Source organism: Pyrgilauda ruficollis, unplaced genomic scaffold, assembly GCF_017590135.1.
Source record: "Pyrgilauda ruficollis isolate IOZ18807 unplaced genomic scaffold, ASM1759013v1 scaffold20, whole genome shotgun sequence".
In the NCBI taxonomy this organism is placed as follows: Eukaryota; Metazoa; Chordata; class Aves; order Passeriformes; family Passeridae; genus Pyrgilauda; species Pyrgilauda ruficollis.
Genome location: NW_024519207.1, coordinates 9,956,161 through 10,028,249, shown reverse-complemented (window position 1 = coordinate 10,028,249; position 72,089 = coordinate 9,956,161). Strand labels below are relative to the sequence as shown.

General features: G+C 36.8%; 1 protein-coding gene across 1 annotated transcript; it reads left to right on the top strand.

Moving 5' to 3' along the window:
* Positions 1-16,138: 16,138 nt before the first annotated feature.
* PCDH20 (protocadherin 20) lies at positions 16,139-20,784 on the top strand. The gene is made up of 2 exons (XM_041467036.1): positions 16,139-16,227; positions 17,699-20,784. The coding sequence occupies exons 1-2, from the start codon at positions 16,177-16,179 to the stop codon at positions 20,393-20,395; spliced, it is 2,748 nt and encodes a 915-aa protein (XP_041322970.1). The 5' UTR covers positions 16,139-16,176; the 3' UTR covers positions 20,396-20,784.
* The last annotated feature ends 51,305 nt before the right edge of the window (positions 20,785-72,089 follow it).

The following is a 72,089-nucleotide window of genomic DNA, read 5'->3' as shown; positions in this document are numbered from 1 at the left end:
AGTCATCAGCCTATAAATCATGAGTTCTCCAGGGCAAAATGAGAAGCTGCCTTCGACTGCCTGTGAACAAGAGCTACTTAATGTGAACTGCAGGAAACAGTCCACTGGAATGGAAGAGATACATAAAGACAACCCCCTTGTCACTGAAAGATAAAAGAACAAAGGCAATTATTATTAAATTACTGTGATACCATAATAAAGATTGGGTTCTGAAAATAAGAAAGAGACTGGAAAATTAAAAATACAGGACAATACAGAACTCTCAACAAATTACCTGATGCTGGGAATTAATCAAATAAGAGAAAACATTTTGTAAAACCAAATGTATAAATAAAATAAAATTTGTCCACAAATACACCTAGCAATAACTTTTTTTCTAATTCATGGATATTTATCAAACTGGGTTGTTATGACTCATATGATATTCATAGCTATTATTATGAGCTGTAACAGCTACAAAAACCAAAGTATTCAATGCATTGGAATTTTATATTCAGTGATCCAGTTAAAAGTAGGTTGAGTCCTGAGTGATTCAGTAAATTATATATGATACTATTCACTATTGAACATGGCTTTGCAAGTAGCACCTACCATGGAAGGCTTAATTTTCAGTATTATCTACATATAGACCTCTCCCACCTGAAGTGTTGATGCTGCAAATGGGTGGAGAAAATTCCCAAAGAATAAAAAAGAGTTGTTCATGTAGCAAATGCTAATAATAACTATAAAACTACTGCACAAGTAAAAGTAGTTTTAGAAAATAATGAAATCAAAGTAAACAAAAACCATAAACAATTTTTTATTCCCAAAATATACATAAATATTAACATGCTTTATCACTGCCTTAGTTAAACTGACTCTGACATAAAAAAAAAAAAAAAAAAAAGAGAGTAATTCTTAAAAAGAATTAATTAAAAAGTTTTTCAGGGCAGGAGAATAATATGAACTAGATTGGCTATCTGCGCTGGTTTCGTCCAGGGTAGAGTTGACTTTCTACACAGTGGCTAATATGGGACTGTGTTTTGGATTTCTGCTGAACATAATGCTTATAATATAAAGATGTTTTTGTTATTGCTGAGCAGGGATTGCACAGAGCCAAGGTCTTTTCTGCTTTTCCTGCTGACAAGGAAGTTGGGGGTGCCTGGAATGTTGAGAGGGGACAAAGCCAGGATAGGTGACCCAAACTGACCAAAGGAAGAAGAGGGGAACATTTGGAGTGATAGTAGATGTCTTTCCAAGTCACAGTTATGTGAGATGGTGACTGCTGTCCTGGAGACGGCTGAACCTATGGGAAGGACTGAATTAATTCTTTCTTTCATTTTGCTCATGTGTGCTACTTTTGGTTTTCCTATTAAACTGTCTTCATCTCAAACCATTATTTTTCTGGATTTTACACTTCTGATTCTCTCTCCAGTTCTGCTGGTAGGGCAGTGAGCGAGTGTCTGTGTGAGGCTTGATAGCTGGCTGCAGTTAAACCACAACACCAGCTAAAACAATCTTTAAGAAATGGAGAATAAAAAGACAAGAACAAAACTGAAATTTTCTATAAGTAACCCAAAAAAAAGTCTGAAATTCAAAAGAAATTATATTTAGGAAAATGAAAAATAGAAATATATAGGTATCCAGATGAAGTATCAAAGTATATTAATGTAAAACATTATTTGTGTTAGAAACTGGTACAGTCAAAGTCACTGTCCTTAAATGACAAGCAGAAAAAAAAAAAAGGGTGAGGGTGGAATTATAGAAGAGAGAATAAAGAAGCAAAAAGCAGAAAGAAAAGGAACTAAAAGAAACCAAAAAAGTAATAGACAAATACACTAGAAAAAAAAACACCCCTGACAGCAAAAGTAACTGCTACCAATTTAAATTACATTTATGTCTGCATGATTATTGAATATCACCCATATACCCGATCACGAAAAGTAAGCATGGTGTCAGTTTGTCTCACTGAAGAGGAATATTTTCAACTCATAGATACCTCTCTGGTATAACTTGATATGTGCAGAATGTGCTCAGGAAAGAGCCTTAACCTCATACTTCTACATGGGTTAGAGCAAACTTTCAACTGATATTTTGTCAGAAGAAGAGTTCAGTGAGAGTGTTTATCACTGTATTCATCAAAATAGCCAATACTACAACAAGAAAAATCTGTAAATCCAAACTACTTTACAACAGCTGGGATCGATCAGCAGAATAAACTGAGATATTATGCTGAAGATTTATGAGGAAAATGAGGAAAATTTATGAGGAAAAAAATACATTATGCAATGCATTTCTGGACCTTTTAAAAATATTATACAAAAATTAGAAATGTAAAAGAGGAAGAGTGTGAATTTCAATCTCTGTATTGAAATATGACTTGATATTTGGGAAAAGAAAAAATAAACAAAAGACTGTTTCAAACTAATCTATGCTACTATAACCAACCATTGTTAACTGTAGTAAATTGGAATGACATCCTTAACTTTTTTCTTGCTCTTCCTTTCTGAGAGCATTGGTAGAAGGAATGTCTGGAGCACTGAATATTGATATAAATCAAACTTCAAAATCCTGTTTCTGTATATTTAAACATGTAAACTATCACACATATCTGTCTTCATATTTGACATATTTATCCCCTAGCATGGTTCAAGAAAAAACAATTCTGAGAAATTCTTTGTGTTTTTTAAAAGCTTACCTACACATTTGATTATTTGATTTCAGTATTTTAGCACATGTTAAAATGAGCTATTTTACAGGGGTAGCCAAGGGAGTTATAAGTGTTTCCACCAAAGTAATTATGAAGTTTTCATGGTCTTCTTGTCACAAACAGTCCCCAAAGTGCATGTAGAAGACTACTAATGAAAATAACAAACAAATAATTTTAATTAAGAGAAAAGTGGCATCATGGGACAGCAGCTCATTCTTTTAACTTTTAGCTTTAATGTTAGGGAAGAAAAGTAATTTTATGTATATATATGTTCTGATTTAATAGTCAGTGCATTGCTAGTTAAGCCACTGAATCCTGAGTGCTCGAATGGGTGGCACTGGCATCAATTCTCTTATCACTTATGGACTCATGAACTCGACTAAACTCACAGGGACCTATTTGGAAACAGTGTTCTTATCTTGAAACCCCCATGATTTTTCATGTGAAACATTTTGCAGAATTTGAAAATAGTTGAGAGATAAGCCACAGGCAATACTGTTTAAAGGGCAAATAGAGGCATCAAGACTCTATCAGCCCAAATGCAAAGTGAAGGAGGTAAAGAGAGAAGAACTTTGGTTGTATGTAAACTGTCACATCTAAGATGAGATTTCAGGCTTTAGGTAAGGGAGGTTATTACCTGGGTTTTGGTTTCTGCTGCAGCATCCTGAATAAATAACAACTTTTCATTTTGAGCAAGCTGTTCTCTACCATTGAAATCTGTTGCTGTCATAATGTGTCTAAAGGAAGACTAAACAAGTGCAAAAATACCAAGCCAAAAGTGCAATGAATAATCATGAGTACAGTAACCTGATAAGCCAGAGTGAGGATAATTAATATAATCCCTTTATAACAGAGTACAGCCATGGATTCACCACTTGGAAGAAACACACACAAAGTCAAGGGAAGAAGGACAGCTCAGACAAAGAAAGGATGGAGAAAAATATAATGATTGATAATGAAAAGGTTTGACTTCTAATTTGTGTCCAGACACCAATACCACAAATACTTAGAGCTGAGCAAATCATCTTTAGTCAAACCAGAGAAACAGACAAACACAGAAGTGTGGGTCTGTTTCTAGATGGTTCCTAAGGGTCAAATGGATCATACTTCAGAACTGAAAAGTTCTGAGAGAGGAATCCTACCACTAGAAGTCAGACATCTTGGTAAAATCTCGTAACAATGCTGTGCCACAGTTTCCCATTACTTAAAACTTAATAATATATCACTGTTGGAATAATTCATGCACTAAAGCTCTTCCAGCATGAAGATGCTGTAAACAGTAGAATATTGTAAATTGTCTTTATAAATATTAAAGACTGTGTATCTTTCTTTAACCTATCAAGCTCTTAGCCTTTTAGTTGTCTTATACCAACTGTGCAAATACCATAAGAAAACAGATGTGGAATACAATAAAAAAAAAAATACGATGCTAGGTGAGTCAAAATATCAGTACTCAGCCTCTGACTCATCATCTCATTAAGTGCACTGTTAAACACATGTTGCATGTCAGTAAAAAGATTTAAAATTAACTCATTTGTTGGAATTTCTGCTATGATTTACAGTGATATTTGAGACATTAAATTTACAGACTTTGATGAACATGCAGAATAAAAATGTAAGAAAAATATATAAGCATTTTCAGATAAGGACTGACAAAAAATACAGTGGATATTAAAAATTAACTTTTATTTTAAGAAACTGAATGAATCATAGAACAGTCTTATTGTATAAATATAAATTATATTTGTTTGATTTTTTTACAAGTGAAATCTGAGGTCAGGAATCATATGAGCAATTTCTGTAACCTTTTTTAAGCAAAATAAGGTGAACCCTACAGACACACAAAAATGTAAATGGTTATTATTACATTAAAGTCATTACAGGTATGATCACTTTAACTTAGAGATGTTTTTTTTAAGATCGATAGATCCTCTGCTCCCAGCTGTCTGAGTAAAGTGCAAGCAGTCAAACCATTTTTGAATCATAACCTCCAAAGCTATTTTTGTCTTGGATGCCTATAAATAAACACACCAGTATTGTAAGAAGTCATGATCTTTCTCTAAAAATCACAATATTTTTCCTACATATAACTCAAATTTTTCAAAAAATTTTAATTTCCTAGTGTATGCAGGTAGAATAAGTTTATCCACCAGAGTCCTTTCCCTCAGAACAAAGAGGAATAGATTTCTCCTTCTGGTGTACAGCATGAGTGGAACAGATAAATATGTTGTTTTTCTTCATATTTATTTTCAAGAAACATTGTATATGAGGCTTTACATTATCTGGAAAATGAATTATGTATGTGACAACATGGCACATTCCTCAGTCAGACAATTTCTAATGTCTACTCTGCCTCTTCTGACATCACATGCTGTGATCAAAAATAATCTCATTTTTGTGGAGTTGCTTTGTTTTGGGTTTTTGTCGATTATTGCCGTGAAGGAATTACTTTAACTTTCTCCCTAACAAATGCTATTTCCAAACACAATGAAGATATACTTAAATCACAAAAGATTAAATGAAGCAGCAGGAAGCCAAGGGAAGGTGCTACCTCTTCAGAAAGCAAGATAACAGCTTGAGAAAGATGAAGCATTTGCAGGCTTTGGATTTGTATATATTTTTTAAAATTTTTGTTTAAGTGTACCAAAGGTCAGAAATTAGTAATGTAAAGATATAATTTTTTTGTGTCTGTTGTTCTCTGCTTAACTCCTGTGTTAGTTATGGTGTTTATTTCATACTGGTGATTGTCTTTATGGATGAGGTAATACTGAAGCTGGTCCGCTTCAGCCAACTCATACTGCAACAGGACAATAAGGTGGCTCTTTTGGGATCAGGCATTTTAAAACTATAGCTATTCTTTAACTCACCTGACACCAAACCCCATTCTTTCTCCTGAAGCTTTCTAGATAGGGCCAGAGCACTGTGTATTGGCCTCCTCTTGCTTCTCATGAGGGAAGCTCCTCTGCCTGTTTCCCAACATATGACGTTTCCCTCTCTGTATAGGGAGGTCTGTGGAATAGCACATATGCTGCTTTGAGTCAGCTTAGAACCACTCCTCCTCCCACATACCCAGTCTTCTGAAGAGGAAGTGAACTGAGTGCCTCCATCTGTGCTGATAAATACAGAAAGACCAGGGAACAAGCAAAGTTCTATTCCCCATCATGTAGCACCAACTTTATATTAATTAGCCCCAGCAACATCAGAGCTATCTTTTTGGTTCCAGTAGTTCAAATCAGAGCCAATATGCTGATTTTAGGGTTCGGTGTTAAGTTCACCCACTGAACCCTCTGGGAACACAGTAACACCCAGCTCTGAGACTAAAGGCACAGCCATGTGGGGTGCTGTGTCGGGTTTGCATGGCAAGATTTTGGCAGTGGGCAGCGGTAACTTCCACTAAAAGCTGCCAGAAGCTTTCTCCATGTGCAGCAGAGACAATGCCAGTCAGCCCCAAGCTGGATCCACTGCTGGCCAGTGATGGTGGTAGCACCTCTGGGATAACAGACTTAACAAGAAAGAGAACAACCTGCCCAACAGCAACTTCAGCCAGTAGAAAAGAGTGAGAATGTGCAGGAGAAACAGCCCTGAAGAAACCAAGGTTGTTGCAGAAGGGGAAGGAGTTGCTTCAGGCCCTGGAGCAGAGATTCTCCTGCAACCCGTGGTGCAGACCATGGTGAGCCAGGCTGTATCCCAGCAGCCCATGGAAGGGACCCACTCTGGAGCAGTTCACGAAGAACTGCAGCCTGTGGGAGGGAGTCACACTGAAGAACTTCATGGGGAACTGTCTCCTGTGGAAGGGACCCTCATGATGCAGCAGGGGAAGGGTGTAAGAACTCCTCCTACTAAGAAGGAAGGTGTGGCAGAGACAACATGTGATGAACTGACTGCAGCCCCCATTTTCCATGCCCTGGGCTGCTGGAGGGGAGCAGGTAGAGAATTCAGGAGTGAAGTCGAACCCAGGAAGAAGAAAGGGGTGGGGGGAAGATGTTTTAAGATTAAGCTCCTATTTTTCATTACCTTAGTCTGAATTGATTGGTAATATATTAAATTAATTTTCCCCTAGTTAAATCTGTTTAGTATATGATGGCAATTGGTAAGTGACGTCTGCCTGTCTTCATCTTGACGCACAAACTTTTTTTTACATCTCTTTTCCCTTGTCCAGCTGAGGAGGGGAAAGATAGAGCAGTTTTGGTAGTCACATGGCATCTAGATAACATAAACTCAGCATAGTTGCTTAGGTCTTGATCAAGAAATGTAATAATTAGGTATCTGCCCAGAGCATGTGTGAAGAATACATGGTCTACCAGGAGAAAGTTAGGAAACTCAGAAAGGAATCTAATCTGACAAGTGCACTGAGAAGCCAAATTCTACATATAATTCTACCTAAATTCTACATATAATGTGTAACTAGCCAAATATAACTAAACAAAACAGTTAAGGCTTTACTAATTCCTAGGCACTCTGTGTCATACATCCTCATTACACTCCTATGAAGTTTCTCTTGGTTTAATTCACTATTTCAGAAGAAAATCCGGAAAGTATATCCTTAGTAAAGCTCTAACATCAGCCTATTTTACAAAAATGCATTGGCAGCTCATCTGCCACTACTGGAGTCTTAAAAAAAAGGATATTTCCTATTCCTTGATCCCTCAGGTAAAGTTGAGGCCTCCTTGCTGAGTCAAAGGTTCTTTTGATACTTCAGTGTCCAGTCATGGCAATCTGTGGCTTTAAGCAAAAAAAGTCAATGCATATTTGGTGAGTAAAATTGTGTGATATTTCTCTCAAGTGAGCTTCGGATACTTCACAGAGACTATGATAATTTTAAGTGACTCCCTCATCAACTACCGAGCTGTTTTGAATCATACCCTTTGGCATGAACTTCTTCTCAAGTACAGTAAAGGGAGAAAAAGCACCCATTCTAAGTTGGTGGGAGGTCTTGATGCTGTAGGGTTCTCCCTGCAGCTTTCACTTTGAAATTACAACAACCTTGAAACTTGCAATGGGTAAAAATTACTGAAGAAAAAAGTTCATGAACTTGAACTCCTTTTATAAATTCTAAAAATAGCTTCTGAATAGTGCAAAGCCACTGATGTTACAAAGTTCAGTGACCTGTAACAACTATTATCATTTCCATTGACCCATAGTAATGATTGACCTGCAGTGGAACAAGCAACACTCCATAGCACATTTTCAATTTTTTTTTTTTTTATGTTCCATTTTCCAAGACAGACAGACACACACACGCACACCCACATACACACACAAATATCTGTCTACGTCAGACAGGCCAGATTTCAGTCTGGTTATGCTTTTGGTGACAATAAAGCTATAAACATAAAACAAGAAGGTAATGGATGAATGTCTAATAACTAAATACGAATCAATAGACCATTGTGAAGTAAAAACAAAGATAATTTTATGTCTTTAAAAATCTCCAAGAAAACAATATTCATTACATTATTTTATGTGGAAACAACTGTGTTTATGTTTACAAAAACTAGTATCAGCTTGTGCTGAAAGGTGAGAGATGGATGTTACTATTGCAGAAGGTCAAGCATGGCAATCCAGGTCTGAGGAGGAAATTTGCTCACTAAAAATTAGTAACATATATGCTGGCGATATATATAGCATACATATCAGACATTTTAACATTTAAGGGTCTTAATACATCCACACAATGGTTTCAACATTAAAGAATTTGTATTTAACACAGTGGTGACCATGTTTTTTCAGAATCTGATCTTACCAATTCACTCATTAAGAGTAGACATAATCCTTACAATTTCAAACTGATCAGAGCAAGATATGAGTTAATATTGGATAGAGGGAAAAATGTTTCATTTCAATAGTTCACTTTACAAGTATCTATTCCTGCATTGCTTAATAACTTAAAAAGTTATATAAATCACTTATTATCAAATCAAGGATTAATTCAGAAAAAGTATTTTATTTTCAATTATGCTATGTGGAAAATTACCTTGAATAACATACAGACAAAACAGCAGAGACATTTTAATTTTTCTGTCTTTGCAGCACAATGCACACAATTCAAATCAGGATGTATTCAGTTCCCATTACTGTAGGGTTCCTTGGATTGTTAATTTTTGGTCTGCTTTAAGATCTTCTCAGTCAATTTACTTACAATCCATATTCTATACATAGGTGTTCTATTTATGCACATATCAATTTTTGAAGAGATGTACCAGAAAAGCAATCTCCCATGTAAAAGCTATTCCAGCTAGCAATTCTATGCTCTTGTTCATTGGGTAGACAATTGAAATTGAGCTTTTTATATCCCTAAGGAATAGGCAAAACATTAACATGCTGGTTATGTTGTTGACGCTGTAACATTAGACAGTACATTACTAAATAAAATTTGAAATAGAAATTTGCATGAATTGGTGTTTCCTTCACAATCCCATATTACCATAAATAAAGAGAAAACGGTTTTACCCTTGCATAGAGGCTGCACATTTTCCCAGAAATTATGCATTTTCATTTTTCAACAAAACAAATAAAACCATTTTTTTTTCCCTGAAGAAAGTCACTGTATGAAGAAGTAAAACACTAGATAATTTTATTCTACACTGAAGGAAATGCCTTTTGACTTTTATTGAACTTTTTGCTGAGTTTTTGATTTCTTGAGCCAAATGGTTATTACATGGAGTCGTAGACATGTGCAGAACTAGGAATAGAGAAGTTGTCAAACATTCGATATATCAGTGCTGCTTAAAGAAATAGAATCTCAAATTTGTCAAATGAAAGTGCTATCTTATTTTGGATAAAAACTTCAAACATCCACTTCCTACAAATAATTTTCTTCACTATCTGAGCTACACTGCATAAGTATGAAGAAAAAGTGATGTCTGGTGAATAAAGCCAGTACTTAAAAAAAATAATGTATGTAACGATTTTTACTTTCTGAAACTCTGTTAGAGGCAGATTTTTTTTTTCTCTCTGTCAGATGTAATTATTGCAAGATATAGCATCTGTAAATATGTCTTGATTGATAACATGTGAGAAGCGAGGTGCCAGTGTCATACATTTAGTCTTTTTAGACTTAACAGTAGTCTCAAAGAATATTGCTGATTATTTTAGGAATATAGTTTAATGTCACATCTGCAGTATAACTACTGTGCCTGCACACTCGGCCTTCACTTTTAAACAGATAAAATTTAAGCATCTATATTAAAACTTCCCACTCTAGCCTGAATTTTTAGTTGAGAGAGAAACAGAAAACAATTTGTCTCACTTGTTTTAGACACCTCTGCTTTTCACTTACACACCCTGGAAATATCTATATCTCAGGAAGAAAAAAATGCCCTAGGCTGGATGCCTGATTTTGAGACAGCTAAGTTAGAGCAAGCAAATCCCACTCTTTCTAATGAATAATACTCTCTTCTCACTGCATACAAAATTTGAACAAGACAGAAGTATGATTTTGATCTGACTGAAGGCTTTTAGAAACTGAAGAAAATCCGTATTTGGACGAAACTCAGAACAGGTTTGGCTTCAACCATTTGTTCAACTCTGTCAAGGGAACTCAGGGCCTCTGCAGAGAAAAACTATTGTCTCTTATCTCAGTATGGGACCTGAGTGGTCAGAGTGACAACATGAATAATAAAGCTTCTATCAGCTGCAAGATTTCTGAAGCATACAGCCAGAATGTTTTCCTATTATCTAAAAAGTAGCTTAGGCATTAAGTTGTTTGGGTTTACTATCTTCTTTTCATCACAGACATAAAAATGTGCTAAATTCCACTGGGAGTTGCTCAATCCACTTGTCTAAATAAAAGATGCAATTTGGGCCAAATCCCAGAACACATGGTAATTATCCTGCATTCTATAAAAAAATTTTTGGGTAATTTATGAATTTTGGTGAGCAAGGAATAAGTTAACATCAGCGAATTACAGCTAACAGCTAATTAAGAATTTTTACCTGAATATAGACTGAGTGAATATGACAGAATCTGGCCCTTGGAAAATTAATGTAATAATTTATTGTCAAGGAAGTAAATGTCCATCCCCCATTGCCAAAGAGCTCAGGTTAAGCTACAACATATGGTATGTTTTTCAGAGCAGAGCTAAGCAGTCCAGGAAAAATATACATACAAGGAAACATACAATTGCCTGTTTCGTAGGAACAAAGAAAGGCTGAAATATCATTGGAGCTGCTGCAATCAGAGGAAAAATGCTTTGTATTGCTGCACTATACCCACTGTCTAACCATTTCCACCACAGAAAACTGAATGGGATTGCAGACTGTTGGTAGCTGGATAGAAGAACTATCTGACACTCATGTCTTGATGTCTTGGCTACCTGGCAGATCACAGGGCTCCTTCAATGCATTGTCCTCCACTGCTGTGAGCAGTGTTCTTCCCCAGGTGGCTTCTGGCACTAAAAGGTTGCCGCTTCAGCTCAGAAGCCGTGGCTTAATGTCAATGAGAAGTCAATTAAGGAATATCTACATATTCATGACACTCTCATAACTTGCAGACATTATGTACACAGTGAGCTGGCAGAAGCTGAAATGTTGTCCCTGAACTGATGTGATAAGGACTGTAATGAAACACTTACGGCATTAATAATTTTTAGGAGTGTCATATTAGTACTATAGCTCAGCTTGTGCTTTGGCTTTTACTAAACAAGAGCTGTTTCATTATTATTTTAAGCCTTACACAAGAAGTCAGTGAAAGTAAATGTTCATATGCTATGTAACACAGTATAAAAAAACTCTGGTAAAAAGATCTGCTGGAATATAATCTGAATTAAAGTCTTTCTTCCTCTTATATTTTTAAAAAACTATACTTAGTTAATAAATTTAAAGTTAGGTTTTCTTTTGAAAATAAAGTTGTGATCAGACTAAAAATATATTGAATATATATATATATATATGTGTGTATCTTTCTCACTGCTGGAGTATATTTAGATTTTTCCAGATAAAAAGAAAAGCAGAAAATGCATGGAGATACATAAAAATCACTATAACCAAAGAACACGTACTTCTATGAAACCTCAAAAGAATCTAAGGAAGAAGGAAGAAGTTGGTCAAATGTGTCAAATACTTGGTTTAGAGACTGCAGAAGGCTTTTTTTTTTTTCTCAAGTCTCTTTTCTCTGCCACTGTTTATCAGCTCTGATTTGTGATACTTCAACTTAGCAGTCCCCAATAGGCACTAAGCTAACCAGACGGGAAAATCTCATCCACCTTTGTCAGCTTTCCTATCAAACACCGCTTTGCCTCATGGGATATTCCTTCATAAGTTTAGAAACTGCTTTCACATGTTAGCTACTTTCTTGTAAGGTTGTCATGACCGCAGCAGAGTTTTGTTCATGAAAAGCTGTTGAGCAGAACCTTGCAGGTCCACCTTGCAAGAGCTTTCAAGAACCAGCCCTTTGAAAGGGTAACTGGAGATTTGAGCGATACAAACCCCTAAGAGTCATCCACTTTCCAGCTCAACTGTTGCTTTATTCAAGCTGGACCCAGAGTTTCTGCTGCCTTACAGTGACACAAGGGAAAGCAGTGCCAGGGTCCCTCTCCTGCTCTGTGCCGAGAACGGAATGATCATGCTAGGTCTGATCTACAGTGACACAGAATGATCACAGCTTTCAGTAAAGTGCAAGTACCAGATGCTCAGTACTTCTGTGAGAAAGGTCACTATCTAATATTCATAAGAGTCTTTCACAGTGTAATCCACCATCCCACACAGGAAGTTCAGCATGTAAGGCATTTTCCTTACTGAGCAGCAAAACAATAAAGAGTGTATATTGCTAAAAGTTAAAAAGACCTTTTACTTGCCCTGTATCTCCTGCAGTTTAAAATCTTCAGTGAAGTGGCAGTCTGTTAGTCATGTGCCTTTCTTAGATTTCCTGTGACTAGAAATCAATACTCAGACCAGGGCTTTCACTGCAAAATGGGACTGCTTCCCCACTGAAAAGCACCTGTCTCAAAGTATCACATTGACTGGAGTCTAACAAAATTTGTCATCTGAATCAGTGAAATTTCACTGATGGGAAAATCTCACACCACAATCTTTCACTGTACAACCACAGGTTGTAGCAGAGAGCTTTTTGCTAGATTGAGGGGGCAACATGTCCCTACATCCCTGTCCCTTGTAAAAGTTGGCCACAGTTGCCAGCCATGCCAAAAGATACTATTTGATATTCTCTTTCAGAAGTGATGGTCCTGAATGAATCACCTGGGAAGGCTCCCATCTGCCACTGGAATTCTGCCCACAAAAACAAGGCATTTCAATTGAGTATCAATACCTATGTTCTTTATTCAGAATAAAGTAAAATAAATACTCTATTTTTACCATACCAGTAATGCACTTTTTCTGTCTGATCTATTTATCAATAACTATGACACTTCTCGGAGGGCTTGTCACTAGATCTCAGCCTTGAGGTTTGTGACATACTTGAGGCAATCAGGAATCCCACAGAAATGCTCTCACTTGTTCCTTCTCAATCACTAATTGCAACATGAATCTTGGATGTAGTAACACTAGATTTTATCTAGTAAGCTGCAAGTTAAAAAGAACAAGTGGTTGAATGGAATTAGGCTCATAAATTGCTAACATCTTTGTCCCAGAAAACATAACTTGGTATAGAAATATAATTAAATCAGTTCAATGTCTTTCTGCAACTTTGGAAGGGGTTCTTCCCCCAAAATAATGAGTGAAGGAGCCAGTTTGGTATCTTTTCTATACTGCTGTTTCTCTCACACCCCTCATTCCAAAACAGCTGGAGTACTTCTCCTTAAACAGGCTGGAGTACTTCTTAACCAGGAGATTTATTAGACACATTAGTCTTTAAGGAGCCTTTAAGACTTACTAGATGATTCTGATGTCTAACAAAATAAAATATTATAGAGGTACCAGATGCTCCAGAAAACTTTTAATTCTGCTGTTACACCTGTGCTTTAATAAAACAAAAGTCATCAAGTATAATGAAACCCTGAATACTATAACAGTAAAGCCATCATTTACCCTATCAGCAGCCCAAGGGAACTGCAGTGGCTGTAATAGTATGAAAAATGGTGTAGGAATATGTCAGTAATTCCAAAAGCATAAGAGGAAGAAATAATATAAAAGGAAACTGTGACATCAGAGAAAAAAGAAAATCAAAACTTAATGGTAGAATTTTGTAGGGATTCAGACTCATTCATAAGCAGACTACTGATTCACTAAAACTAAAATTATAATGTCTATGAATTCTAACTCCACACAAATCAGTGTCAAAATCTGACTGAAATCCAAATGAGTCAATATTTCTGTTGAAATGAATAAAATTAGAGCAAATGTGAGTCAGCTAAAAGCATCTGACATGCATGTCCAGTCAAACTACCTTAAACAGGATTGAGTTTATAGGCACCTTTAACACCAAGCAATGTTCAGAACAGTGCAAATGGATGAGAATTTAGTAAAGGACTTGGGTAGTTTGATTTCTTTCTTGAATTATACATGTTCACTCTGAACTGTATACACTGCATTGTCTGTTCTATTTATGCTAGAAATGAATGGCAAAGATATAAACAATTTATAAGGCGGTACATACTGAGTGGTTTCAAAACCCTAGGGATTAATGAATAATAAATAAACCCAAGCCATTTTTTAGTACCATAATGCTTTACTGTTTATCTCACATATGATTATTGTACTAATGTCATTTTTTGGGATGAAATGGTTATTTAAACCACAGTATATTTCCAAGAGTTTCACTGAATAAAGCAGAGCCTGATTCCACTGCCATTTACTTTAGCAAGAATGGGGTAAAGCTCTAATTCAGACAAACAGTATTGCACTATTTATATTTTAAGGATGGAGAATATGGGACAAAGGAATTAATATGATTTGTTTACAGTCCCAGAGAAAGTCACCCTTGGAAGTTTTTGTTTCTATTCTGTTCTGTTCTGTTCTGTTCTATTCTATTCTATGCTACGAAGTTTGTGCCACAGCTGTCATCCTCACAACACCCGAGAACATCCCAAGAGTTGCTAGACAATATGTTTTGTATGTTTCACTTATTATTTGCTTTTGAAAGATGCAGTTTTACAAAAGACTCAGGCATTAATTTGGTTTTGGACTGGGATTCTAATTACACTGGGTTTTGCTTCTTTGCTTTGGATTGGACATGGAGTTAGCCTCATGGAATTGGAAAAGGAAAAGGGAAGAGTAATTTTTGTTTTAACTGAAGGAAAGTGTTTTACTGTGCACTATGTTTTTAGTGCCTAGCTGAAAACAAATGCCTGCATGTTGTGCTCACCACAGAGCATGAAAACACTTAAGGTGGTATTCAGGCACTGTGATTTAGCGAGTTTCAATTCCCACACAAACATTACTGCTGCAAAGGGCAGCTCCACTGTGCTTGAGAGTCCCAGTACTCAAGCTTTCAGCAGTAGCCTGGATTCAGACCACTGAGCACTTTCAGGCTAAAGATGGACATCTAAAATTCTGTTTCAGATGTTGCAGACAGACAGTGTAAGTAATGCTGGGAAGGTTAGAAATCCTTTTGATAGTCCAACATGTTAAATGAATGTGTAATTGGTCTTGTGCTCTCTAAAGTTTCCTGAGTTCTGATAATTTCACATCTAGTTCTATGGCAGGCTTATAGTCTAGCCATTAGTGACTGGAGACTATAAAATGAAAACACATAATTTTCTGCAGCAGAGGACCTTTGAGTTCTTAGCCAGCAGCAAATCGTAGTTGCTGCTCTAATTCAGCAGGACACTATTTCCACCAATCAAATGCTTACAATCTCTACAAAAACATGACTTTCATTAGGTGCAGGAACAAGCTGCTCATTCACCAAGGCTCCGCAATGCCAATGCAGCTGTTAATTCCCGATTTGCCTGCTGACACTCACGCAGCAACACAGAATCTCAGAATTATTTGGGTTGGAAGCAAACTTAAAGATCTTAGTTCCAACCCCTCCTGGTCAAGAGCAGGGATGCCACCCACTAGATAAGGTTGCTCAGGGCCCCATCCAATCTGGCCTTGAACACATCCAGAGATAGGGCATCCGCAGGTTCTCTGGGCAACTATTTCCAGTGCCTCTCCACCCTCGGAATAAAGAATTTTTTCCTTAACACCTCATTTAAATCTGTCCTCTTTTAGTTCAAAACTGTTTCCCTCGTCCAATGACTATCGGCCCTTGTAAAAAGTCGCTCTCCGTCCGCTTTCTACAGACGAAGAGCAAGCCGACTTTATTTTCATTTTTAATATCTTTTTCCCGCCTTAGTTTCCAGCCGGGTCTACCTTCTTTCCCTGCTCCCAGCGCTGCCCGGGCGAGCACACACATCCCCAACATCCCCGCTCTCCGCTGTGGCCGCGCCGCTGGGCTCAGCACAGCGGCCGCTTCCCTCCGTGCCCGCTGCGCTCCCTGCCCGCTGCCCGCTTCCCTCCCAGCCCGCTGCCCGCTGCGCTCCCTGCCCGCTGCCCGCCCTGCCCGCTGCCCGCTTCCGCGCAGCCGGCGGCGGCAGCGGTGGCCGGGCATGGGGCCCCCGGGCGGTCGCGGCAGCTCCAGCGCCCGCGGCAGCCTGCAGGTGAGGGCCGGGCGGCGGGAGGAGGGGACGCGCCGCGTCCGGCCACCCGAGCCCGACTTCGCACGCAGCAGCGAAATCGGCAACAAATTGGCAAAAAAGCACCTAAAAACCAACCAAACAAACTAGGCCGTGTATGCGTGCATATGTTTGTTGGGTCTTTTTCTCTCTAAAGATCAGGGCAGCCGGGAAAAGTTTATATTTGTTGCTGCTGCCGGCGCGGGTTGTGGCAGACAGCCGCGGAAAAGCGAATGGGTGATTAGAAAGAAGGAGGAAAAATTTCCTCTGTCGAGACGATGCCTGAAGTTACTTTCGGGGAGCTCCTTTCCATCTGTGAGTAGCGGGCGACACGCTCGCCAGCGCAGCAACTGCCCGCTGCGCTCCCTGCCCGCTGCGCTCCCTGCCCGCTGCGCTCCCTGCCCGCTGCGCTCCCTGCCCGCTGCCCGCTTCCCTCCCAGCCCGCTGCCCGCTGCGCTCCCTGCCCGCTGCCCGCGGCGCTGCCGCAGCCTCCGCGGACGCGCCCCCGCGTCTCGCCCGCCCGCCCCCCTCCCAGCCGAGCCCGTGCCTGTTCCCCCGCTCCGGCCCTTCCCGCGGCGGAGGGGGAGTGTCCTGGGCGGCGCGCACATCCCAGCCCAGCCCAGCGCGGCGGCGGCGGCGGAAGAAGGAGGAAAAATTTCCTCTGTCGAGACGATGCCTGAAGTTACTTTCGGGGAGCTCCTTTCCATCTGTGAGTAGCGGGCGACACGCTCGCCAGCGCAGCAACTTGCTCCGCGCAGCCCCTCCGCTCCGCGGCTCCTGTGCGCAGATCGCGGCACAGAGGGACCCCGCGGGGGTGGCCGGGGACCCGTCACTGCGGGGCTGGAGCCGCCGGCTCCGCGGCCGCGGAGGCAGGGACTCCCCCGGCGCGCGGCACCTCCGCCGGGACCTCCGTGGGCTCCGCGGAGCGGGCCGCCTCCCCGGTGCACCGCGGGACCCGTGAACATCCGGGAAAAACAGCTTTCGGGATGGGGCTGTGGGTAGGGGCAGCAAGGGACGCGCTCCACATTTCTGTTGTGGAAGGGGAAGGGGGCAAGCAAATGTTTGGGGGTGTGCAAGGGGATGATGCCCCGGTTTGGGATGCGCTTGTGGTTGGGAGGAAAGGTGCCGCTGGTGAGACGGGGGCGAGCTTGGGGCGGGGGCAAGAGAGAAAATGGCACGTCGGGGCGCAAGTGCTGCTGGGGGGCGGGGGGAGGCAGGGTGCCCCCGGGCCATCCTGGCACTGCGTATTTGCTGTGGGGGATGCAGCTGGTGTTGCCTGGAGGGTACAGATGGTGATGTCCTGGAAGTGGCTGCTGTACTGGGAGGATGGTGGGGAGAGAGAGGATGGCTTCATGTTGCAGATGCAGCAGTCGCTGCTCGAAGTGGCAGTGGGGGAGGCAGTGGGCGGGGGGAAGCGCCAGCCCTTCCTTACACCCCTGTGCTTCTCTCTTCTCAGCACTTGCTTCTCTTCCTGCTCTTCGTTGGGCCTTTCAACTGCTTTGCCAGTTACAGCCGCGCCACTGAGCTCTTCTACAGCCTCAACGAGGGGATGCCTGCTGGGGTGCTCATCGGCAATCTGGCCCGTGACCTGCGGCTCCCAATGGCTGGTGGCCAGCAAGCTGCGTCTCTGCAGCCCCCACTCTCCTTCACCCTGGCCTCCCATGGCTTGGGGGGACAGTATGTGCAGCTGGACAACCGCTCCGGAGAGCTGCACACCTCAGCGGTGGAGATAGACCGGGAAGCTCTCTGTGTGGAAAGCAGTGGGGCCACCATCTTCGGGGGATTGGCTGCTGTCTCCTCTTCCTCCCCCTCACCAGAGTCATGCCTACTGCTGCTGGATGTGCTGGTACTGCCACAGGAGTACTTTCGCCTGGTGAAGGTAAAAATCGCTATCCGTGATGTCAACGACAATGCGCCCCGCTTCCCTGTGCCCCACATCCGTCTCTCGGTGCCTGAGAATGCGCCTGTGAACACCCGCCTGGCTATCGAGCACCCCGCCCTTGACCCTGACATGGGCACCAATGGTGTCCAGACCTACCGCCTGCGAGATAACTATGGTGTCTTCACCCTGGATGTGGAGGAGAATGAGAATGGAGAGAGGACTCCCTACCTGATTGTTATGGGGGCACTGGACAGGGAGACACAGGACGAGTATGTGACAGTCATTGTCGCTGAGGATGGGGGGACTCCTCCGCTTGTGGGCAGTGCCACTCTCACTATTGGCATCAGTGACGTCAATGACAACTGCCCCCAATTCAATGACTCGCAGCTCAACGTCACTCTCTATGGGAATTCCAGCCTAGGGACACATGTGACTACTGTCCATGCGGTGGACATGGACCTTGGAACCAATGCCCAGATCACCTACTCCTACAGCCAGAAGGTCCCCCAGCCATCCAGAGACTTGTTCCATCTGAATGAAAGCACAGGAGCCATCACACTCTCCACTAAAGTTGATGGGGACACTCCAAGGCTACACAGGCTGATCATACTGGGCAACGGTCCTGGCTGTATTCCTGCTGTGATTACAGTGCTGGTGACCATCATCAAAGTCATGATGAGGCCCCCTGAAGTTGTTCCTCGTTTCATAGCTAATGAAGTGGAAGGGGTGGTCTACTTAAAGGAACTTGAGCCTATCAACACACCTATAGCATTTTTTACCATCAAAGACCCTGATGAAAAATACAAAGTCAGTTGCTATTTGGATGGTGATGGGCCTTTCAGACTTTCACCGTACAAGCCATACAACAATGAATACCTGTTGGAGACCACAAAGCCTTTGGACTTTGAGACACAGCAGCTGTATGAAATCTCCATAGTTGCCTGGAACTCAAAAGGATTTCATGTCAAGAAAGTTGTCAAAGTACAGGTTCTGGATGACAACGACAATTCACCAGTTTTCTCTGAACAGCTGATAGAATTGTCCATTGAGGAGAACAATGTCCCCAATGCTTTTTTGACCAAACTGCATGCCACTGATGCTGACAGCGGAGAAAGAGGGCAAGTGTCCTATTTCTTAGGTCCTGATGCCCCTTCCTATTTTGCTTTAGATAAAACCACAGGAGTTCTTACAGTTTCCACCCAACTGGACAGAGAAGAAAAAGAGAAATACAGATACACTGTCAAAGCAGTAGATTCTGGATTCCCTCCAAGAGAATCAATAGCAACTGTCACCATCACTGTATTGGATAAAAATGATAACAGTCCAAGATTTATCAATAAGGATTTCAGCTTTTTTGTGCCAGAAAACTTTCCAGGTTTTGGTGAAATTGGAGTTATAAGTGTCACAGATGCGGATGCAGGGCAAAATGGATGGGTTGCCCTTTCAGTTCTGAATGGAAGTGATATTTTTGTTATAGATACTGGAAAAGGAGTTTTGAGAGCTAAAGTCTCCCTGGACAGGGAGCAGCAAAGCTCCTACATTCTGTGGATTGAAGCAGTTGATGGCGGTGATCCTGCCCTGTCTTCTACAGCAAAAATAACTATCCTTCTTCTGGACATAAATGACAACCCTCCTTTGGTCCTGTTTCCTCAGTCTAATATGTCTTACTTGTTAGTCCTTCCTTCTACCCTTCCTGGCTCTCCCATCACCGAGGTCTATGCTGTCGATAAGGACACTGGCATGAATGCAGTCATAGCTTACAGTATCATAGGAAGAAGAGGCCCTCGACCCGAGTCATTTAGGATTGACCCCAAAACTGGTAATATCACCTTGGAAGAGTCACTGATGCAAAATGACTATGGCCTCTATCGGCTTCTTGTAAAAGTTAGTGATCACGGCTACCCGGAACCTCTCCACTCCACTGTCATGGTGAACCTTTTTGTCAATGATACTGTCAGCAATGAGAGCTACATCGAAAGTTTGTTAAGGAAGGAGCCTGATATCAGTGTAGAAGAAAAGCAACCACAAATATCCATAGAGCCTACACATAAAAAAATGGAGTCAGCATCCTGCATGCCTACCTTGGTAGCTCTTTCAATAATAAGCTTGGGTTCAATTGCTTTAGTAACAGGGATGGGAATTTACATTTGTCTAAGAAAAGGGAAAGAGCATCACAGAGCAGATGAAAACTTGGAAGTCCAAATCCCATTAAATGGAAGAATTAGCCTGCACATGTTGGAGAAGAAACCAATGGAGATTTCTAACATTTGATGTTTCTTTGTGTATAAGTCCAACATTTGAAAAACCCTGGAGGACACTAAAACACCTAGCTGTAGGTTGTATTGACAAAGGTTGAATGAAGGACTGCTAATTTATAACTTAATATTATAATTGTAAATAGCTGTTTACAGTTTTTTAAATTCAATTTCAGTGTACAGCTTTTTTATGAAACGTTAGTAACTAACAGCTAGCACCCTGACTATAAAAACATGGGCATCATTTCCAGCTTTCATAAATCAATAAGATCAGTGAACATAAAAAGGGTGAAGGTAAGATGATTCTTTTAAACTCAAGTTTTAAAAGTCTTTTTAACCACGAGAGGGCATCAGATGCTGCTGAGCAGGGAACTGTTCAAGGTACTGTCCATGAGATAAACAGAATATATTTTAAATATATTGATTTTAATATAAAATACCTATTGGCATACAGACATTTAACCACTTAAAAAAAAAAAAAAAAAAAAAAAAGAGAAATGTCTGTCCCAATGTATGTATAATAAAAAAAAAATAAATATGCTAAAATGCACTAGTAATGAAAACCAGAATGTTTATTACCTCACAAGTAAAGCTTATACAATAGGGTAGAAGAGGCATTAACAAGAAGTGCAATTCCTGTTGAGCAAGAATGCAAGATATTGTAATGAGAATCTGAACTGCTGTGACATATCATTCATTTTTCTCCATATTACACTCTCATTATCATTTGCTCCAGCAATATGCTGGTCATTTTTATGGAAAAATTATATTTAATATTTCCTAAAGCAAATAATGACAGAGCCCCATCCTCATCCTCATAAACATGCCAGATGCAAGGAAGCAAGGGAATGGCTAAATCACAAAAGTGGTGGTATTTTTTTGTACTTTGAGCAATCTGTCAATAGTACTCCATCAGTTGGGTTGTGCAGTAGATTTTTGTTATGTGTTACTTCTGAATCTGATCTGCCAGATGAAAACAAAAATCACTTCACATTCTGAGGAATTGTAGGACTTTTTTTATTCTGACTGTTGCTCCTTCTGGATTGGTATTTCATGTGAAATATCTTGTTGCTGACTTTTGGCGACCATTCCTGGCTCCTTTTCATTGGCTTTGATTTTGGATTAGATCCGAAATCTAACTTGTAAGACTGGTGGCATATTTTCTTGATAATTTATTCTTTGCTGTATCCTCTGCAACAAAGCAGCAATTTTATCAGTGATATATTACTTTCACTTCATTTTAAGAGCTGAGAACTATCTTTTGTATGATGATTGCATCAAATTTCTCTGTGTGAACAAGATAAATTAGTGTTATGCTTAAAAATTATTATTTTGATTTCTCGCATCATGTCTGTAATGTACCAAAAGTGTTTATATGTCTGCAAATTAAAGCTATATATTTTCATAATTACTTATTCTCTCTCTCCTAGAATTTTGATTATAAAGCTAAATATTATTTCAGTTATAAGAATGCATTTTTCACAAGTTCTTAGGTGCTGGCTATCTTGTGTGACATGTCATAATACTTTCACAAATTAGTACATTTCAAAATCATTAATGACAGTTTGTGCTGTGCTTCTTGAAATTACCAGCAAAGACAGCTGTATGTCGGCTAATGTAAGTGGTGAGGCAGCTCGTACCTGTTTTGCAAGTAGGGAATGCAATTTCAGGCAGTTTCTGATTTTTCTCTCTGTGACTGGCACATTACTTTACCTTGAACCTACTGAAATGTTAGGGTTTCTAATAGATACTGGTTGTACTTAGTCAAAGTAACAGTATTAGCATGATACCCATAATTTTGCCATCCTAGCTATAGGAATTTTTTTTTTTTTTTCAGATTAGAATATTTTCTGTTTGGGCATGATTTGATAGCTGTGTTTCATAAAATTTAATTCAGCCTGTCAGAGCTTTGTGGTCAATCACCTCTTTTCTTTTATTTTCGTCTTATCAAAATATAAAAATGGTATGCATCACTGAAATGCATTTGGCACAAAAAGGCTTTGTTTCTTATCACTGAAGAAAAATTGCATTATATCTTTGGAAACAGCTTCAGTATTTCAGATACTGTGTATTGCTGTGGTGATGAATCTGGATCCTCTGCATTTTTCTCTCCAGTAAGATGGCAAGGTAACTGAAAGACAGGATTCTTTTCATTGCTCTTCTCTTATTTCAACTAGCACTCCAATATATTCTCAAGACAGTGTAAACAGGAGCAAACCCAAGACTTAAGAAATACAATAAAAAAATAATCCTGATCCTTCAGTGTGTGTTGATATAACACTGGGCAGATACTTCTATTCAGGTTTGACAAAGACATAGTCTTGACCCTGTTTGATTAAGCTTTGGCTAAACATGCTGTTCTTGTTGCCTTTTTTTTCATTTGTTGGTTTAGATGAAGCATGTTCCTAATGTGCAATAAAATGCAATGTTACGAGCCTGTTAAAGCCAAAGCACTGCTCATGAACCATTCACTCATGATTTTCTACACATTTAAAGAAAATGGGTTTAAAATCACACCTTCAGCCATACCAACACTTACTTGTCCAAAGGAATTTATACATAATAAGACCTCATAGAGCACATTTTTTGCCTTCTGTGGGTAGCTTTACTGTGGGTATTGTCGCTGAAAATGGCAAAATATACAGTGAGCTGGATTTCTTACTCCATATATTGTGTTACTTAAAAAACATAAGCTGTTAACACCAAGCATAATAGTTAAACCTGCAATGTTGAGCCTAACAATGATTAAAAACCAGCAAAACAGGAGCCTTACATTCACAGAACCTGGGAATTACTTCCTAAAAAAATGTTCTTTCTCAGTTGTAAAATTCTTGATACTGTCTGTATAGCAAATATTTCTGTGATGTTTCTGTTTGCAAAGTATCCCTTACTGAAATTCCTTTCACATGAAAACACATTTTTAATGAGTATAACTGAAGTAAATTAGACTCAGATATAAAAGGCCTATTTTATTACCACCTTGTGCAGTACACTTGCCAAAATATATACAAATCTTGTTGACACTGGTAGTTGAGCTGGCACAAAAATAAATGTCTCATTCATTTACAGTATCCACTGATCAATCTTAGAGTGGATGCCCTTTGTTCATTTTTATAAAAAATGAGATTGTCCTAAGTTTTGTGTTGCCAAAGTCTCCTGAACTTGCTATGCAAACACTTTTTCATTAGAATTAACAAATTAAAAAAAGAAAGACAAGAAATGGGCAGTGAGCCCAGTGGCAGTGGACAGAGAAAATCAGTCTTCTCTTTCTCCTTCATTTTATTCTTTTTAAAAGAACTCTTTGAAGTTACTGTTTTGATGCAAAACTAACCTAACACCTGGCTAAATATCAAGAAAGGATGAGATGTAAAAGTGTCGAAAGGGAATTAGAGCTATTTTCTTCTTGTTGTGTGAAAACTCACAAAACACTTAATCTTATGGTCATTTATTTCCATTTTTCAGCATCAGGGTTCAAACATGCAACTGTGCCAGAGCCCACTGAAAAGAATGTAAAAAGCTGCCACTCTTAGCAGGACATCCAAGGAGAGGTACAGTATTAGCAAAACTTGGCCTCTCTGACAGCAGTGGCAAACCTTTGATTACCGGCTGGGGTTTCATTGCAAATTTTCTGGCCCTAACTGCTGCTTTGGGAAGATTGCATTAAAGTACACAGACACATTAATCTGATGCCTAGTCCATGACTATTTCACCTCCTGGTTCAAAGCAATGAACTTTCTGGGAGCAGTTTGGCATAAGTGGAGATACAAGGCACCTCTGCCACAAAGAAATCATCAGCTTAATATGCAGAGTGTTTATTTCATAATTAATGTGCCTTATCAGAGCCATGCTGAAAGCTGACTGCCACCTTCCCTGTACGGTGCTTCTCACCATCTTCTTGCAGACATCAGTTTCTTTGTACATTCCTCTCATTCGTGTAACTTAGGGAGAAAAACAATGCAAACAATTACTCATTAAATTAATAGGCCAGCTGAAACTAACAACTTTGATTTAGACCACTCTTCTTCAGAACTGGAGTTTGAGGAGCTAAGCATGTTTAGCTCCATTACTGAAATAAGTTGAGTTTAAAGGAGATGTTTAGTGAAACTTAAAGTGGAAATAAACATATTTGGCACCCTCATTTCCTATAGAGTAGCTTCATATAGTTTTTATATGAGTAGTAGTTGCCCAGTGAGATAAAAGTTGCAGAAATTAGTTTTATGCTTTATTTTAATAGTGGGAAATATTTTAGGAAACTATTTGAAAGTTATTTGCAGCGTGCCATAATTTACAATTCTCTGGGTTAAAACATGCAAAAGTACTTGTGCAGGCAGCATTGCTATTTCCTTTTCACTCTCTGTACCAGACTGAACCAGCAGATAAGATAAAACTGTCATCTACATTCTGAGATGGTGAGATTCAAGGATTTCAGCTCACAAACAAATATAAAGTTATACAGCTCTGTTTTTCACATTATGGATGAGAAAAATACTTTTATTCTTATACACAATTGGTAACTTGCATAATCTTTCTGGTGTGTTCTATCTGAATGTTTCAGTGATTTCTGCTATATTTGCATTTTAGTTTCATTACAGAGTGAATTTTAAAGGCCAAGTTTCAACTCTCAATTTTTTTCTGATAAGAGTACTTTGAACAGGTGCTTAGAAAACATTGTTCTGAATGAAGAAACGTTGAATCATTTATAATGCATTCATTCATTCATTTATTCCACTGCTTGTAAAAGCAAATACAGGTTTACGGGTTGAAGTTGCAGGTTTGCATATTGCTAGCTACCACTGCTGCTAAGTAGCAAACACTTTAACTGAAATACATTGTAAGGAATTATTTCAACTGTTCAAGTCAAGAGGACTAGCATTTTAAGCACCAAGCTGGAAGCTTGTCTATTCCCAGCAGCCCTGCCAGCATTGATTTAATGTAGTGTACTAACTATTTTGTCCTATTTTCCATCTTCAATGTTTGGGTGAAGTATTCATCCTCAGAGCAAGCCAGTGAGATGAGAACTCATCTCTTTGAGCGTAACAGGAGTGACAGCTTGATTTCTCTATCTGTATGCCAGCGTCTAATGCTACCTGAGATGCCTTAAGGTATCCCCCCTGGCCTCGAGCTGCTCCTCAGGAGGAGTGCAGGCTTTCTCTCAAATGAGCTATCATATATGCCAGCTCAGTGCAGATGCTTTGGCTTTTTTAGAAGGTGTTCAGTAAATGCTAATATGTGATGAATTGAGTCTTTGATGCAATTCATCTTCATATTTACACATCTATTTTGGCATGTCTACAGACAGGTATTGACCACTGAGCTCAGACTCTGAGCTTCCAATATAATCTGTGAGTTTCATCAGCACAGGCAATAGAGCTAGAGAGTGCTTCAGTTTGTGCTAAAGTGGGAATTCAGGCAAGGTTTAGCTGCTCTGAAAATTAGTATCAAGTGCTATCTGGATTGCACTTGAGCATCTCAAGATTCTGCACAGTGCTGTCAGGGAGTCTTGTGCCTTTCTAGAGTCGTAGCTAGGTGCCAGGAGAGCAAAGCAGCTAAAGATGATGTGAGAAAACTTTGGATAGGCATGCATATCCCCCATATGCTGGTGACACAGAGTGTATCACCCTTTCAACTCCACTGAGCAGAGCTTGACAGACTATAATGGGAACACAAAACATAGATCAGAGACATCTGGTACTTAGTATCAGAGCCAAAAGAAGACCTGCAAGCCTAATATGTACCACTATCCTAACTGACTGATAACCTCTGAAACCTAAATCCATCCCATGTAGTATTGCATGCAAGTCACTCCTACAGGATACTGTAAAAGGAGGTGCACCTTTGATTTATATGATGGCAGAGCACTCACTGCTGAGGAGGTAAGAAAATTTTGTTATTTTTCAAGTGTTTTCAGTTGTGTATTTGGAGCTGATGCTAACAAGGGCACTCATTAGCCTTCTTTTGGAAACTGAGCTATTGTTTTTAACATAAAGACTCAAATGTCAAAATCTTCCAAGGCTGAAGAGACACAATCATGCTTTGTCTACTAGAAGAGCATTCCATGGAAATGGAGATACTTGGCCTTGAAACACTTTCAAAACTTTTCTTTAAACAATCAATGACAGTTGAGGCGTGAGAAAACCAGGGAAAACACAGTTCTGTGCTTTTTCCTCCTTGATGAGCAGACTCGGGTTTGCGCACAGACATGAAAATGTTACCTAAGATATTTTTCAGACATAATAGTCTCCTCAATGTTCAGAATTTTTCAAACCTATTACCTTTATTTGTGTGGCAATCATATGAAAATTACAACCTCAAGACATTTATGGGATAAAGGTTGGTCATCCTCTGTATAAGATTCTATTTTCTGAGGAATGTATTTATAAAAGGTCTGCCTGACAGGGTACAAAGCAGAACTTCTTTTCAGGATGTGTACAGGACAGATGTAAATAGAAAAGAACAGAAGACAGCAAGAATAAATAAATGCAGTCAAAATGAAAGGGTCATTTTCTAAGATTGCAGAAACAAAAATAAGTGGTTAGAAACAACAAAAAGAATATTTCTGGATGTACTGGATTTACTGTGCATCATCTGCAGTGTTAAGCATCCCCTTTCAGCAATTGCTCATCCGTTTTCTTAACCTCTAAGGATGAGAGCTTGTTGCAGAAGCTTTAAGACCTCCTGACACAATCTACTAACACAAAATATATTAAGAACTGATTCACATTGTCAGCAGGTCACAATTGTATAGAGAAATCAAGGCTTTGAGTAGAATATTTTTTAAGTGTCTGTTTTATTATGATAAGAGCATTCCCTTTTCCTGGTGCTTTTCTGTAGTGTTATTATATTGGGTGCATTCATTTTTGCTAACTCGGGACTAAACCATATTATTACAAACATTTGCATCTTCTCAGCCAATATAGAAGCTGATACTGTGACATTATTTTTCCTGTGAATGCTGTTAAAGTAATGAGAACTTTTTTGCAACAATACACAAATACCAGATGTGCTTCTATCCTCACTTTCCTAAAGTGCATAATGATAGGGTAACCTTCTTCTTTATGAATAGAATAAAAATTTCATTATAGTAGGACAAGAGGGTTCTGATATAAGCCTGTGTTAATACAGTGTACATCCTGCAGATGTTTTCTGAAATGGTTCCCTTGCATATCTCTGTAGAAGTTGTAGAAGTCATCTATTCATTTTGAGAGTGTCTTATTTTTTTTGTTACAAATCATAAGAGAAAAGCAAAGACCACACAATTATACTGGTGTTCTCTTTTATTTGCTTCTGTTTACCTGAGTAATTTTAACTGGACTAAAACCACAAGTATGCTTGTCATTAACTGTCTTTTCTTTGAATTTGAATTTTGAAACATCGTATATAAAGTTAGACACCTAAAAAGTAGATATCCAAATATCTGAGAAAGCAGTAAAGGAAGGAAGCATGCAGGAAAAATAAATGTTTTGGAGTAACATTCAATCTTGAAATTTCAGCATAGGGTAATTAATGTATTATTCTCCTCAAGGATATTTTTCAGTTTTCTCAGACACAATGAAAACAATTCAGTCCCTCCAGCTGTGTGTACACGGGGCACACCTTCAGAGTCTTTGCTGAAGTCCTTTCAGGAGGCGAGTAGCCTCAACTCTCACTAAAGTAAATCCAGTTTAAAAGTGTTCAAGGATTCATATTAAACTATAGTTTAATATGGAAAAAATCAAACCAACTGATACTGTCCATCCCCATTACTACTACTTTGAAGGCACCACAAATTAAATATTTCAGGGTTGGAATATTTGTATTGGTTGTAAGTTCCATTTGCTATTGTCTTTGGTATTGACTATCAACATCTATCCACTAGTAATTTTATTTGAATTAATATATTTGACAAATAGTTTAATCAACAGTATTTTTATCACTTACAAAATATTGAAACAAAATCCACAATTTTTTCTTTTCCCTATTTTATTTTCTGGAATAAAAATTACATTATTAAAAAACAATACCTATTTTTGTGTTATTATCAGCCATGATACGGAATTGTATGATCATTTCACAGCACTCAAAGATTTTTCTCTTAATATTTTTTTAGAGCCTGGTAGTATTTTGTCATTTTCCAAATAAGCTTTTAGACTTTGGTTTGTAATATAATGAAATTAAAAACTGCTAAAGGCTGAGATTTCAGTATTAACAGCATCCGGAAATGCCAAGTCATGAGTGATTCCCAACACAGATTCATGTTATCCAAACTTAATAGATCTGTATAGGCAATTTGGAAGTACACACATCTCAGATGGCTTCTCTAATCAAGGGGACTCTGCAAGTCTCTTGTTGCAATGTGGGTGGCTTATGACATATCTCTGCTCCCCGTTCACAGTAGAAAGACATTACAGCAGAGGCACCTCTCTTAAATATCTGAAATTAAACAGAGTGAATCTAGATTATGTACTAGAACAAGAGAGAGCCACAAGGCATATTTCCCTTTCCCAGTTACAGGGGATGGGAAACACTACTAAAGTGTTACCACATAAAATCTCTATACTGAGACAACTTCCTTTTCCAAGTGTGGTAGTTTTTGTGTTAGTGTTTGCTTGGTTTCTTATTTAATCTTTGTAGGTGTGGAAGTAAATTTCTTTGAAGTGATAGGGACAGCTGCATTTGATGCAACTGGCAGGTTTTTGCCATGTCACTTTTTGAAAAAATAAAAACCCACAAATCATAAAAAGAATGAAATATAGCAGGCATAAAGGCAGGGAAGGAAGGAGTCTCTTTCCTACTCGGTCTTCTCAAGTCTGCAGGTGATAGATGGTGGTGTGCTGAGTATGCAGTTCTTCAGTGGAAGTTGTACGTGTGATAAGAAATACTGTGTGGGAATTACAAAACCAATATGCGTAAATCACTCAAGGGGAGTAAAAAAAAATCCTTCTAGCCTAATAAAGATGCACAGATTACTGGTAAGATTTTGAGCTCTTGCATGGGTCAAATAGAGCACAACAGCTTATACATCATTACCTCTTCAGCGTGTATCAGAAAGCAATAGACAAAACTATTTTTGAGCCATTTTACTTTTTTAGCAAAACAGTGTTTAGAAATAATTTACCTGAGTTCAGGCTACATTAGAATTGAGTGTTTTACAAGGTGATCTAGGTGAAAAAACCCAACTTGATATGTGAAAGTGGTCTGCAAAAGACATGCAATTTTTACAGATTCTTTTGAGGTAATGATTAACAACATGGTACTGTGTAATTGAAAATTTTTTACACTCTTATGGGGATTTTGTCAGTTTCCATCAACTTTCATGAACTAAAAAAAAAAAAAAAAATGGGAACAGTAAACAACTTAAACTATCTGAAATTTACTAAAGACAATAAAAAGAAGGACCTTTTCAAACAGTTCCACTAAGGGTCAAACTGAAATTACTTATTAGAAAAAATAATATGCATTAGGCCATACTTAATTGAAATTTGGATGCATGAGCACTTTACAGATGTTTTAAAGGAGCTGTCAATAATTTTTATTGAGCCAGATACACCTCCTGCTGTCTTCCCCTCCTCTCCACCCCCCCCAAAAAAAAAGGAAAAAAGGAAAATATTTAAAAGAATACCAAGAAATTAGATCTACCTGGGAGCAATGAACAAGTTGCTGTAGTGGTAAAAAAAAAAATAGAAGAAAAAGTATGAGCAGAAATTAATGTAGTGAAGGTACCAAAACCTAGCAGATGAATGGGTGGTGAAATGAATCACAAAAACAAAAAACTTAAGTTTTTAAGAATTCATGTATAAGTAAAAGAGAAAAAAGAGAAAAAAGCCCAAACATTATACAACCAGATGCACATGGATTTGTTCCTTTTTCTTCAGTTTATAGAACTGCTGCCGGTGACTCTGAGTGAATATCACTTCAGTTCCAAGCGTTCTATATATTTGTTCATTAATATGTTCACCCTCCTTTGATTTCACAAAAAGGTGTTTTCTTTTCTTTGATATATAGTGGTGAGATTGCTCAAAATTTCTTAATGAGATGATTGTGACCTTTTGCCAGCAACAAACAGAGGGGAAGATTGAAAGATTATATGTGTGGCAGCGAAACCTCTGGCATGTGCTTAAGAGCTGAAGATCCCAGGAGAAGAGAAGGTAACACATGAGAGAGTTAAGAAAAGTAGAGGTGAGACATGTAACTAGAATCAAATAAAGATGCTACTGTAAGAATTCAATTAATCATTATGAATGTTGGACAATTAATAAAATTACAGTAGACCATGAAATGAAAACAAACCAACAAAATGATAGTAGAAAATTCCTGGGTCCAGCAAGATGCATTTTCCTCTGAGAATACAACCACTAAATAGTGAGTTTGGACACCCACCTATTAGTTCAAACTTGGTAACTTCAATTTAGCTCAAACTTGTAAAACAAATTAGTCTGAAAAGTAGTTTTTAAGGCACAGATACAAAAAAAAACTTCTGGAGGACAAACTGGTTCTCCTTTCCACCTAAGAGCACAGAGATACTCCAGGGTACTCTTGTACATTTTTAATAATGCGTCTCAATTTCAGCTGCAGTCTTTGAACGTAGTCTCTGTATCAGGGATTTGAACCACTGCTTTTCCATAAAAGAATACTTTATCTATTGAAGTGCATTGAAGTGGTGAGAGAAATCCTCATTCATCTGGTAATGAGTGAGTGGGAAAGAAATTATATTCTTTATTTCATAAGGATTAGACTTTATTTCCCATACCAAACAGAATACTCAACAACAGACACCAGAGTTGAGCCTTTTTTTCCTAGATTCCTTGGCGGTTAGTTTGTTTAAATTACAGAGTAACTAGAAGAATACAGATGTTATACCAATATTTATAAAGGTTAGAAGTAAAATAATACATAAAACTTAAGTAAAATACAGAAAAAGCTGTTGTGCACCTAACACGATAGTGAACTGCTGCCTCTAGCATAAGGACACGGAGCTATTAGAGTGAGTCCAGAGGAGAACCACTAAGTAGATCACAGGGCTGGAGCACCACTCCTGTGAAGGCAGGCTGAGAGAGATGAGGTTGCTCAGCCCAGAGAAGAGGAGCCTTTGGAGAGACCCAAGATCACCTTTCAGTACCTTAATGAGGCCTGCAAGAGAGTTGGAGAGGGATGTTTTACAGTGAAATTAAGTGATAGGACAAGAAGGAATGGCTTTAACCTGAAAGGGGGTAGGGTTAGATTCAAAATTAGGAAGAAATTCTTCACTGTAAGGCCGGTGAAGCACTGGAATAGGCTGCCCAACAAAGTTGTGGATACTCCATCCCCAGAAGTATTCAAGACCAGGGGGGATGGGGCTTTAGCAGCTTGGTCTAGTGACAGGCATCCCCACCTGTTTTACAGGGCATTGGAACCAGGCAACCTTTAGCATCCTTTGTAGCCCAAACCATTCTAGGATTCTGTGAATTTAAAGATAAGCATATATAGCAATCAATCAAATTAGAAATGATCCTGTGCAAAGCTCATCTTTTCAACATAGTGAATCTGAATTTACTCTTTGATTAAATTATACATTTTGTGAAGTCAAGGTGTAACAGTCAACCTACTATAAAATATTTGACTTCTAAATAAATCACATACTTCAAAAGTTAGCATTATGTGATTTCAATAGAACAAGTTTAGCAATTTCAAAAGTTAATGCAGTTACTACCCCTTAATAACAAATGTCAGGAAAAAAGTCTCCAGTGGGAAAATGTCCTTTAATTTTGGGGTTTATGGGCAGATTCAGTGGATATATGTTTTAATTTTATATTCCTTAATGAATAAACAAGTCCACTTGTACTCCAATGTAATGCCATAAGAATATGAAATAGAAAAAAAAAAAGAAAAAACCCCTAGGTTTTGGGTGGTGTGGGGTGGGGGCGGGGGGTGGTTTCTCTTCTTGTTCTACAAACAGAAAAGTAAAAACAGAAATAGAGAAATAATATTATTCTCTACAAGGCATTAATCAGAACAGTGCTGAAACATTGCATACATTTTTTTGTTATATTTTAAAAGGTCATTTAAAAATGGGGGATATGTTGATAAGTCACACATTTATTTTGAAATTAAGACAAAATGAATTAATTTGAGAGACTGTACAGTTAGTCTATTTTATTTTTCTTAAAGGAAATAATGGACTGATTCCATTGAAAAGACGTTCTAAACACAGCACACTTTCTATTGTAGAAAAAAATAAAGGAGTAAAAGTAGGCATTTGGTATCTCTAGATCAAAGCTGAATGACATTCTGAAATGTAACCTGAAAGAGTCAGGCACAGTTAACAGAGATTAAAAAATACCTAGTGCATTAAATATTGCGTGTTTGTAACTTCTGATGAATGATGGGCAGACTTGATTGTAGTGATGTGATGCTAGATCTTTTGAAACTATGATACAGATTGATTTTATATTACCTTGAATCACCTCTTTTCCTCTCTTCCCCTCCTCATGTTAGTGGAATGGTTAGATGAACAAACTAAAGTTATCTGTTAATGTATCTGAAATCAAATACAAGTGATATTTTTGAAGAATTTCAAAGAAAAACACTTTATTACAAAGTGTCTTATATGAACTTTGAGCTGTAGCAATCACAATAAAACCTATGGTTGTCTAGACTGTGGGACAGATTTCAAAATGTGAATACCCTTTCTTTATATATTCACTCATTGATATGACTACTAGCTAAACAATCCTCTATCACTGTGATAATTGAATACTTGGAGTAAAAAAGTAGGCAGTGAGGAAAAAAAAGATCAGTCACCGAGAATGCTCCTTGAGATAAGATAAAAAAATAGTGAAGGACATATTTTGTCATACATGTGTAAAATTACCTTTCCCCATAATCAGTCTCCTTATGTAGAACTACTTCTAGAGAAGTAAACTGAATACAAATATGTCAATATAATTTTGCACATTATTGAAGCATTCAATTTATTTAATTTTTTAAATAAGTAATCTCTTTCTCTCTCTTCTCACCCTGCAGAATTAGCCAATGGGAAGTACAAGCACAGAGGTCTAGTGAGCATTAATGTTCATGCATGTTTAGTTGTGCAGACATACATGCATACAGATGTGTGACACACATGAAAACTATATGGCATGAAGCCTAAATTGTAGACATACAATTGCATCTAAGTTGTACAACTTTATTCTAGTCTGTCTGGAAACCTTATCTCTTGCAGAAATGCCCCTCCTGAGGGGAACCACTCTTTGAAATTCAAAATAAGGCCATTGAGGACTCCTTACAGAGGAGGGAGGATCAGAGCAAGGATTCTTGCCCATCCTTCCTCTGGAAGCACCTCATACAGGGCTTTTCTTTCTCAACTCTGTAGGTGAAGTAAAGGGGTGTATTAGATGGGAAAACAAGACAGGATAGACTGGAAATAAATTTCTACTCAGCTGCATCTAATTGAACAGTGGGTAGCACTGAAAAGTTCGTGGAATCTTAACCCTCAGTAATTATTGGGCAGATGACTGCAATGAATGGGTATATTAGCCAGAGGAGCATAAGCAGTGCTCTGTAATTGACCTGGTTGGCTTGAACTAACTCAGAAGTGATAGGTCCAATATACAGCTATTGCACCTGTGGGACAGCCATTTCTCCAACAAGTAGTACTGTCACTGGCTATATACTGGCCTTATCATTTTCCCTTTAGCTGTTCTGAAATACTTTGACAATCCTCAAGAGTTTCAAATGAAACAAATGACTGCAGTTATACAATAAAATTTTGCTCCTACTCACCTATTATCCACTGCAGATAAATCATGGTTTTAAATTGACATCAAACATAGCCAGGTCTTCTTTTTATTGAGTTATTATAATAATGATTTAAAATTTAATAAATTTTTTGTAGAAAGCCAGATTTTAATTATTTTCATTTCAGTCCATGTCACCCTCATGGCTGACCTCTGGAACAGGCAATTTGCTTCCCTTTGTGTTGTAGCTGAACAGTGGGGCTTTAATTTTCCTAGCAGACATGGTGAGAACCAGAGGAAGGATAAGCACTTTCAAATGGAAGTGTGTATCTTGGTTTATCTTGGGTCTGTGAAGGACATCAGGCAGTTCTTTGATTTACAATAATTTCTATGTATTCTATAAATTTCTCAGATTATGGCAGGGTTTACTCACTGAATTATTCACTCACGTTGTATTATTATTACTCACTTTGGTTTAATAAAAACGAGATGTTGCAAAAAAAAAATAAATCTAAAAACCCAACAAAAAACTAATATAAATCAGCAAACCAATCAGCCAGAAAGTTGTCTCCCTTCTCCCACACTCCCCCTGTCCAGAATAACTGTGTGTATCCATTAAGAATGCCTGAAAAAAGTTGTCAGAAGTGCCTTGGAGAGACGGATGGGTCCATCCCCATGTAAATGCTAAGAATTTCTCAGTTCCTATAACAATAATAAAGCCTCTAAATATAGAGTTTCAATAGACTTTAATAATCTTTTTGTCTTAGTTAAAGCTTTTTTTCTCTGAAAATTAAATAATATAAATTTGTTAGAGGGCATTTCTTTACTCTAGTTGTCAGTGATCACACGCTTACTAAGACAAGACTTTGCATTGCTGAAAGCAGTCATACTGTTAAAGTTAGTGTATCCACAACACATCATAGACAAAGACTTGGTCTTTCAGAGGGAAAAAAAATCACGTGCTCAAAGAATGCATTAGCTGGGGAAAATGCTAGAAATCAGAAAGGATGCATTTTGAGAAAGAAGATAAGGGACAGTCAGTTTCATGTCTGTGATGGTAACAGCTGAGCATCTGCCTGACTTGAAGTCTTACAAGGCAAGCTGAGGAAAATATAAAAAATGTTAATTTTTTTTTTTTTTTGCATTGACCTAGAATTAAAAGGCAATTTTCCACAAATATATTTTAATAAAATAACAATTATTTCAGAATTCATGAAAGATTGAAGTTTGGGCTTCTTTCAAAAAAGTTAGGAAGCAAGGGAATACTAATGGAAAAGAGAATGTTACAACATTCTCTTTTATTATTTATCTTATTTACTTATTTTTCTCCCTCTTTGTGGAAGACCGGAATTCACATTCTTTCTTTGCATGAAGACATTTAAATCCATATCTAAAGAAAATACCCTAATGCCCCACTTTATTTAGTATAGCTGGGTGTTCTTAGTCTCTTCTATTGATACTGTACTTCGAATGAACTATTAAATATTAAAGAGAGTTTAGATGTGTTATCTGCTGGGAAGGAATAGTAACAATGAAGTGCTTTATTTGCCTGTCCATTCCTGTTCCTTTGTTTGATGACAGTGAAAGCTCCTAATTTGCTGCTGATTTTTGTATCAAATTAGGTTCTTCTTTTGTGATTGGATAAATAAAGGAATATATTTATAGTTGCTATATTACAGACTGGAATATTAAGTGATTTTTCTAAATGAAGGAATGATGAAAACATTAATTAAAAGGTTAAGATAAAGAGAGGATGATAAAAGGAAATGAGTAATTAAGGCCTAAATAACAGTAACTAGCTTTTACATCAAATAAAAATATCTTGTGTAATCAGTAAACCCCACACATGGCGAAAAGTCAGGAGGAAGCAATCCCGCAATCTCACACATCTATCCTCAGATACTATGGAATGCTTCATCTATTGTTCTGCATGTGTGAGTTCTTTGTAAGACACTGTATGATCATATGTGTGTAGAGAAAAATAAGTAGAGAACTGCTGAGGATCTGCCATAGTTTCTGAGCCCCATCATCCTCTACACTGTTGGGTGGGCTGTAGCTTGGTTCTGCATTTATTTTCCTTTAAGTAGTTAACAAGAAGTGTACCTATTCTTCAGCTGGTAAATAGACTTATCAAAAGTTTTTACTTCCTTAGTCTTTGTTTAGATATAAAAATCTAAAATGTATGTCTCAAATGTGCTGCCCAAAACTTTGTGATACCTTACATTACTCCATTAGATTTGAAAAGACATTGGTTTAAAATGTAGATCTTTAATCATCTTAAAGTGAGTGATCTGGCCAACAGACTCTAAGAAGAATGTCTCACATTTTCTGTCTTTCATGTAATCATAGAATATGCTGATTTGGGAAGGACCCACAAAAATCACTGAGTCCAAATCCTGGCCCTGTGCAGGACATCACAAGAATCACACTATGTGATTGTGTGCTGCAGAGCATTGTCCAAATGTTTCTTGAACTCTGTCAAGCATGGTGCTGTGACTACTTCCCTGGGGAGCCCATACCAGTGCCCAAACACCCTCTGGGTGAGAAACATTTTCCTAATATCCAACATAAACCTCCCCTAACTCAGCTTCATGCCATTTTCCTGAGTCCTGTCACTGGTCATGAGAGTGAAGCTGCCCCTCCGCTTCCTCTCAAGAAGATGCTGAACACCACGATAAAGTCTCTCTGAGTCTCTTCTTCTCCAGGTTGAGGAGACCAAGTGACCTCAGCTGCTCCTCACAAGGCTTCCCCTCATAGCCTTCACCATTCTCATGGCCCTATTTCCAGGGATGAGTAAAGACAAGGGGAGGATTTTTTTTAAACCTATCGTTCTGATCAGATGATGCAAACAATGGTATGCTTTCTTGATCCTGGTTTTCCAGCACATTCTAGAAACCTAGAGCAATGCTCTAGTTTCAAGGAATTGAGCAGAGCGGCTAGGTAATGGATTGCCCCATGAAAACAATGTATTTCATTGTCCTTCTGTGGATTTATTTCTTATTTCCTCCCAAATAGATCGGTGGACTAGAGGACAAGTGAAGCATACAAGAGAAACAGATGTCTTCCTGTTCTTCTATAATTATCTAGTCATAAAGTCAGAGGTAATCTCTTTTTATGAATTCTTCCTTCCTTTCCTGCAGGGAACTTGGATCAAAGTATGACACTCTGGTTTATCAAAGTCAGAAATTATAGATACTAGTAGAATTTTCCATTACTCATATGAGAAAGAAAAACCAGTGAGGTTTCTTCTTTAAAGGATCTTTCTTTCTTTCTTGTATTTATAGCTCATAAACCTGATGCCACTTAAGCTCTGCCCTATGACATCCCTGTCATCATCTACAAGCTGTGCACATAATCCAAGTTATATCACAGTGTTTTCATGCATTCTTTCAGTTGATTGAAATGGACCATTTTGCTTAATGAACCACCATATTTCACATAATTGTAATTCAAGTCAATATTTTCAGCATAACTCCTAGCTGCTAAAGTATCAGGTAGTTATGTATTTACTATTTTATATATGTTAAAAGTTATCAATTAATGATTTTAAAACACACACAATTTTTTAAGAAAGGGACAGATGTAAACTAGGAAATAATTTTGGTGGGCAAAAATGTCTAGTCTTGGAAATCTTGAGATTTTTCACAAATACTATGTTAATCTTTACAAAGAAGAAGAAAACAAAAAAGAGGAAGATTTTCCCAAGAATGTCCATTTTCAATCTTTAAAAGAATGCAAAGATGCTTTAAAATCACATTTTCTTTGTAATTTTTTTGCTTGGTAATGAACTTTTATCAACCAATCAATTTGAGATTAACAATCCCTCAATGTATTGTTAATATAATCATAGAATCACAGAATATGCTGAGTTGGAGGCACCCGTTGGAATCATCAAGTCTGACTCCTAGCACTACACAGGACACTCCAAGAACTACACCATGTGCCTGAGAGCATTTTCCAACACTCCTTGAACTCAGACAGGTTTAGCCTGTTCCAGTGTTCAACTACCCACTGGATGAGTGGCATAGACTGGAATGGACCTTAAAAGTCATCTTGTTCCAACCCCTCTGGCATGGGATAATGACATTCTTCAATTACTGGGTCAGCAGAGGCAGGAATACAAGGAGAAAAATGAAGGTGCAAGATAAGGCATTACAATGAGGAGGTAAAATTATAAAAGCTTTAAAGGAAATTAAGTTTTGAATCTTACCCTTAACAGTACTTTTCTTCTGTAAGCCATTAGCAGTCAGATAACTTACAGCCAGTCCATTCACTCTAACCTCTATTTGAGACTAATTAGAAGTGAATTAATCTAAAAGTTGGACAGGACTGAGGATGATAGAAAAATTCATTCCTGTCTAGCCATACTCTAAATCATCTGTTCAGAATCTCTGAGTTGGGCAAAATTCTAACAGAAGCTTCATTCAGCTGAGGGACACGATGCTAACTAAATGTAGAGAATTACACCTCTAAATCCAAACTTGCAAATTAAAACATTGCTGTTCAATGACCATCTCCAAAATCAACCAGGTAGCTCTCTTCTGATTGGAGAACTCCCTAAATCTTTTTCACCATGGCAACATCTACAGCAGTCTAGATTCCAGTATAGTTAAAATGAAGAGGATTAGGCACATACAGGGTGCAGTTCACCTGATGAAGAAAATACCCAGAATAGGTCTGTCAAATTATTTGTTGGAATTGTCTGTATGTTTCTATTTGCTATAGAGGGATCTCAGAAACCAACTCAGACAACATCTCTACAATTAGAGAGCCTGAATCCTGTTCCGAAATCTCTTTGCTTTTTCTACATGTTTAAAGCATTTATTTTCGTATTTTTTTGCTTGTTGAATGTTTTGCAACTGCAGTGACAGAGAAGCCCAAACAAAGGAGATACTCCTTAACAACAAAAAATTCCTACTGACTTTAATGAAATCAGTATGGAACTGACATACTGAGCTAGGTTATCCCAAAGCCTTCCATTTCCAATAAACTAGTCTTATACAGAGGTAGCAAAACCTTCTACTTAGTGGATTAAAACTTCAGAAATTCAGGCAAATTCTTCATCTTTAAAGGTTTTATCCTGTGGTTATTATTCAGGGTGATTGTTTTTATTTTGGGTGGGGTTTTTAGTAAATCTTGCTACTTTTCTGAGACTTAAAAATTTAATTTCTCTCTAAGGGATCAATTTACAACTGAACTTTATTGCTTAGCCCATTTGGAAAGTTTGCATCTATCATCCATCAATTCTATTTTTACTCACTAGTAGAAGCAGAAGTTTCAAAGGAAACAGTATATCCATGTAAAATTAATTAAGTTCAACTGTGACCTCATTACATTGATAGAGTGTAGTGCTGCTACCTGCAACCAAAACAAATTTATTTTGATTAAATATACTTCAGGTTATAAAAACAACGTATCTCACACAAGTCATAGGATTTCAGCAACATACAGGTTTTATTCTAAAGTTATGTACTACTCACAATAAGATAAAATGAGATTTCTTCTTTCTTTTGTTTTTTAAGGCCAAGGCACAAATATGTGGTTTGCACAAAAACCTCTGCATGATCAGTTCCTTGGCAGAAGATTCATATGATCAGATTTAATTTTAAAATTCCTCTGTGTTTTTAAATACATATTAAATCTATCAGAACATGGTCTACTGTCACTTTAAATCTTCTAAGAAAATTTACCTTCATTCCTCACAGGGAGGAATGAGAAGGAAATACTGTTTCCAATTCACCAGAGCGTTTTGAATTTTAGAAAAATTCCTGGGTGGTAAAGATACACTGCACTGTGACTCTGGCCTCTGAATAACTAAATTGATAGGACACATAAAGTATGAAAGTATTAAATCCCTCAGGGTAGGAATTTAATCCAGGTCTTCTACATCTGTTAAATATCCTTACTATCTGCTCACTTATTATTCTGGGGCATCACTTGTCTCTTCCTTAACAGATATTCTATCCAAGATTTGCAAAATCTTTCCTAGAGTGTTTCATTAAAACCAATTCATCACAGCAAAAGGCCTGGTTTGGGAAAAATGGTATTTTCTGGCAACAAAAATCTCATTACTAAAATTTTCCTAATGGATATTCATCACCATCTCCTGAGACTTATTTTGATTATTAGACGATTAAACTTATTATTTGCTTTCTATACACACAAATACAACCAAAACAAACTAAACCAAACAAAACAAAACAAAAAAAAATAGCCAAAAATAAACACCCACCAAAAAAACAAAAAACCCAAACACCAGTGTGAAAAATCCACAGGGAAATCAGTGGTTCTAGCAATACTTTGCTCATGAACAAGTCTTGCTGAAATAAATGTTGTCGCTGGTTTACGGTGCATGCCTCAAGTTATTTTTTATAATTTTAAAAAATTTTGTTATTGAATGATACACTTAGCATGATATGCACATAAATTCATTTTAAAATCTGGTTTCTGACTATATCTTCTGAAGAACGAAAAAAAAGAACATAGCCTGATGTTTCAAAAAGGATGAGGAAAGATTTAATTGTAATCCTAATTCTGCTCATAATTTGTTGCCGAATAAATTACTGATAACTGTGTCCCAAATAAATTACTGATAACTTACCTTACCCTTCTGAGAGAAGAAGATGATAATACAAAACATAGAAAGGTAGTGAGATGGTTCATTCACCGACGTCTTTTTGTGGGAAAATATCTCCCTGCACAGCTCCGCTTATATGTAAAATGTTATTCTAAAATAATTGTATCAATTATCAAATAGTACTGACATGGAATTTTTTATGTCTTTAAAATTATATTTTAGTAACACAATTGCATTCACCTCAAAAGTTTCATTTTTTTAAACTAGGCCTTAGATTTAGATATGAGGCAATGTAATTACGGAAGGTGTTCCATCACACACAAAATCTGTCACCTTGTCTCTTATCACAAAGAGACATTAAATTCATAATCATTTCATTATATAATTAGTGCTGAAGAGCATGGTGAGAAAAGTGCTTCTCAAATCGGATAATTATTATCATTTGCATCAGTGTCCTTCCAGCAATCATACTATATATTTAGAGACAGCAATGAAAATAAATGGAGTGCTGTTGTTACTTGTCCCATCAAAAACTTTCACAATGGCAATGACAAGAACATTACATTCCTCTCACTAGCAGAAAATAAAATGTACACATTGGGACAGATAAATGTTCCTTCCTATATTTTACTGTGTAATTCTAGCACTCGCCATACTTCACCTTTTCTGCTAACACTTGCAAATTACTCCAGGACAAACCGGTATTCATGTCTAATTTGCTGCTTATTTGCAAAATGCCTAAAAAGACAGTTTTTATTAAGAAATGCACCATTAATTTTAGAGCAAATATAATATATCTGGTTTGGGGTGTTTTTTTTAGTTTTTTGGTGGTTTTTTTAAAAGTACAGTAAGTGTAAAAAGAATAAAAGCAACTTTGTATATTTTTGCTCCAAAGTAGAAAATTCTCTTTTCTTCTTATTTAGCACAGCAGTTAATATTGTCTTTCCTCTGGCCAAACCATTGTGGAAACTAGAGTATCTGAAATTACATTTAATTATTTAATTGTGTGGAGAGAAAGTAGCTAGCATTGCTTCTAGACTGCTCACATTTCTAGCTGGGCATTATTGCTCTCTCTGTGGCATGATCAGAAACAATTACCACGTCAATAAAGTAAGAGGTAGCGTTACCTGGGATTGAAATCATGATTAGAACAGTGACCTGGCTATGACACAAATTAGCTTACCCTCTTGCTTTTCTTCTTTTTAATAATTCAAGAATCCTTTCTCTGTGTATGCTGTGTATGTTCTGGCTTTGCATTCTTTGCAGTCTTTATTTGCTGCTGTTAATATGCTCTTTCTGACATTTAAACAATTCTATTAAAAACCGCTTGTAAATACTAAATTGAACTGCATAATGTAAAAGAAAATTCTCTAAGCAAATATGTTGTATAACTGGAAACATTGCTTTTTTCTTTTGCTTTTTTCTTTTCTTTCTTTGCCTGATTACCCTCAAGTCTTTGATAACATGATTATTTACATAAAAAGGAAATTATTTGCATAAAAAGTTCATTGAACTGCTTGGGTGTTTTTCTATGAGGAAAATACTGAAATTCACAAGTATTCACGACAATATTTTCCATACTGACAATCAATAAATATAAACCAGAAATATAAAATTGCATGAAACTATGACAATGGGTACTAAAATGGGCAGGAAAGGGGAAAAAAGGGAAGATGGAAAGGCAGATGGTATGAGAGGTAAATTATCTGAAGAGAAAAGGAATTTAAACTATACTGTAACTTACATAGAAAAAGTGTTACAAAAATCTCCAGTAAAGACATATTCTAGATGTATGTGTTTTTAAATATAGTATACTATATAGGGGTCATTACATTCCGTAAAAACAGAAAAACAAAAAGTGTTTTTCTTAATCCTATTAATTTTGTTTTACTTCAAACTTCCTTTCTGGTTTCCCTTTCTTCTTTATAAATATATTTTTTGCCACTCTAAAAGTCTTGGTAGAATTTCCTCCCCTTTTTTTTTTTTTTTTTTTTTTTTTAATTTGGCTTTGAGCTTTGTGTTTATATAATCCCTTTCTTTACAGATTTCTTAATTGTCCTTTACTTATACTGTTCAAAGCAGGTTAGTTACCTATAGCACATATCAATCACCTGTCTATCATATTTAAGCAGTTTATTACCATTTTCTAAATATGTTTTATAAACTAAGATTTCATATTCTCTTACAGCTCTAGTTTGTGGTAGAATCTGAAAGGCCATATAAAGATCATGCTTTTTCTTCTCCATATACATCCTCAGACCCAGGTGTCCATAAACTAAACAGAAAAGGCAGAAAAGAAAGTACTGTATTCTGCATTTCTAGAGGGTAAGCTTATGAAAACAATGATTAAACTTAAATACTCTGGGTTAATATCGCTGTTAAATAAACAAGTCTCATGGGGTAAGTGTGATTCTTTCAAGCAGAACCCTGAACAAGATGAAAGTCTGTTCACCTGAAATCCAAAGTAGTGAGTATTAAGACTACAGAATGTTAGAAGCACTGAACTTCAAAATAATATATAAATATATATCTATACATTTAAAGGATTTTGGCAAGGTTAATTCTCATCTTACTGAACTGAAGTTTCAGGGAGCAGCATGAGTGGGGCTGGTCTCCAAGGAAGGATGAGCTGAGAGCCCAAGGTTCCCAGGTTTGCCCAGCACAGGCTGCATGCTGTCTTTGCTGATGGGTGCAGAACAGCAGGGTCTGGGCAGGGCATCACTTGGGACAGCGACAGGGGCCACCCACAGAGGCAGACAATCAATGTCAGCAGTCACATCTAGGGTCCACCCAGCGTGACTAATCTGGACCAGCTGGATATGGGGCCAGAGATGGGATTAGAGACCAGGCTACCTGTAACATAGCTCTGTGTTCCATCTGTGGGACAGCAGCACTGGATGCTAAGTTACCCATAAGGTAACCCCAGGGTCCAAGAGGTCTTTCTCATTCCTCTGTCCCTCTAAAATAAATTTGTATTAGCTTCAACATATCAGCCCATAGGAAAAGAAGAAATGGCTCTTAAAGACCATCATTGAAGGTCATGTAATGTACTTCTTATATACTAAAATAGTGAGTTTGTCCATAATATAAAGAGGGCCAGAAATTATAATGGAAAATGTAAGCTCAAAGTAAACAGAGATCTAGGGAAGATTTGTATTTCAAAATCATGTCAGGATACTGAGGGTAGGTGTAAGGAAGCAGAGGATATAAGAAAACAAATGGTCTTTTCTAAGCCAAGAAAAAACGCATTAACCTCTTTCTGCAAACTCTGTATGCCTCACAAAGCCTTTACTCTATAGTCATAGAGCTATACATTCAATTCTTGAAGAGACTATATACAGATACCACTCAAGAAACACTGAGTCACTGAGAGACAGATTTGTCATGCAGGCAGTGTCAGAAAGAATTGAGAGCGCATTTAGGACTATGAAATATGGGGATGTATGTACTGATTAAGTCAAATAGCCTTGTAATTGCCTTTGTCTCACAGTGACAACATAGCAGATATCAGTGGAAAAAACCATGAGATTAGGATAAAATAGATTGGTGGGTTTATTTTTGGTCTGATATATCACCTCTGCTAACGATGTCTGTTTCTGCAAGCAAGGGATTCTAAGATTAATGTATTTCTCTCTCCTTGTGCAGCATAACTCTTGCATTAATTTTTCTGATACTCCTTTTGAACTCCCTTGAGGGTTTTGGCATCCACATCTTGTATCAATTACTTCAAAAGTGTAATTATTTATTATATGGAAAATTATTTATTATATTTCCTGTTCTTTCTTCAAAACCTCTCAGTTAACTCATTTGATGAGATAGTTATTGCCCACAATTCATGTGCTATTCACTGCTTTCATACCATTCATGATTTTACAAGTCTTCATCACAAAAGTCTGTTCAGTCTTCTATTTTCTGGGCTACACACCCCCTGCCTGTTTAATTGTTTGTCATAACAAAATTTTCTTTATCTCCTATCATCCTTGCCAAATTACTTTCCCAAGTTTCATATATTTTGAAGTTAAGAAAGTGTAAGCCTGAATAGACCTTCACAGAAAGTTGTAGATGTGTGCTCATCATAGGATTATCCACTGATATAATGCTCGTTTCTCCTGTGTTCTTTAATCTTTTCATAATAATGCTTAGCATGCCTTACTGAGTGCCAGTGAGCACTGAGCTAACATTTACAAAGAACTATTCACCATGACAGCAAGAGCTCTTTCCTGAATCATAAGAGATAATTCAGGTGTCAGGTTTTTGTATATATATATATTTTTTTACCCACATATTCATTATTTTGTAGTTATTGACACTGAATTTCCACTCATTCAATATCGCTTTACTACTTACTCCCTTTTCCAGATAATTTATGAATAGACTGAATAGGACCAGGAAAAAATTATTTGTGGTGTTGCTTTTTGCTTCTTTTTCCTTGTGCCTCTTTCTTATTTTTTATCTAGCTAGTTATCCATGAGAGGATATAACATTTGACAGCTTCATTTCTTCAACATTTCATATGAGCCATTGTCATTATAGAACCTTACAATCATAAAATACCAGGTTGGAAAAGACTTCAAGGACCACCTGGTTTAAATTTCCTTGGCAAAAGTACAGTCTAGACAAGATGACCCAGAAGCCTGTCCAGCTGAACTGTAAAAGTATACAACATTTGGGAACCCACCACTGCCATGGGCAATTGTTACAATGGCTGGGCATTGCAATGTGAAAAAAAATTTCTCTCCTGTCCAATCAGAATGTCCCCATGAATAACTCATTTCCATTATCCCTTGTCTCTTCTTTGTGACTTCTTGTGAAAAAGGGAGTCTCTGTCTTCTTTGGAGCCACCCTTGAAATACTGGAACATGGTGAGAAGCTCTTCACTAAGCCTTCTTTTATCAAGACTGAACAAACCCAGTTCTCTCAGCTTTTCTTACATTAGAATTCTGAGGCCTTTCCTCATCTTCGTGGCCCTTATCTGGACCCCCTCCAGCCTGTCTGCAGCTTTTCTTGCATAGCAGGGATCAAATGTGAGGTAAGAATTTCTGGTGCAGCCTGACAAATGCTGAGTGGGGTAGGATGATGACTTCTTTATCTCTGCTGCTGATGCTTTTTTTGACACAATCTAGCATCCTGTTTGCTTTGACACCTCTGGCCAATTTCAATTCTGACTGAGCACTGATGTTTCTAACTGCATCTCTGGACATCCTGGTAATGTCCTTGTAGCTTTCAATAGGTATTTGTCCGCTTTTCCATCTCTGATGGTCTCTGATAAAACACTTCAAAATGCAATAAACTATGAAACAGTCTACCAGTCTAAATATAAATTCTATCTACTAAAAAGGAAGTAACATGAGAAACAACCATGACATTTCACTCTGTAAGAGTATTTCTTGAGACAATCATCTCTGTATACTTAGTAACATGCTACAGGAAAACTGTGCAGAATAAGAGAGAACCTCCCTGCTCCCCTTCACTGCCATGACTCATAAATTTTTAGATAGTATTCCAGTCTGGGTAAGGTGATTTGCTCTGTTACTTCCTTTCTGAGTAACAAGGATTGCTCAAAAGATCAGGTTAGTCAATCCATCCTATGCAGAAACAGAAAATAGGAGATGACTTCAGAGGGGAAAAGGATAGGCAAGAAACTGTTGCTATACTATACATTTTGCTCAAGAATTTATCACAGCATCCTCCAGATATTGTAAGATGGTATCAGATCTAAATTCTCCAGGTCATTAAGAAAAGAAGAGAAATAAAATAAAATCAACACCCATCCTCCTTAGATGAATAGGATAACATGAGGTGATCCAGGTCCTGGAAGAGTTTGATCCCATGCTGCTATCGTTTCTACTGATGCAAATAAGAAAAGGTCTGACCTGCAAGAGATCCATGGCATAGATCTTCTGACAGTAGGAGCCAAAGTTACAACCACTAAGAAACAGGTGAGAAACTGAGCTGTCTTCAACACATACTAAAGAACAAACCAGGAGAATGTTAAGCAACCCCAGCAAAGAGTACTTCATGACTAGACAGCTTAAGGAAACCCAAACAATTTGCAATTTTGTTTTGCAAATTGTTTGTCAATTCAGCACTTTAACTGCTACAATTCACTCTGCTCTTCACATAACCAGTAGCAGTTTGGAGACTTCAAGGATGTGCAAGTTTTCATTTTAGTAGAATATCTGCTAATATATTCCATGATCACAGACAACAATCTATTTCTTCAGGGTGATATTCTTAGCTTTGCCCCCAGCCAGTCTCTCAAATGGTACTGAGAGAAGGAATCAGAGAGCAAGATCAAAGAATATTTAAATGTGGTTAATAAAAAAATCCTAGTTTAGGTACCTTGCATTATTTATCTCATTCTTTATTCAGTCTAATGCAGTTCCTGGGTCATGGCATAGTGGTTTTACTTTTCATCTTCATGTAATGTGAGACTAAATTCTTACTTACCCATTGGCAACAAAGTACTGCTATTTAGCCTCGCTAATGAGGGGGAAAAGCCAAAGTGATCATTTGTTACTCGATGATAATAAACACTAAGGGATTCCTTCTTGGCTTTCTTTTCTGTGCCTGTTGTTTTGGGTTTGACTTAAATTCTTTATGTTCCTTTCTTTCTTTGTGCAGAGTATGAACAACGTAGACATATGACACTGGATATAGCAAGACAAAAATAAATGCCAGGCACTTACATTGATAGTACCAGAAAGAATTTACAAGAAGACAGGATGCATGAAAAATAGTGTCACCCTGGATAAAAATGTCTATAAATACACATGTTCAGATCTGACATTTTATTCCATTGTATGACTCAATGTAACCCTCCAACAATGAATGCCCTTCCATTTAAAAAATGATCAAAACATTCAGTGCTGAATTCTGATATGCTTATTCTGACTTAGTTGAAGTCTACTTTGAAGAGAAATCCATTAACTTAGAATATCTTGAGGAGTTAGTAACTCTTCAGAATAAATAGCGGCATCATTCTGCCAGCTAATTGCACAGAAATCTCTCTCTGATTTTTTTTTTCTTTCTCTGGTTTAACATTATGTTTCTACGTATTTCAGAATAAAATATTAGCATATCAACGTCTCCACATATCAGCTAGAATGGCTACATCTTCTTTGAAAAACAATCTTTATTGGAAATATATGAAATAAAAAAATATGCAACTTTCAGATCTGACAAAAGAGCTTCTAGATCTCGAATAAAATAATTTTTACAGTTTTTTATTTATGTGTATTGTACAAATTTTGATTAGTAGTTGGATGGGTTTTAAACCACATTTCAAAGAGATGCTAAATGTGATTCAGTATGACAAAACAGGTGGAGCATAAAATGAGTCAGAACAGAGCAGATGACAGGTCTATCAAAACCAGAATACTTTCTCCAACAACTTCTTACACCAGATGTTTCAGAAGACTAAAAAAATAAATAAATCTCTAGAAAAATGTGCGAAATTTGAGAGGTGAAGAGAGTGTTCTTTTTAGAACTAGCATATATTCTGTTATATCCTGACCAAAATGGATTGGTGACCTTTGGGATATCATCTGAAGCAGGTTATTCACAAATACTATTCTTCAGATGGCTGCTTTTCCCTTTTCTACTTTTTTTTTGTTTTGAAAGCCTTTGGAAACAAAAAAAAAAAATAAATATTTTAAACATCGTCTTACCCATTGAATCTTTCATATAGGGTAGTTTCTTCCATTACTGAATTACTGGCTCTGTTTTGTGCTCCAGGCACAGAGTCAACATCTCTGAATTCCACAGTTCAGACATTTACCAAAAATAAAAGAAGAAAAAGTGCAATTACAGGAATTACACATGCTTATAAAAAAATTACAATTAACTTGTGTTATAGAATTAGAAATATATTTACATTTTTTAATAATTTCATTTGCAAATGACATTAAAATAATTATGTCTTTCTCATATTGTGCACTAGAATGGCCTATATCTACATTTAACATTTCAGTATTTTGTTTAGCATCCTGCAATGCAATGTTTGGAATAAGAGATGACCACCATACCAATACAAAGCTTCACTTAAAGAACTCAGCAGATTTCATGACCTGGAAGTCAGAAAGTTGAGTGGTTCCTGAAGTGCTGCAGAACTCAGAGGCTGAAGTATAGCTGTTCATCTGGTGGGAGTCTCTATACCTATTTATAATATGTAGAAAATTCTTGTCCAATTCTGTAAGATTTTTCTGAAGGTAAACATCCCTACATCCCATTTCTATTCAGCAGAACACTATAACAGAGTCAAACAAGGGTACTGATGGCTACTTTACAAAACTGCATTAATGACACAGAATACAGCATGGTAAGTGAGCATAGTAGGTGCATAAGGTGGTTTATTTCCTCAGTACTGGATCCCTTCGCATATGTCAAGAGAAGGTAAGAGAGGTCTGAATGTGCAAGCATTTAATTTTCCATGTTGGAAAATTAAATTGACATTTTAACACCTTGGAAAAACCCTGATTGTTACTCCCTTTTGGACTTTATTCTTATGAGTTCCAATTAAGTTCAAACCTAATATATTTGCATACTGTGGCCATAAGACTCAAAATTTACATTTCTGATGAACTGCTGCCTGTAGCTGGGAAATACCTGAAGGCAGAGACTGCTGCAAAATATGGCTTCTATCACTGGAAACAATTTTCATTTGTTTTCATTATGAAACATTCTCAGTCTTTTAGCTGTATTTTAATACTTTGTTGTTTTGTTCCTTTTCTACAGTTTTTCAGCTTGGCAGTCCACATACAGCAGTCCACTGTCAATCCAGGCTTTTACTTACATAGCTGAAGTTAAACCAAGGTGCAAGACTTCTGTGATTTCTTCACCACACTCAAAAAAAGGAGTATCTTCAAGTCAAGTTAGAAAGGCTTGAAGTGCAAGCACTTAAGCATATGGGATACCTATTCAACCTGGGAGGCAGAAAAGACACCTGTGGCCAAGAGTTTTGAAGAATCTGCAGGTTTCAATACGTGCACCACTGCTCTGTCCCAGATGCCTCCAAAGATAGAAAAACTGGCCATGCTTCAGAAAATCCCTTTGAATTTTAGACTTAAGAGAAAACAAGTAAATGTACTTTCTTTCTTATTAATTCTTATTATTTTAAAATTATCTTTCTTTCTTATTTTGCACAAGTGCATCTGACTCTAATTGTTCTGTTTGCTTCTCCATTTTGAAGATGTTGCTTGCACTGACAGAGTATCAAAAGAAGTAAACTGAAAGAAAGGAAAGATAGTTCCTATCCCACAGCCCCTCAAGAATGGCAGAAGTCAATTCTATTTGTAATGTTTCAGTGTGATGCTTAATACTCATAAGCATATACTCATAATACTCATAGGTCTGTGGGGGAATAGTTTGCTCAGAATAATTCTACAGACATCCAAACTTTTGGAATTTCCTTTAAAAGAACATCCAAGCAGTGAAAATTTTTGGACTTCTAAAAATTGAAGGAGTTATGGTTTTGTTTTTTCATTCATCTTTCTGTGAGTCTTTTTTTCTGCTACTATTTTCTACATACTGTCTTAATTTTATAAGGGGTTAATTTTATAAGGGTTTTATAAGTTTGTTGACAGTTTCTGAAGTTAAATACACTAAATATCAAAAATTCTGTGAAAAGCAGCAGTGTTTCTTCCTCTAGAAGTTTAGGATGACGGAAGAATAATCCATTGCTACACATTATGGAAAAAATAAAAATAATGGCCACTGTTTTATTATTTGGTCACCCTTTTATGCACAGTATGTATGATATTGAATGACATATTCCTTAAAATGTAGAGGTGAGATGTTTAAAGAAATTCTATATGCATGAAAAAGTATTAAACACTTATGCTGGTTTTTAAAGGTTTTTATGCAAAGCAAATTAATGATGTTTACTCTTCATATTTCATATGAAATGGGCATTAATTACCCATGCATGCTTTGCTGATTTGCAGTTCACATGGCAATACTTATAAATAATCTTCTGAAAATGCTTGGGGAGATTCATTCATTTGACAGAATGCATCAAAAGCTCTGCTGTAGCTGATAACTTAGGCAAGAAGTGCATCTGGGAAAAAAAAATGTCAAAGGCTGGAGAGAAGGAAAAAATGAGCATTAAAAATGAGTCACAAGCTGGAGAGCTATTTTATAAGGGGGAAAGTTAAGGAAATTATTCTTTTTAGGAGATCAAAGACAAGAGAAATGTCTTTATTAGAGTAAATGGAGTATCTCTGTAGAGGAAAAATACTGAATACAGAAGTAGTCTTTATAACAGCATTTAAAAAACCCTAAAATGACCCAAGAACTAGATACTGAAATGACACAGATTGGGTATTTTTTTTTAATTAATATTAAGAGTGATTAACAGTTGGTAGAAATTGAAGTAGTGGCTTTGTCTTCTCTTAATGGCACCAAATCATGAAAAAATTAATTTCTGGCATGTTTTCGTGAGAAACAGTTAGGAAAAAAGCTAACCATAAGAGAGCTGGTATATTAGGATCAAGTCGGATAATTTAATGGTCAACTGTGATGTTAACATTTAAACATCTAAATTAATATCTTGATCAGTTTTGTGAGTATCTTGGGTGTGATGGGCGATTCATCAGAACAGTCATTCCTTCTCTTCAGAAGGCCATGTTTGTATAAAAGTCTGCTTTAGAGTTGTCTTCCATAACCATAGCTACTATATCTCAGGGCCTCCCTGGTTTCCAAGGTGTTACATTTGCAACCATGTCAAAAGAAATGTGGTTTAATCACCAAAAACACTTGAGGGTAGATAAATATTGAATTGAATATTTCCGGTTAGGTATCTGAGAGACTGGACTATTAATGACTAATGACTCCAAATATTTGCTCATCTGCTGAGGTTCCAGGGTGCTTTGCTGAGCACCCTCCAAGTTTGCATCCCTCCAGGGAGGAGGTGAATTTTTGGATGCCTAATGACTAGCTTGCCTTCAACAGAGTGGGGGAACTATCTCCACCTGGAGGCCACAAAAGAGAGGCAAATGCTCCTTCCACCAGAGGATGGAAATCTCCTCCCTTGGGAGAGGTACCTGGGCATTCCCACCAAGGCTGAGTGTATTTTAACTCATCAGACTCTGTGTTTCACAGGCTTCTTCCCTCACACCCAATGGATAAAAATTTGTAATGCAAATTAAGTAGCTTTTTTTAAAACTTAAGTAATTTAATCTTAATACCTAATTATGAAGACAAGCAAATTAAAGAATCTGAAGGAATACTGGAAAGTACATTAATCCCACTCAAATTTAACCAAGTAGAAGCTAAGCACTTCGTACATTCTCATTAGCTTCTTTCTTCAGCTAGTGCAAGCGGGCAATTCCAGAGAACATTTTATTCCTGTGTTTTAATACCCTTGGATAGGATGACAGCCTCTGGAGTATACCCTTGTGTCCCTCTGTCAACTGTGAAAACTTTGTATTAGACTAGATACCTGATTTAAGCAGCTTAAGTTAGGCAAGATGAGCAGCATCCCAGCACTTTTTACTCACTCTTTCCCTTGTATTCCAAATAGTTTTGACAGTGCATGTTTTAGGTGTCTCTTAGAAAAACAGATCCTGAGGCAGAAACTTTAAGAGCTGCCCAATTACTTTTTCTCACTAGGAGAGGGGAAGCCTCAACTTCACCACACTCTTATCTCAGGCCACCTATCTACTTACTTCTCTGCTGAGATGTCGGGGTTTTTGGACAAGACAGTGCATAGAGTTGGGAGGGAAAGAAAAAAAACCCCAAAATAATGGAATGCTTTTACCCGGAATAAAGAAAGGAAGAAGTAAGGAATTTCCTTCTCCCCTTCCATCCTCTCTGGGAAACCTATACCTTGTATTCCTGCCAATAACCATGGTGGCCAGAAGGGCTGGTAGGAGCAAGCTCAGACACACAAAGAATCACTCCATGCTCTCTGTCCTTTAAATTTTGAAATCTGAATGCAAACTCTCTCCAACAGTACACATTCGGCACTTGTAAATTTCTTCCCTCAGCAAAGATAAGGTATACTAAAATTTATTCAGCAGATGACTGCTTCTCTTAATGCTGATACAAGTCTCACTAAAGGGGATATCCGAGTTTTCGTAAGTGAACGGAGAGGTGAGGGTATGTCCAAATAAAATGATACGAAAATGAAAAATAAATGTAAGTAAAAGAAAATAATTCTACCAGTATAATACAAAAGTGTATGCAGGAATTGCATAATTCAATGAGTACATGGAAAGGAAAGTGAACTTATATTCCATTCCTTTGTTGACATGAGGCAACCAGACGATCATGACAATCTTTATCCTCTTCTTCCTTGCTGAAGTGTTCAGAGACAGGGTCTTTCTGAGATTCAGCAAAGCTCCTCTTTCATTAGCACTTGGTGTCAGCCATTCACCTACTGGCTTGTGTGCAATTTGTTTCCCATTTGCATCACAGATATGTCTTCCCTTCTTTATATAACTTTATTTTCCAGAGAGTACCATCTGACTGCTGGTGCAGTTCTATGCACTGTCAATCAGAGAAGGAAGCAGGACTGAATATTCTCATTGATCATTTGATCCGTAAGTCCTTGAAAGGACTAGTTCTCAATACTTAACAAAAGATCTGGCTTTCTTTTCTTCACCAAAGGAAAGACCAGCTTTACAGATGATACATAGGGTAGCCTAGTGACTCATTATGACATTTGTGAGAGGATAACAGAGGTAACTGCAGTCAGGACTGATGTGCCTGCTTTGAAGGATTTCTTCTTGATGGGACCCTAGGTAACTTGTCAGTCACGATTAACACATTGTTGAGATTCAGCAGGATACCCAGGAATGCCTTTGCTCACAATAGGATTGTGAAAAATATAGTTTAACAGACAAGATTGTATTTTATTCAGGGCTAGTCCATACAGCTTGGAAGGATCATACTGATGGGGCTGCATTCATGCCAATTGTTACAAGCCTGTATCCTCCCATGTTGACTAACATTAGCCATTGAAACCAGGTTTGCTAAAGCATTCATCACCCTGACCTGTCCACACTGATCCTCTCCAACATCCCAAGCCACTACACTTTATAATTTAGTCCAATGACTGAGCAGCAGCCAGTTGTGTCTCCTAATAAATCAATCTAAGGAACAGTGGCTGATCAAAAACTTCTGGGTGTTAACAAAACCATGTTTCTAGGGAAGCAAAATCAGGGAAGAAGGGCAGGTGGTAACCATTTCATCCATTCACATGTAACATGCAGCTCAGCATGAGCCAATGCAGTAAGAGATCCATCTACCCTATTTTATTTTTTTTAATGATTTTTTTAAGTCTGAGCAGCTCTTATTGTCATTTTCAACAAGTGATTGAAATCACCCTTTGTTGCCAAGGTCAGCAATGGAAACATTTATACAGCAATTCAGAGTACCCAATTAAAGTAAACTCCCTCTCTCCATCACTGTTCTTTTGTGTATGAGATTATCTCACATCTGAGGAGTAGGAGGAAAAGAAAGAGATCTGTACTGTCTTCACAAGCATCTTTTCCAAGCAATATTTAGTCCAGAAATTTATCCAGAAACTACCATGTGTTTTCTGCAGAAGTACACCTGTATAATTAGTATGCAGGTTTGAAGAGAATAGTCTTACATAAGCCATTTTAAATTTTTACTTTGTTATGTTCTACAATAAACTTGAAAAAATCCAAACCCTTTTGATGTCTCTGAGATCAGTTTATTTTTGTTCCAAGTGCTCCCCAGGTGCTTGCTATGTTTAATAGAAAATGCTTTAAAAGAAACTTTGCTGAAGTAGAACAGTGTCTTTTGGAAAGCACTGAAGTGCAAGAATTAAATAAGTACATTATTCATTTGAGTTATATTTAATTTTTAAGTGTTTTTCATTAAAATATTATATGATGTTTGGACTGACACACATTTATAACACTTCAGTATTATTTTTTGGCTTCTTAGGGCTTTCTGAGGGAACTTGATATTACAAAAATTAATCCTTTTTTTTTTGTTTTGACTTGGTTTGTTTTCTTCATTTTGTTTGATGAACTAGTGAAACCACTTACAAGGCTTAGACCTTAAGTATTAATAATGAGTACAGTGTGCCCTTGAGTTATCCTTCTCTCAGTTACTGAATCATACTAGCTACATTCAGTTGCATTTAAATTGGCTTGCCACTTATTCCTTTTATCATTATTTGTACTGTGATGTGAAATAACCATCTGTTTTTCCCTTTCTTGTTTTTCCATTTGAAGTTAAGTGCCTAGGTTTCATTAAAAAAAAAAAAAAAAAGAAAAAAAAAGCTGTGTATTTGCTCTGCATACCACATGTTAAAGTTGCAGATGACCACATTACACTTTTGAAAGAAAGTTCCACTATTATAGAAATAACCTTGATGGAAAAGGAGCATATAAAATCAGCTATGTTATGGAAAAACCATTACTGAAACTAAAATGAGGAGGTTTTGAATGTTTCATTGTGGGTTACTGTGGTTTCCAGCACAGGCTGCTAAACACAAAATTTCAGTATCAAATGACAACAGTTCAAAAATATGTTAAACAAGTAACATTATTTCAATTTTGTCTTTCTTCATGAAGGTTGTTAACAAACAACTGTACATTGTCCACACTGAAATATTTCCCTAAAATACAGGACTCATCTGAGGTAAAACTTTGCTACTGCTTTATGTGTCCCAACAGTAATACAAGATGAAAAAGCCTAAATTGTCTTACATGATGAAAAAAAAGCATTTGAGTAGGAGGCTAATAATTATCCTAATTAGATTTGCTCAGTACAATCTGCTGAGTAGTCCTTGATGATCACAAGTGCTCATGACCCTAATTCTATTTACATGTCTCACCATCACAATTAAGACAGGGATCTAAGCAGATCTGTACTTCCTTCATTTTCTATATTTTCACAGCCACTACTTTAGATGAGACATTTCATTTTACAAATTAAGTTAGCTTCTGAGCTGGAGCTGATTCATGACTGGGCAGCTCAGTGTTGGAAGACTCAGTAGACAACTGAGTATCTGGGTACAGAGGCATGCTTAGGCAGATGAGCACACTTAGCCTGTGGCCAATATTCTCAAAGTCACAGACAGTCAATCAACTCATGTTTTCATTGTGCAGTTTCTCTGCCACAGTTCTGGAAAACAAGGAAAAGAGATGTTGTGAGAAGCCCACATCTTCCAACATATGACACAAACTTCTATTTCCCTAAGCATGCAGCTGCAAGCAAGCATGGTAAAACAATTTAAGTAAGTTATGTAGCACTGCCCCTGAACTTGCTTCCTCAGTTTCAGAAGTAGTGGTTCAGTTATCATTCTAAAGAAAAAAATAAAAGCATCTGCATAACAGGATTCAATCATTTCATGGGGCAGCATAAACATCCTCCTCTGACAGCCACCACTGTCGTGGTCATGGGCACTACGAAGGATTAACAAAATGAAGGCCCTGATTTGTTGCAATGTTCTCCAGCAGAGAATCACCATGGTTCTCTCCGACTGCCATTCTCTTTTTTGGAAAAGTACCACATTTTGAATGGAAGAATTTCAAGAATTGCTATCTCAGCATTGTGCAGTTTTAAGGGAAAGGGTTCTATTCTTCAGTGATGACAGTGGACAGCTCTTCAAAGCACAAATTTCATGTCTTCTAAGAATAAAAATAGCTATATTAAATTGAATTTTCAAATTAATCTTTACTATAGGTTGATTTCACATGAAGCTCTTTGATAATGTATTCATCATTATGTTTCAGAGAAGCAATTTTTAATGTATTATTTGAGAATAATAAAAGTGAGGGAGGAGCCTTGTTTCCAATATTGCTAGACATATGTGTCATGGCTACAACAGGCTTATTAATCCAATAACCCCCTGAAAAAAATTATTACACAATAAGAGTGAAAAATAAGTCTGAGGAGAATTTAAAAAGATAAACAAAAAGAGCTGCAATGGACAAATAGGATTTGCATGAGAGTATGCTAGAATACCTCAGGATAAGGAAGACATCCCTTAAAAGCAACAGGAAGAAATTACACCATCTGTTCAAAAAAACTGAGCCTTTTCAAAGTACCTTTAGGGCTGCACATAAGCACTGTCTTAAGTGCCTTTTGCAGTATGTCTATCACTGCCTAGAAATGCCTCAGAAGAACTACCCACAGAGACCTATAATCTCTAGTCAAAAGCAATTATTATAAATGCATCTGAAAACATAACTGAGCTTTCAGTATCTTACCACATACATTCTATCGTGTTGCAGAGGTCTCGCTCCAGTGCCATGACCTGCTAAGCTTTAGACAAAGGCTTTCAAATACATTTAAGATATCTGACTATTGTTAATTACACATAAGGAATACAATAATGCCAAGATAAATTCAATCATGTTTTTTCAGAGTTTTGGCAAAAATAAATTCTTTCAAGTTGCAAAACAAGAGTATTTGAAAATTCTAATATAAATATCTTCTCTGTGTATAGTATATACATTACAAGCAGTCATAAATTTGAATTTATGTGGTGTCTAAATAAAAATAAATAAACAAATATGGTAGACAGCTTTTGTACCACATCCCACAGGAAAATGTCAGAGGGGGGGGAAGCTATATAGGAAAAAAAAAACCTCTACATTTTTTATTATTTAAATTTTTTTCTCTTAGAAGAAGACGTGTGCCTAAAAGAGCTTTCCACTCAGGCAGAAGCACAACTGTTTTATCCTTGGCCTGAATCACAGGGTCAAAATCCTCCAAGTGTTCTTGGCAGATAATAAGGGGGAAAATTATATATGGATTTCCATAGTTTTAGTGTGTGTGTGTCACAGGGTCAAAATCCTCCAAGTGTTCTTGGCAGATAATAAGGGGAAAAATTATATATGGAAATATATATTGTGTACACACACACACTAAAACTATCAGTGCAATGATATTAAGATCTTTGAATCACTCCATCCTACCTCTGCTTGCGTGTTTGGCTTCACCCTTGAAATTACTTAGCATCCTAAAGTTTAGGAGCAAAGAGGTGTAACTGTGTAGGCCTGTAATACTGCATTGTCATGCCTATTAGCAGGCCATAAGCTTTATACTGAGTTTGCACAGCCTCAGAACTGGGGCTTATCTGATGTATTCTCTCTGCAGGTACCTTCACCTGCCTACAGCAGTTTTATTTAGTTTAGCTGTGATAAAGGCTTTTCAACTGAGCTGGCAGATAATTTTTTTGTTTATCTTTGTATAGTACAAACATGGATTTTTATTGATAACAGTTATAAGCAGTTTTTCTATAGAGAATGAGACATTCATGACTCACCATAGAGATGCAGGGTGGAGAAACTGGAATCCAGTGTGATAGCAGAGGCCTTGAGAAGTGAGGAAATGGGATGCAAAGCTCAGAAGAGCAGACACAGATTGATGAGGGAGGTGACAGAGGCACAGACTGGCGCTGGAGACCCCACAGCTATACAGATCTCACCCACAGTCAGTTATGATAATGCAGACATGAAATGATCCTAAGTGGATTCCATCATGAAGTAGGAGAAACCATTAATGTGCACACCCATTCACAAAATCACAGAAAAATGGAATGAGTTAAGATGGAAAGGGGTCTCATCATTCTCCCAGGGACAGAACTCCTTGACATAAAGGGCAACTGCACCAATTTGCTTTACTGGCATCTTTTTCCTAGAAAAACCATGTAGCTATGACTTAAAACATTCAGTCATGCAAACCATTGGGATTTAAAGAAAAACTTCCCTTGGAAATACATATATTTTGATACACTTACACCATTAAAACGAGTGAGTTTTGCATGCTTCATTTCAATCAGACATTCCTTACTAACAACCTCTTCTGCAGAGAGGAAGTGTCCGGCTCCTTCAGTTGTTCAGATATTTCTTCCTATAACACATGAAACAACATCGCTGATTGAAAAAAAACCCCAAAAGATGATGCATTGGGCTCAAGAAAGAAATGTATTGTAGGAATATGTGTGAGGTCTAGCAAAGATGCAATAACATAAAGACCATAAATATGAGTTACTATAAAGGATTTCTTTATTTATTTCAAATTCCAATAAAATGTGTTAGGTATCTGATGTTTCACCTTATCATTTTGACTAAATTCTGCCAAATATATTCTTAATTAGATTATATTCTATTACATTAGGTCTCCCAGATTTCAAGCACAATTTTTCCCCTCAAAACAATTTGCAGTGTCATGTTATTTAACCTCTCACTGTAAAGATGGGTTGGAACAATAAGAAGCTATCTCTGAACTTGTCCCTGATTTTTGCAATTAAAAATATCACAAATCTATTTCTCCTTATACTGCTTTAGAGTAACTACGTGTAATTTCACACAATTTTAGGCTGTGATTTGTTTATAGGAACTGTATCTGTTGTGCTACAACATCTGTTTTTCAGTCACATCCTGCTAATATCCAGTTTTCCAGATGAGTTCATTGGAGTACTGAAATTTAAATTCATTCAGGAGTCATCTGCATTTAACAGTTCCAAATTCAAGCTTTTTACCTTGTCCACCAAGTCTACCAACCACAAAAAGAGAGCACAATTTGCTTTTGGCTAATTCTCATTAAAAATGCCAAATCAGCATCCACATGCCAATTAAAAAAAAAAAAACAAACAAAAAAAACCCCAAAAATATTAACTTAAAAAATATTTATTCCTTCTCAAAATATGTTTTGCTGACTTAAATATATAAACCTCATAAAAATTTATAGGCTTGCAAGGAAAATGTACTGCAAGATTTTGCTATGCTCTTGCACACAAACAGGCTGCTGGCAGCTGATCTCTCTGATTATGCAAAGATGGAATTATAGTATGAATTACTGATAGTCTTGTAGGCTTGGATTCCCTGCTTCAAAAAGACTAAATTCTTTTATGTTCTGTGACAAATGACCTACCTAACTGTTCGGCCATGCACTGGAACGAGCACAGGAGCTTGATACCAGTGAAACCTGGTTGTAAAAAACCAAATCCACCCTGAGTTCTAGCAGATTGTCTCAACACAATTAATGTTATTTCCTTTGTATCAGCTTTATACTTTGTTTTCATTCTTCACAGTCCTAGAACAGTAGAGGAATGGAGAAAAATAAGACCGTACTTCAGTGAAGAGCCTGCCAAATCATCACAAAACTCTTGTGCAAATATATTTGTTGAACAGCTGTCTTCAGTGAAATTTAATGGAGTTGACAATGTCCTTCATTAGCCTCATAAACTTATGTGCTTTTAAACTATATGCAAAACCCTTTAAGAACTACATTAAAAATATTTCATAGAATTGATGGGTGTAGAGACCATGATTTCAAGGTCTCATAAGCCTCACAGATGTCTATGGAGAACTAAATAACAAGTCAGATTCATTTAATATGTAAAAGAAATGAGCAAGTACTCATAGGAGGTTAAGCAACACTTCTGCTAATAACATAGTTGTGTTGGTGGTTTGTTTTTACAATAGCTTCCCATTTTCTTCTCTCAGAGTGGAACTGCTTTCCCTCTTCTTGTTATAAAGAAATGAAAACTAAAATTTCCAAAGAACACAAGGTTTCCATGTATTCACTGAAAATTTCTTCCCCTTAAGCAACTTGATCACTTGCAGTTGATCAGGGAGCAATTTTGAGATGGCCTCCAAGTAAAAATGCAGAATATTCAACCAAAATGCTTGATAATTAAAAACTAAATAAGTGAGCCATGGCAGATATAAATTTACTTCTGCGATCTGGATTCTATTTTTCATCATTCTCTTCAAGAGCAAGGATCTGGAGAGGGGAGGAAGATGCCCAGGAAGACATTAATCTTGTTAGATATATTAAATTTATCTATACACAAGAGGTGACAAAGCTGAATTCATAGGACATATCTATTTCTTCAGAGCTGTCTCTGCATGCAGACTAGTTTTCTTTTGATACAGCATTTCTGTACAGAATCTTTTTTACTGGAAATTACCCCTACACACTAGTTGACTTCTGCTCAGCTGCCACCCCCATCACTCTGCTGTTGGCAGGAAGTATGGAATGACAGCTCTCAGCACACCTCTTTAGGAGCTGATTTCCATGAGCTTTGGAGAGCGCTGTCCCAGAGAGCATTGGCCTTTTGTAAATTTGAAAATATGTGATTGCCATTGATTTAACAGACCACAGGATGTGTTAACTCTGCAAGCCTCATGACTGAATATCTTAATATTTATTTTGCTTATTTTGGGGCTTTCTGGCACATTATGTTTTTTGTTTTACTTTTGCTCAGCTTTGTACAATTCTGTATAGCAGGTGCAATGTCTAGTGTTACAAAAACATTGACTAGTTTTTGTTACATTGATAAGAGGTATTTTTGTCAAAACTATTATCCTAAAACACTGGTGGGATGCAGCGCAGTACAAGCACAGGATGACAGCAGAAGCCTTGCAAGCACGTGCAGATGACAGCATCAAAAGCCTCAAGTCTAAGAACAGGTGAGCAGCTGTTGGCTAATGAATATTAAAGCAGTGCAGCCTTGTGAGATGGATAGAATTGGTTTCAGGGGTTAACAAAGAGAGCAAGAAAGAGGTAGATCATGTAAACCATAGCATGTAAAAGTGTGGCTGTAGTGTGAAGTTACAGAGCAATGAAGAGAGAATGAGGTGTTCTCCATGTGTCAAAACAGCAACAGTGAGGAAGAAAGCCCCATTACCAATACCTGGATACTCACACCAGGATCTGTAACCTGGAGAAGGAGTTGGTATGTTTACAGTTCCAAATAACACCCTCAGAACAGCATTGGTTGTACAAGCACAATCCTAGGGAAACAGAGTTATACAAAAGTTTTTGTATAACAATGTTAAAGATATTAATAATTATTTATATTTTTTATGGATTCATTGGATAATTTAAACTCATCATTACACCAGGACTACTAATGTTACCTATTGCATCTTGAATATTTACATTTTAGATAGATTAAGAATAACTTTCCGTCTTCATATAGAAGATGTGCTGCTTTGGCCTGCCAAGACTACACAAGTAGCAAAATAAATCTTTTTGATTGGCTAAAAAAAAGCTCATGGCCCTATTGTGGCAGTTCATGAACTAAGAAAAAATACTTTCTGCCCTATCTGCAAGCTTTCAGCAGTCTGACTGAGAGAAGTATCAAAGATTTAAAGAAACACCGAAACAGAAATTAAAATGTTAAGCAAAGCAGCTACATATATCAGTGATTCCAACCCAAAAAGTTCTTTTCAATGGTTATTCTAGACTGTCACTGAGTAATTTTCCAAAGCTTTAGAGCCATGATCCTCTGAAAATGTATCTCATTTAATGGTAGTGCAACGACGTAAATTTCCACCATTTATTAACTATCCAACATACATATTTTGTATTTCGTGTGGAGTACTAGCTTAACACAATTTGCACCTCTTTCTTTGGATCCACAGGATTTATGATAGTTTTGAGGAAAGGATGGAGCCTCTTCAAAATACCCAGATTATTCTCTGACTGAAGAAATAGGGGTGTCATAAATAAACAGCTGGAAGAAAGTTTATTGGCTCTGTACAGTAGGTTTTCATTTTCTCCATCACTTTTACAAAAAAAAAATTGCATTTGCATGTGTATATATATTTTTGTTTGTTTGTTTATTTGTTCGTGAATAGCGAGTTCATACACCTTTGACTGTTTCATTTGAATAATTGCTCCAGTGGCCCTTTTTTGTCAAGCAAATTTTATGATCATTGTCCCATACATTATTTGTAAGTAAAATGGATTCATACAATAATTAAAAAAAAAAAATGCAGAAGAATGAGAGATGGAAGGGTGAGGTGGTGTGCTTGAGGTAATCAGAAGTTGAATGCTGATCTCTTAATCCAGTGTCTTAGTCTCAATCCCATCCAATCATATTTGTTCAGACACTCTTATAAAAGCAGATTCTAACCCAAAAAATTCCTGTTATGTAAAGCAATATTTCTTTGCATATGCATGCAGAGTTTCTTCTTTCTTATCTATTCATATATTTATTTACAAACACTGCATCCCAGAAATTAAATTACTTGGTAGTTTTGGTAAATCTATGGAAGATGTATGGAAAACCTATACAAGATAAATTCAAATCTTAAGTGAAAACTCAAATAATTCCATGACCAAGCTTCACCTGATACTGGATCAAAACATGGGAATTAATTGCATGCAATTCAAAAACCTGCTGTAGTCAATTACATCAAATCATGCCCAAGGCAGGGAGCTTGGAACTAGATGGTCTTAAAGGTTCCTTCCAAACCAAGTCATTCTATGATTCTTTGAAATCCATTAATCATCTCTGCTGCTTCTTTTCTGTGAGTTTGAGGTTTTATTTAATTGGATTTGAAGGTGGTTATTTTCATCTGGTCAAGATACACCAGCAAGTACCAACGACTTATCCAACGTTTTGTCAAAAGATGTCTGAAAATGGAATCACAGAAGCAATTTGTGGGGCACTATATTGCACAGCTTGTTTTTTTATTGCCCTTGAAGAATAGCAACACAGATCATAATCCCTTAAATAAATTCAGGCATATTTTATAGGTTTTCAGTCTGTACTCTGAGTATTTCACCAAGGTACCACAAATGTTAGCCATGATTCACTGACATTAAAAAAAGTGTAGCACTCTCTGTGACTACCCAGTAAGTTTTTCAAGAACCCAAGAATTCTGATATTTACTCTTCATTCAGAAATATAAAAATATAAACTATATAAAATTCCTCAAGTAATAGTTTTCTTTTTTTGAGAATTTGTTAATGATTCATAGTATCACATTATTTTACAATCTGAGATGTTTGTTGCTTATTAATTCAAACAACAGGATAGGGAGAAATACAGATTCTACTAACATCACATATCAGCACCATTGCAATTTCCCTAGAACTCCATGCAAGATGGAATGGTGATGGCAAGCTGAGTGATAACAGTGGGTTTACTATGGAAAGTACATTACAATAATTTGTATTGATTATTTAGTACTAAGCAAGTGTTATTACTTGTCAATCTCACGTAATTCAGTTCTGCAGAAATTAAACCTGATATTTAGCTGTCTACTTAACATCTTGTCTTTCTCATACAGAAGCCACATTATAATCACGCATCGAAATAATTAATGGCAAAGAAAAGGCTGCAAAAGCAAATAATATCTCTGATATTGATGATACTGTCTTAAAGGAATTCCCTCAGGACATTTTTACTTGAGGAAGGACATAAAGTTAGCTGAGGCATTTATTTAGTTAGAGTATAAATTTTGTTAAGAAAGGAAAGTGCAGTGAGTAGGATCGGATCTAAAGGCAATGCTAATCAACAGCAAAATTAGAGATGAAGTTACTCAGGTTCTTCTTTGGTTTTTCATAATAAAATAGGCTTTAGTTTCTCCTGGAATAGTCTTGGCTTCTAGATTCAAAGACTATCAAAAAGAAAAATCCATTATTTTCAGCTATCATGGAAAGCTTTAATTCTTTCCAGCAAGACACAAGAGTAACTGCTTTGGTGCTTGATTCTCTGTGTTGTGACATTGCAAATTATTTATCCAGCTCTGGAAGCCATAGGTGGAAAAGTTTATCCTGTCACAAGCCTTCTTACAGTTAGTTCTATTGTCTAACATTTGCAGCAAGAGAGTCCACATGCTCAGCAACAAATCCCACTTCATTCAAGAACAATAAAATTTTTCTGCATGCAGTATGAAGAGACCACAGTTTCTAAGAGTCTGTAATGAAAAAGGACTACATTATATACAACTTTCCTAGAAAGCCTGCTCCATACTCATTAAAAAAAAATAAAATTACAGACTGATTGTCTCATCCTGAACATTTGACTGATTTTCAGAGGAATTTCTCTGTGTTTATTATCTGGTGAAAGTGTTTGTCCATGATTATTAATTTTGTGATTTTGTGTGAGATCTGAGGCAGCAGTGCAGAAATATGAAGATCTGCTCACAGCAGATGGCATATCTTGGGTTCTCTAATTCCATAGGGCCCCTATAATTCCTTGGAAGTCCTAGAAAGGTATGTATAAAGAGTGTAAGAATTATTTTCAGTCCGAAAACAGTAACAATCCTTTGAATAAAATTGTATTAATTAGTTTTTTTTGGGTTTTTTTTTTTCATTATTCTACCTGGAGATCCTAATCCCTTATAGTCACTCAATAGAATTTTTGCCTGAATAAGAAACATAAATTTTGGAGAGAAGATAGTATTCATAAGTAAGAGAATAGCTTCTTTGTGCTGAGCTGTGAATCATGCAACAGATTTGCTGGATAGAACACATATTGCCTGCAGCTGAAGAGCTGATTATTTCTGATTATAAAGCAGATAATATTCATCTGAGGATTACTTCAGATTTCAGAGACCAAAATGTCATTAGGGGTTAAATATAGGGATTAAAATACAATAAATTAAGTATCCAAGCCAAGCACAGACTGGATTTTTATTCCAACTGCAATAAAGTGACAGACTGGAAGCATTTCATTTTTACACATTCTTAACCTGGTCTGGAAACACAGTTTGAAAAAGACAGGGAAAGCATTGCTGTTAATGCTACAAATCATACGGATGTATAAATGGGAAAAAAGGGAAATACCTGTGTTCTAGCTTCTCTAGTTTAAATAGCAATAGACTTTCAAGGGATTTGATAGGAAAATTCTATAACCATAAGTAAGAGAACTTGTTAAGAATATCATTATTTTGTTTGCTTTTAAATCCACTATGCATTCCTTGAAGCAGAACAGACTGGAAATATATAACAACTTCACAGTTACATAAAGAGTTTAAATGCTTTAAAAACTGGCTGCCTATCTTCTGCCTATTGCCTATTGCCGAGATACCAATGTTAGTGCTCCTTTCTACTTTCCTATTGCTGAACTTTTCTTTCTTAAGGATACCTGTGCTTGGTTCAGTTGCTACCACCACTCATGATAACTGCAGAAGTCTTTAAAAGAAAGAAATAAATGAGAAAATTTGCTTTTTTAACAGGATGCTCCTAATCTCACTCCATCAGGGCATAACATTAATTGCATTTGATCCCTTGTCTTTATCACTTCTCAAGGCACAGCAGAATATTTTGGCATAGGAAGTTAAAATTATTATTGAAATCTGGATATTGCAAGCCATAATATTTTCCTGACTAGTTTCCTCCTGTCATGTCTATGCAATACAACTATGTTGACTGAAGGCTTTGCAGCTGAGCATGTAAGCCAGTTCCCTCTTGCCTATTTTAGGCACTAGACAGCACAGTGTGATTTGTGTACTTGGTTTTTCCAGACTCACGTCACAAAACTGTAAAATAACCATATTTCTCAGTGATGCACTTCCTACCATCTCTCACATTTTTTACTTTCTCTTTTATATTCAAGAATTCTGAGCTGCTCATGTCACTTTCTGAAATTTTGCACTTACACATCTAACATGCATAAAGCTAATTTAGGCTGCCATTTTCTGTAAATTATTCTGGATAATGAAGAAAATCTCCCAAAAACATGGAATAGCAGGATATTGTCATACCTATGACTACAGAGTTTCAATACTTGATTATTTTTTTTTTATGGCATTATTTCTTTTTTTCAGAGAGGAAGTCTAAGCACTCCACAAAAAATTCTGTCTACAAATGCATGCTTAAGCTACTGTAGGCCCATAGCTCAAACTACTACAGACTAAAGATGATGCCTAGATGATCCATGTGTGTCTCATGCCATATGCCAGCTTCTCTACTTACTGTGTGCTAGGGCATGGATCTGTGAGAGATTAAGTCCTCAGAAAACTTTTATCGTATTATGGTGTGATGGCCATGCCACCCTGCCTTCATGGATGAAAGAGGAAAAGATAAAACACAACCTTAAAATTACTTTGTTTCTCCACCAACTACAAAGAGAGCTCAGGATGCCTTGACCAGATATGGTTATCTACATTCACTCAGATGAAATCTGTTCTGGGCGCTTAAATTAGCAGCCCTGGCTTTATTGCCCACCTACAGAGAGAGATATGGCAAGGTATTGATTTCACACAGGACAATAAAAACCAAATTCAGACCAGGGTATTCTGAACCATTTCATTCTCCATTCACTTTGCAGAAAGACTCATAAACTTCAGTCTACATCTCACACATCTCAAATTGAGTCATAAAGGCAAACATTGCCTTCTTCACCCTCCCAGAAAATCAGAGAGTAACTGCTAAGTTAATCTGACATTGATTTAGAACAAATTTTATGAGTATAAGGATGATAAAAGTACATGGACTACCCCCAATGCTAGATCAAACCTTCATTTGTTTATCCAAATCCTAAAAATGTGCAGAGATCGAGATTTCTCAACTTGGTTGGGAAATCTGGTCTCATGTTACATTGGAGTTTTAGTCAATATGTTTGTTATTAGTGGTCTTATACTGATTTACAGTATTTGAAAATGAGAGGTTTTGGGTATTAATTGCTCATATAAATAGGAAAGAAAAGTCATTATGTCAGTTGGGGCAATAATAACCACATTGTATTTTTAGAACACCTCTGCTTTGATGAAACAAGGTGATAATAATTATGCAGATAAAAAAATACATTTATTTACAGCATGCATGCTCCACAAAACATTTAAATATCCTTCAAATCCTAATGCTATTGCAAGATATTATTCCATGTATTTCTATTCCATTTCCAAGTATTTGAACATTTGTTGTCATACTTGAGGAACTAATTATTCAGTTTAATAAGTATCAACAATAGGATGTTTTCTGACCTTCAAACTATTTTTTCTTTTATTTATTTAGACCATGCATCTGAAGCTCTGTAGTTCACATTCTTTGTATCTTTTGTTTCTCTTTCACAGATTTCTCATAATTTTGAATTCCACAAGTGCTCAAATTCCAAGATGATAAGCCTGATTAAATCTGATTAGACTAGATTTTTCTTAACAGTAACCAGGGGTAAATATTTTTATATAGTTTCACAAGAGGGGGTAATTTATTTATTTGTGGGGGTTTTTTTCTCAGTAAAAGAGCAGTTGGTGTTTGGAAGAACCAATAAGCAAATGGCTAGATGCTTGGGCATTTTGCCTCAAACTTATATGTATAAACAAATTTGTCTTGGGTTTACTAAAACAAAAAAACATTTCACACACATTCCACCTTAGGAAATAATATGTAGAACAGTTTTATAGCTGTGTGGACTAAGGATGTATCATAAGTCAGAAGCAGCAGCTGCTTCCTTTGCTGGCCAAACCATTTGAACAGCATTTGCTCATCAGTTTAATTTTTCTTAGCATGCTCCAAATAGACTGACAAAAAACAATAAGTGTCTTGGCTGACAAAATCCTGGGTTTAGATCTAATCACACTCTTCTGCCAAATTTAAATGTTTATACCAAGCTCTGTTTTTGGCTTTTCTACTCAAGAACAATTCACTGAATACAGTTCAAAACAAAGTGCTTACAAGGGTATTACTGAAATTGAGAAAGTTATGGATTATATGGTTATCTTTCAAGGACTAAAGGGTTTTGTAGATTTCTTTAACTTACTAACTGCAACGATTAACTAACTACTTAGACTTACTAATTATTAATTTTTATTAAATGGTCATTTTTAAAGAGATCAGTCTAATGGAAATAATAGAGTTTCATAACTTCTTCTGTGTCCATTTTGGTTAATGAGCCGAAAATGTTCTTAGGCATTAATGGGCCTCTCACTGTAGGCAACAACAAATAGAATCATCACAGATGTTAATTGTAATAAGATTAATTCTAGGACTAAAGACTTCTATCAAAAAGGGAGAAAAAAGAATGAGGAAAACCTCAGTTTCTGAGTGGAAAATTGCCTGTAGTTGATGAAGCTCCCATCTCTAATCACAAACAAGCACTAGTATATCAAGAAAGATATCAATAGCAGAAAAAGATTGAAAATAGCCACATGGTAAAGTGAAAGAGGAACGTAAGACATTAGAGTCAAACCCCAGGCAGGACACATGCCCAGTTGTATAAAGCAGCTTTAAGGACCCTCACCACAGGTGTTTTTTTACTCTACCATCTCCTGATAGCATCTAAAAGTAACCTGAATGCAAAGAACAGTCTAAATGAATTGGGTTGTATTATCTGCTTACCCGCTTTCTTGTAAAAATTGATTATGAAATGTTTATAATATTGAAAAATATTTTTATATTAAAATAAAAAACAGTTGATTAGGCATATTTAATTATTATTTAAGACACCTTAGTCTCTGTGGTTAGAACTGTGAACTGTTTTTTCATCCTGAATTCTTGATCTTAATATTTACAGCTTTACGAAATTTTATATTCATTGAACGGAGGTTACATATAGTGCATCTTTGGGCAAAGAGAGTTTGTCTATCTTTCTGTCAAGCTTCATAAATGTAGCAATTAAGAAAGATCTATGCATATCTTATCTGACTCCCAGTAAAATATATAATTTCAAACAGTAATTCCTAGTTTCAGAAGAGTTGCAATTGAACAGCGTCTTCTCTTTAGAAAAAGTCATAAGCTCTACAACTTCATTTACTAGTTGCCAAATACAGAAATATACTTTTCTGCTTAGGAAAAAAAAAAAAAAAAGAGAGGGGCAGATAATTTATTTTAATTTATCAGCTTTGTCACTGAAAGAATTAAAAACAGGACTCTGAAATTTGGAAGAAATAGGTTTTTCATTAAATCCCTTAGGAAATTACGAGAAACTTACTCCAATTTCACAGGAGTGAACAATTTTCAAAATGCATGCAATACCCTCATTCTAGCCCTATTTCCCCAAGGTAAAACATAAAGCAAAGCAGGAAGGCACTCCTTCAAGGAACACATCTGCAGAGTAAGAGTACATGTAGCTAGAGAGCATAACAGTTCAAGGGAAAACTGTTCCCTAACAGTTTTGGAAATATGAAATCTAAATGTTTGTGTTGACATCAAATTGTAGAGATAATTCTCAACAAATGAACAGGAAGTAGAAAAACCTAGCTGAAAATGCTGTGTGAATCTTACATCCCTCCACAGGACACTTGCCTAACATTAGAGGTCCTACAACAGACCAAGCTTATTAGGCATCAGCACCTATATAACTGCATTAAAAGCATGTTGAGAGGAATTAAACTGCAGCTGAAGCTCATCATTCTATGTATTTATTGCTTGCAAGTCACTCTTAGATATTAACATCAACTTCCACAGCTCAAAGAGTTGACACTGTTGTCACAGAGAATTCAAGGACCAGTCCTTAGAAATTATGGTTTTAAAAACCTCTCATAAATTATGACTAAATAAAGCATTGCAGTCTAAGTATACTATGTATATCAATAGTGAACAGATGCCAGTGACAATGGGCTAAATAAAAATCTGAATGTACAAATATCTGCATTTTCTCTGGTGAGTTGTGTGTCAGTGGGAACATGAAGTATTTCTTCTCTATAAATAAAATGTTTTCAGAATCACGCTATTAGTTTTGTAGTTAATGGACATCACTTCTAAAAGGCACCTAATAAAACTAGCACTGCTCAGACATATGCCACTAAATTAGCTTAGTTAACTGGCTCACCCTCTCAATTACATTGAAAGAAATCTATACTTCTAGAAAGAAAATGTATCTTACAGTTGCTGATTAAAATCGCATTCCACAAAGCATTGAAGTAAGTGATTAATCTGAAACACCTGCTTAATTTCCACTGAAGTTAAGGAAAGTTTTGTATGAGTTCTAGGGCTTTCCTGAAGAGCTGAGAGGTGCTTTAATCAAAATATGTACCATAGACAAAAAAGCACATGTTATATAAAAGGCCTGATTTACAAGACACTTATTCTAACATGTGCTTCAGTTTAATAACAAAAGACTGAGGGGGAAAAAAACCTAGTTACTGGTATCCAGGACACAAGTACCAGAAAAATACAGATATTACTCTAGTATATAGTGTTGAGTTATAACATATACTTTGTTAAGTTCATAAACACTTGTTATGCTCTACAGTTATATGCTAAATTTTGATTCATCACTCCCTGCCTATACAGTGCTAAGACAGACAGATTAAACATTCTTCACTGACATTCTTGTCATTAATTTATTATTATTTTTTCTATGGGCACCATTTCCTAAGATTAACAAGCAATATCAAAGTATTTTAAAAGTGGCTAAACTGTGACTGGTGTTCTAGTCACTAGAAATCATTATCTTATTAAAAGAAATAATTATAAAGATTCATCTATTTCAGGGCATAAATCCATGTTCCATGGATAGATAGATAGATAAAACTGTCAGAATACAAGTAAGCTACCCAATCTTGTTCTGATCCACATGCAAATCCATATGAACTAAACCTTAATGAAAGTTTGGAAATGGTATCAATGTGAGTGACTTCAAAGGATGAAAGTCATCCTTTCCTCAGTAATTCTTATATACTTTTCTTCCCTATATTTTTTTTTTTTTTACTTATTTTGTGGCATGAGTTCTGGATATGGGCAAGGATGGTAGTTCTACATTTTCCCAGACTCAGTAACATTAATTAGAAGCCTTTTAAGAGCTGTTACCAGGAAAATGAGAAACATTCATGTTAAATGACTTCACGTGCAGAGCATGAAGTCATTTAACATGAAACAGATTAGACACAGAGAGGACTTTTTGAGCTATTCTTGCTTCAGGCTTCTCAGTGGGGAGGGGATACAGAGCTAAAAAGATAGGTGGCTTTATTTATAAACCCATTTAAACCACAAAAATAACTCTCCAAGTTTTTCATTAGCTATCTCATAAAAAATATCACTCTGAAAATCTGGTTTGGTTTTCTTTCAAGAAAGAGATTTTCATCTCATTGAAACCAGTGTAACACAATAAAGTGAGAACCCACATCTTAATAAAATTGCTATTTTTGATGCTTGGGCAATGAGTGAAAAGATAGGAATATTAGAACAAATAGGATATACGTATCCTATACATAGAACACATAGAAAGATATATTTTCTTTATGAAGGAAAGGGTCTGATATAAACCTTTTTCAAACCTATATAGGTTGAGTCTATGAAATAAATAAAATATACCCAGATAAGTGGCAAAATACTTCCCCATTGTATGAAATAAGAGAATGGATTGTATAGAAAAACTGCAGGAATTAAAAGGAAGAAATGGAACAGCAGATCAAATATGTTATTATGGAAATTACTGTTGAAAGGAATTAATAATTTCTTGAATGCACTGACAGCAACAGAGTAATATAAACACATATTAGGAAAGAGAAAACCCATGAAGAACATGCTTATTCCATGATCAAGTCATCATCATATAAAAGTTGACTATCTTGATTCTAGTGCTTCTCCAGAAGCATTTGTGAGAACAGATTAAGGAAACTCACTATTACACTGAATGGAGCACAACTCTTCATATGTAAACTTTTATTTTCCTAAGAAAAGAGTAAGAAATAGCATAGAATTGATGTGGCCTTGTAAAGCAGAGACAAGAATAAAGGAAGCTGGTGTAAAAATAAAAGCAAATCAGAGAAACTAGAAAAAATGTAAACGTAATCCTTGAGGGAGTTCATTTTCACTGCTGC

Excerpts from the sequence above, each read along its gene's own strand:
- PCDH20 (XM_041467036.1), top strand. The coding sequence starts at position 16,177 with ATGGGGCCCCCGGGCGGTCGCGGCAGCTCCAGCGCCCGCGGCAGCCTG. Across the intron at positions 16,228-17,698 it reads GCGCCCGCGGCAGCCTGCAG|CACTTGCTTCTCTTCCTGCT; the intron begins GTGAGGGCCGGG and ends CTCTCTTCTCAG.